Source organism: Mustela nivalis, assembly GCF_964662115.1.
Source record: "Mustela nivalis genome assembly, chromosome: 6".
NCBI lineage: Eukaryota > Metazoa > Chordata > Mammalia > Carnivora > Mustelidae > Mustela > Mustela nivalis.
In genome coordinates, this window is record NC_139025.1 from 124358511 (window position 1) to 124430599 (window position 72089).

At 37.7% G+C, this 72089-nt stretch overlaps 1 long non-coding RNA gene across 1 annotated transcript; it reads left to right on the forward strand.

Annotated features, from left to right (window-relative positions):
- The first annotated feature begins 4721 nt into the window (after positions 1-4721).
- LOC309867603 lies at positions 4722-50448 on the forward strand. Its single transcript, XR_014313264.1, has 3 exons — positions 4722-4872; positions 46209-46252; positions 49727-50448. It is a non-coding gene; the product is annotated as an uncharacterized lncRNA (long non-coding RNA).
- The last annotated feature ends 21641 nt before the right edge of the window (positions 50449-72089 follow it).

The following is a 72089-nucleotide window of genomic DNA, read 5'->3' on the forward strand; positions in this document are numbered from 1 at the left end:
CTTCCTTATCCATTTGTCCGTTGAAGGGCATCTTGGTTCTTTCCACAGTTTAGCGGCTGTGGCCATTGCTGCTATAAACATTGGAGTACAGATGGCCCTTCTTTTCACTACATCTGTATCCTTGGGGTAAATACCCAGGAGTGCAATGGCAGGGTCATAGGGAAGTTCTATTTTTAATTTCTTGAGGAATCTCCACATTGTTCTCCAAAGAGGATGCACCAACTTGCATTCCCACCAAGAGTGGAAGAGGGTTCCCCTTTCTCCACATCCCCTCCAACACACGTTGCTTCCTGTCTTGTTAATTTTGGCTATTCTAACTGGTGTAAGGTGATATCTCAATGTGGTTTTAATTTGAATCTCCCTGAAGGCTAGTGATGAACATTTTTTCATGTGTCTGATAGCCATTTGTATGTCTTCATTGGAGAAGTCTCTGTTCATATCTTCTGCCCATTTTTTTATTTGATTGTCTGTTTTGTGTGTTTTGAGTTTGAGGAGTTCTTTATGGATCCTGGATATCAACCTTTTGTCTGTACTGTCATTTGCAAATATCTTCTCCTAATCTGTGGGTTGCCTCTTTGGTTTTTATTTTGACTGTTTTCTTTGCTGTGCAGAAGCTTTTGATTTTGATAAAGTCCCAGAAGTTTACTTTCGCTTTTGTTTCCTTTGCCTTTGGAGACATACCTTGAAAGAAGTTGCTGTGGCTGATATCGAAGAGATTACTGCCTATGTTCACCTTTAAGATTCTGATGGATTCCTGTCTCACGTTGAGGTCTTTTATCCATTTTGAGTTTATCTTTGTGTACGGTGTAATAGAATGGTGGAGTTTAATTCTTCTACATATAGCTGTCCAGTTTTTCCAGCATCATTTATTGAAGAGACTGTCTTTTTTCCACTGTATATTTTTTCCTGTTTTGTCAAAGATTATTTAACCATAGAGTTGAGGTTCTATATCTGGGCTCTCTCCTCTGTTCTACTGGTCTATGTGTCTGTTTTTATGCCAGTATCATGCTGTCTTGGTGATCACAGCCTTGTAATAAAGCTTGAAATCAGGTAACGTGATGCCCCCAGTTTTATTTTTGTTTTTCCACATTTCCTTAGCGATTCAGGGTCTCTTCTGATTCCATACAAATTTTTAGATTATTTGCTCCAGCACTTTGAAGAATACCGGTAGAATTTTGATTGGAATGGTATTAAAAGTATAGATTACCCTAGGTAGTATAGTCATTTTAACAATGTTTGTTCTTCCAATCCAAGAACATGGAATGGTCTTCCATCTTTTTGTGTCTTCTTCAATTTCCTTCATGAGTGTTCTGTAGTTCCTCAAGTACAGATCCTTTACCTCTTTTGTTAGGTTTATTCCCAGGTATCTTATGGTTCTTGGTGCTATAGTAAATGGAATCGATTCTCTAATTTCCCTTTCTGTACTTTCATTGTTAGTGTATAAGAAAGCCACTGATTTATGCACATTGACTTTGTATCCTGCCAAGTTGCTGAATTGCTGTATGAGTTCTAGTAGTTTGGGGGTGGAGTCTTTTGGGTTTTCCATATAAAGAATCATGTCATCTGCAAAGAAAGAGAGTTTGACTTCTTCATTGCCAATTTGGATACCTTTTATTTCTCTTTGTTGTCTGATTGCTGTTTCTAGGACTTCTAATACTATGTTGAACAAGAGTGGTGAGAGTGGGCATCCTTGTCGTGTTCCTGATCTCAATGGGAAGGCTGCAAGCTTTTTCCCATTAAGGATGATATTTGCTGTGGGTCTTTCATAGATAGATTTGATGAAGTTCATGAATTTTCCCTCTATCCCTATACTTTGAAGCGTTTTAATCAGGAACGGATGCTGGATTTTGTCAAGTGCTTTTTCTGCATCGATTGAGAGGACCATGTGGTTCTTCTCTCTTCTCTTATGAATTTGTTCTATCACACTGATTGATTTGCGAATGTTTGAACCATCCTTGTAGCCCAGGGATGAATCCCACCTGGTCATGGTGGTTAATCTTTTTAATGTGCTGTTGGATCCTGTTTGCTATAATCTTGTTGAGAATCTTAGCATCCATATTTATCAGTGATATTGGTCTGAAATTCTCCTTTTTGGTAGGGTCTTTGCCTGGTTTGGGGATCAGGGTAATGCTGGCTTCATAGAAAGAGTCTGGAAGTTTTCCTTCTGCTTCAATTTTTTGAAACAGCTTCAGGAGTATAGGTGTTATTTCTTCTTTGAAAGTTTGGTAGAATTTCCCAGGGAATCCATCAGGTCCTGGGCTCTTTTTTTTTGGGAGGTTTTTGATCACTGCTTCAATCTCGTTACAAGATATGGGGCTATTCAAGTTGTCAATTTCTTCCTGGTTCAATTTTGGTAGTTTATAGTTTTCCAGAAATGCATCCATTTCATCTAGGTTGCTAAGCTTATTGGCATATAACTGTTGATAATAACTTCTGATGATTGTTTCTACTTCTTTGGTATTAGTTGTGATATCTCCCTTTTCATTCATAATTTTATGAACTTGGACTTTCTCTCTTTTCTTTTGGATTAGTGTGGCCAATGGTTTATTGATCTTATTGATTCTTTAAAAAAATCAGCTTCTAGTTTCATTGATACGTTCTACTGTATCTCTGGTTTTTACCTCATTGATCTCAGCTCTAATCTTGACGATTTCCCTTCTTGTGTGTGGAGTTGGTTTGATTTGTTGTTGATTCTCCAATTCTTTAAGGTGTAGAGACAGCTGCTGTGTTCTGGATTTTTCAGTTTTTTTGAGGGAGGCTTGGATGATGGCTATGTATTTCCCACTTAGGACTGCCTTTGTTGTATCCCATAGGTTTTGGACTGAAGTGTCTTTATTCTCATTGGTTTCCATGAATTGTTTCAGTTCTTCTTTGATCTCCTGGTTGATCCAAGCATTCTTAAGCAAGGTGGTCTTTAGCTTCCAGGTGTTTGAGTTCCTTCCAAACTTTTCCTTGTGATTGAGCTCCAGTTTCAAAGCATTGTGATCTGAGAATATGCAGGAAATAATCTTAGTCTTTTGGTATCGGTTGAGTCCTGATTTGTGACCCAGTACGTGGTCTATTCTGGAGAAGGTTCCATGTGCACTTGAGAAGAATGAGTATTCTGTTGTTTTAGGGTGGAATGTTCTGTATATATCTATGAGGTCCATCTGGCCCTATATGTCATTCAATGCTCTTATTTCTTTATTGATTTTCTTCTTCAATGATATGTCTTTTTCTGAGAGAGGCGTGTTAAGATCTCCTACTATTAATGTATTCATATCAAAATGATTCTTTTTCTTGATTAACAGTTTTCTTATGTAATTGGCTGCTCTCATATTGGGAGCATAGATATTTACAATTGTTAGATCATCTTGGTGGATACTCCCTTTAAGAATGATGTAGTGTCCTTCTCTATCTCTGACTACAGTCTTCAGTTTAAAATCTAATTTATCTGATATGAGAATCTGTACCCTAGCCTTCTTTTGAGGCCCATTGGCATGAAAGATGCTTCTCCATCCCTTCACTTCCAGTCTGGGTGTATATTAGGTTCAAAATGGGTCTCTTGTAGGCAACATATGGATGGGTCTTGTCATTTTATCCGATCTGCAATCCTTTGCCATTTTATGGGCGCATTTAGGCCATTCACATCGAGAGGGATTATTGATAGATTTTTTTTTGACATCGTGTTACCTTTGAAGTCTTTCTTTCTGTAGATTGTCTCTATATTTATTTTCAATGCTATTCTTAGGATTTTTCCTCTTTTATAGACCCCCCCCCTTAATATTTACTGCAGTGTTGGCTTGGTGGTTGCACAGACTTTTAAGCCTTGCTGGTCTTGGAAACTCTTTATCTCTCTTTCCATTTTGAATGTCAGTCTTGCTGGATAAAGTATTCTTGGCTGCATGTTCTTTTCATTTAATGCCCTGAATATGTCTTGCCAGCCCTTTCTGTATTGCCAGGTCTCTGTGGACAGGTCTGACGTTATTCTGATGGGCTTTCCTCTGTAGGTAAGGAGCCTCTTTGTCTTAGTGGCTTTCAAGAGATTATACCTACAATTATGATTCCTCAATTTGACTATCAGGTGCCTTGATTTGTTTTGGAATCTAAAATCTTGGGTGGAGACCTTTCAGCCTCTAGTACATGAACGGTGGTTCCATTCATGAGATTGGGAAATTTTTCATGAAGAAGTCATTCCACTATATCTTCTAGACTTCTTTCTTTCTCCTCCCCTTCAGGGATTCCAATAATTCTGATGTTGGAACGTTTCATGGCATCATTTATTTCCCTGATTCTGTTTTCCTGGTTTCTAAGCTGTTTGTTCTAGGCTTCCTCCTGATCCTTTCTCTTTATCTGTTTGTCCTCCAGATCACTAATTCTATCTTCTGTCTCAGTTACCCAAGTTTTGAGAGAATTTAGATTAGATTGGAACTCATTGAGAGCATTGTGAAGCTCATCCCTGGTAGCTTTCAGCTCAGCCCTAACATTGTGAACATCCTGTCTGGTCGCTTTCAGTTTGGCCCTAATCAATTCCATTTGGTCATCCATGGCTTTCTCCAACCTAGCTATTGCCTGGATAATTGTTAGCCTGAATTCTCTTTCTGACATATTGTCTATGTTGATAGCCATTAGCTCTGCTGCAGAAGGTGCATCCTCTGTGTTTTTTCTTCTCTTGGGCATTCCTCCTCCTAGTCATTTTGGTGAGAGATGTAGCTGGATGTATCGACCGTGGTGCAGTCAAGGTGCACCCTGGAACACTTCTGAGTAATCAGGATTCCCCACCCAAATGAGAGACAAAAGAAAAGAAAAAGAAAAAAGAGAAAGAGAGAATGAGAGAGAGACAGGAAAGAAAGGGAAGATGAAAGAGAAGTTTCAGCCCAAATGGGCCCCAAGGTAAGATTTATGAAGTAGACAAACAAAAAGACTGATAAAAGTATATGACTCAAGAAAAAAATATATATATATACAAATAAAGGAAGAATCTCATCAAAAAGAACCCCAAGTATAAGATTTATATACTATCAGGACAAACACAAAAACACAAAAATAGTGGTGGAAGAAAAAGGTGAGAGAGTGGTTATAAATTCTCAGTGTGGGCAAGGAAGGTTGTTTTGATTCTTCCTGTATGTATCTTGATATCTTTGTTAAAGGACTCAACTTTCCTAAAATAAAGGGGGATTAAAAATTGTTTTGCCTATAGGGGTAATATTGACTGGGGAAAAGGGATTACTTTGAAGTTTAACTCTATATGGATATTAGAAATAAAAATAAAAAGGAATAAACTAGACTAAACTAAACTAAAATTAAAAAAATAAATTATGCTGAGTGAAATAAGTCAAGCAGAGAGAGTCAACTATCATATGGTTTCTCTTATTTGTGAAGCATAACAAATATCATGGAGGACAAGGGGTGTTAGAGAGGAGAAGGGAGTTGGGGGAAATTGGAAGAGGAGGTGAATCATGAGAGACTATGGACTCTGAAAAGCAATCTGAGGGTTTGAAGTGGTGGGGGGGGGGAGGTTGGGGTACCAGGTGGTGGGTATTATAGAGGGCACGGATTGCATGGAGCACTGGTTGTGATGAAAAAATAATGAATACTGTTTTTCCGAAAATAAATAAATAAATTTAATTAAAAAAAAAGAAATTCATTTAAATGCATGCATATTTATATTATATATTTTATATATACATATGTGTATATGCATATAAAGCAATACCATCTCAAAATGTAATCTAGCAATAATTTAGGAGATTTTTCATGTTTTCATACTAATTTTTCAAAATTGATATGTATTTTACAATAAAAGTACATCTTAATACAAAAAAAAAAGATTCAAAAAATAGAAATGTAAAAGAAAAACACAGGTGTATGTATCAAAATTTCAAATTAGAAGGTTATTACGGAATTTGATGTACTGGACAGCTCACTGTGATGGTAAATAAGTTAAAAAATTACCTATATATATATATATATAAAATGAACCAGAATAGTGGGAATGAGTTAAAAATAAAAGTGTCCTATGAAGTAGTGGTGGTTGTTCTCTTCCAGCCTTTTTTTTTTTTTTCTTTCTTGGTTTGTTTTCTTGTGGAGGGGCCTGCTACATGGGTTTTCAGTCAATGATGTTCCCTGAGTTAAGTCCTCCCGCCCCACCTCAAGGGGGTGGTCTCTGAGGAAACTGAGAAAACTGAGGAACTGCTTTTGTTCTCTGGCCATTTTTATGTTTGTTCACTTTTTTTGTTTTTTTCTCTCACCTTGACGGCTTTTAATCGTTTTTGTAGTTTTAGAGGAAAACAAACTGCACCCTGACCTCCCTCTCAGAGAGAAGCCTCAGTCTGGCTCAGTCTGGCTGCAAATGAGTTCCCCCTTTGCTGCTGGCAGAGCAGGTTCCAATTCGTGATCCCTGGGGACACAGGATCTTTTGCTTGTACCCAATACCATGGCAGCGGCGGCTGTCTGGGAGCTCCAGACAGCCAAATAGGTTCCAAGCAGCGATTGCACACTGAACTTTTCCCGCTGGCCTGGGCTGGGAATGCCTGGTCTTTCTGGGTCTAAGAGCACCCGGCTTGCACGCACCTCTTTCAGGGTCGCACGCACATATCAGGCACTGAGAATGGGGTGCAGATCCGAAAGCACCAGGCTGGGCATTTGTGCACCTCTGTCAGGGGAGAGATTGGGGCGTGCGTCTTAGGCTCTGAAACAATGGCACGGGTCCAAGGTACAGGTTGAAAAGGCTCCTCCTCCTACTTCCCCACCATCTTGTCCTAATTTTAGCCATTCTAACTGGTGTTAGATGATATCTCATTGTGGTTTTGATTTGTATTTTCCTGAAGCTAGTGATGTTGAACATTATTTCAGTCTGTGAGCCATTTGTATGTCTTCTTTGGAGAAATGTCTGTTCATGTCTTCTGACCATTTCTTCACTGGATTATTTTTTGGGAAGTGTTGAGTTTGAAAATTTCTTTATAGATCTTGGATACTAGCTCTTTATATGATGTGTCATTTGCAAATAACTTCTCCCATTTCACAGGCTGACTTTTAGACTTATTGAATGCTCCCTTTAGTGCAGAAGCTTTTTATTTTGATGAGGTCCCAAAGGTTCATTTTTTTAAATTTATTTTTTATTTATTTTCAGCATAACAGTATTCATTATTTTTGCATCACACCCAGTGCTCCATGCAATCCGTGCCCTCTATAATACCCACCACCTGGTACCCCAACCTCCCACCCCCCGCCCCTATTTTTTTGCTTTTCTTTCCTTTGCCTTTAGAGGCATGTCTTGAAAGAAGTTGCTGCAGTCGGGGTCAAAGAGAATACTGTCTCTGTTCTCCTCTAGTTTTTTTTTTTTTAAGTTTTATTTATTTTTTAACTTCTTTTCAGTGTTCCAGAACAGTGTTCCAGTACACCACACCCAGTGTTCCATGCAATACGTGCCCTCTATAATACACACCACCTCCATTTTGAGTTTAACTTTGTGTATGGTATAAGAGAATGGTTCAATTTCATTCTTCTGCATGTGGTTGTCCAGTTTTCCTAGCAACATTTATTGAAAAGACTTTTTTTTCCCATTGGATATTCTTTCCTGCTTTGTATAAGATTAGTTACCATAGAGTTGAGGATCCATTTCAAGGGTCTCTCTTCTGTTCCACTGATCTATGTGTCTGTTTTTGTGCCAGTGTCATGCTGGCTTGATGATCACAGCAGTGTAATAGAATTTGAAGACAGGCATTGTGATGCTCCCAGCTTTGGTTTTCTTTTTCAACATTATCCTGGCAATTCAGGGTCTTTTCTGGTTCCATACAAATTTTAGGTTTGTTTGTTCCAGCTCTGTGAAAAAGGTCAATGTTATTTTGACAGGGATTGAATCAAATATGTATATTGCTCTGAACAATATTCTTTCAAACTGCGAGCATGGAATAGAATCCAAGAGTACATTAAAAGGATTATTAACCACAACCTAGTGGGATTTATTCCTGGGAAACAAGGGTGGTTCAACATTTGCAAATCCATCAAGGTAACACATGACATTAATAAAAATTATACAAGAATCATATGACCCTCTCACTGATGCAGATAAAGCATTTGACAAAATAGAGCATCCTTTCTTGATTAAAACTCTCCACAGTTTAGGGATAGAGGGAACATACCTCAATATCATAAAAGCCATTTATGAAAAGTCCACAACAAGTATCATTCTTAATGGAGAAAAACTGAAATATTTTCCCCTAAGGTCAGGAACATGACAAGGATGTCCACTCTCACCACTTTTTTTCAACATACTAATAGAAGTCTTAGCCTCAGCAATCAGACAACAAAAAGAAATAAAAGGCATTCAAATTGGGAAAGAAGAAGTCAAACTCTCACTCTTTCCAGATGACAGGATGTTTTGTATGGAAAACTCAAAGACTCCACCCCAAAATTGCTAGAATCCATCCAGCAATTCAGCAATGTGGTAGGACATGAAATCAGTGCACAGAAATCAGTTGAATTTCTATACACTAACAATAAGACTGAAGAAAGAGAAATTAAGGAATCTATTACATTTATGAAAGTACCCCAAACCATAAGAAACCTAGGAATAAACCTAACCAAACCGGTAAAGAATCTGTACTCTAGAAACTACAGAACACTTATGAAAGCAATGGAGAAAGAATCAAAGAGATGGAAAAACCAGTGTTTCATTTTGATTTTCTGTTAAGATGATCAGTCTGTTAATAATAACTGGGGTATTAAGAACCCCTAGTAATATCATATTGTTATCAATTAGTTCCTTTATGCTTATTATTAACTGTTTTATGTATTTGGATGATCCTATCTTGGGTGCAGAGATACATATGGATGTTATATATTTTCTTGGACCGTCCCCTTAATTACTATGTAGTGTCCTTCTCTTCTTTGTTACAGTCTTTGTTTAAAGTCTATTTTATCAAATATAAGTATTGCTACTCCAGCTGACTTTTGACAATCATTTTCATGATGTATGTTTTTCCATTCCCTCACTTGCAGGTGTCTTTAGGTCTAAAATGTGTCTTGTACGAAGCATATCAAGGGGTCTTTTGTTTTGTTTTGTTTTATACTTTCTGTCACTTTATATCTTTTGTTTGAAGCATTTAGTCCATTTACATGCAAAGTAATCATTGATAATATGTATTTATTGAGATTTTATTACTTGTTTTGTGGTTGTTTCTGAAGGTTTTCTCTGATTCTTTTTTATTTTTCTTTCATGGTTTGCTGATTTACTTTAGTGATATATTTGGAATTCTTCCTCTTTTATTTTCTTTGCATTTTTATTTGTGCTTTTTGATATATAGTTACCATTAGGTTTGTATGTAAACTCTTCTTCATATAGCAGTCTATATTAAGTTAGTGGTTGTTTAAGTTTGAGTCCATTCTTATTTCTCTCCTCCCACATATTGTGTGTTCATTGTCATATTTTAAATCCTTTTAGTTACTTTTTTTCTTCCACGTCTTTATTTAGATTCCAGCTTGTTAATACAGTGTATAATATTAGTTTCAACTGTAGGATTTAGTGATTCATCATTTACCTATGACATCCAGAGCACCCTCCTTAGTACCTATTACCCATTTTACACTTTTCCCACACACATCCTCCCCAGCAACCTTCAGTTTATTCTCCATATTTGAGATTCTGTTTCTTGGTTTGTCTTTCTCATTTGTTTCCCCTATGTTTATTTGTTTTGTTTCTTAAAATCCACATATGAGTGAAATCATATGGTAGTTGTCTTTCTCTTGCTGACTTATTTCATTTAGCATAATACTCTTTAGTTCTGTCCATGACATTGCAAATGGCAAAATTTCATTATTTTATGGCCAAGTAATATTCCATTGTACATATATACCACAACTTCTTTATTCATTTATTAGGTTATGGACACTTGGGCTCTTTCCATAGTTTGACTATCACTGTTAATGCTGCTATAATCATTGGGACGCAGGTACCCACTTTGAATCACTATGTTTGTACACTTTGGGTAAATACATAGTAGTGCAATTGCTGGATCTTAGGGTAGTTCTATTTATAACTTTCTGAGGAACTTTCATGCTGTTTTCAAGAGTGGATGCACCAGTTTGCATGCCCCCACTGTAAGTGTTCCTTTTTTTCTGCTTTCTTGCCAACCTCTGTTCTTTTATTTAAACAATGAGGTCCTTGACTGACTTTTTTACAGAAATATTCATTTTTACTGCTTTTGTGTTTCCTACCTTTATACTGATGTGTTTGGTTTCTCCTTTCCACTCAGAGTCCCCTTTAATATTCCTTTCAGGGCCAGTCTCCTTCAGTTTTTGTTTGTCTGATAAACTCTTTACCTCTTCTTGAAACCTGAATGATAATCCTTGTTGGGTAAAGTATTTTGGGCTATAGATATTTGCTATTCAGCACATTGAATATATAATGCCACTCCCTTCTGGCTTGTCAAGTGTTTATTGAAAAATCTACAGCTAGCCTTTAAGTTTTCCCTTGTAAATTATTGTTTTCTTTTGTCTTGTTGCTTTTAAGAGTTTTTTCTTTATCACTATTTTGCCAATTTAATTACAATATATCACCTTTTGTTGATTTTTTTTGGGGGGGGGGGAGCAAAGCAACACTTATTGAGTGATAGGAAAGTGGTAATATTAAGCTCCCAAGGAAGGAGGGGACCTGAAGGGGTTGTCACCAGAGTTTCTAAGTCTAGGGGTTTTTATGGGTTTGTTGGCAGGCTGTTCTAACTTTATTAATCCTTCCTGTACCTATTGTCCAATCAGATTTTTGTCACCTATCTATCATATAGGAAGGGGTGGTAGAGGGTGGGCCCCTTTTCCCTGCTTGCCTGCCTTCCAATTATCCTTCATCATTCCCCTCTCTGAGGAGGTAACCTTAACTGCTGTTAGGGAAGAAGGGTGATGATAGATTGTACTTAATTCTTGTTGGTTGACTTATTGGTTGAGGCAGCAGTCAGGGTTTCTCTTGTCCAGATCTATCAAGGGGTCCCCTGTAGATGTCCAATTTGACTTCCATGTGAGGCTCCATCTGAACCACTACTTTATTCTGGAAGATATAAAGTAGGTTAGGACATTTAAGAGACAAGGCCCAAAGCACAGTGCAAGACTGGGTACAGTCAAGAGTCTGGTGAGAGATAGAGGATGTGAGTAAAAAACAGGCAACAGGCAATTCAGGACTAGTTTGAGGTCCTCTCTAGCTTCAGAGGGATTTCAGATATCTAGGCTTCAACTTCAGGCACTTTGACTGATGTTGGAATTGTTAAGTCACTGTATGCAGGCCTTACCAAACCGGTTCTAACAAGCACTTTGTTTGCAAGGTAAAATAGGAGAAGTTGGTTATTTTGGAGCTGGGAGTTAGGAAGCTCCTTGCAAGAGTAATGAAATTATTAAAGCCCAGAACCTTGGATACTTATTCTGTTATCACTCTGAAGGGACTAGGGGAGCCCAAACCAAGGGATTTACCAGTGACTTTATCACTTCTGAGGTTTTTTCAGTTTTACAGGTGAAGGCCTCAATCCAGTGCATGGGGGTATCTATCCAAACCAGGAGGCCCTATCTAAATTTCTCCTTGTAAAAAGTTTATGGGTCATTATGTCCACCTAAATGTAAAACTTAATGTAGGGTTTTTAGGACCATCCATTGGATAGCAGCTGGTAGGTGAAACCAACAACCTTCTGTTTGGAGCTGTCCTGTAGAGTGGGGAGTATATCCCTGTTCCATTGCTCATTTTCTCAACTGAATAGCAGGGTCTTCTCTGAGTTATGGAGCCATCCCAGACTAGGGGTAGTTAATCTGGTGGCTGATTTTGCTGCAGCATCAGCCAATGTATTTCAGATACTTCATCCATTCCTTTTTTGGTGTCCCTTGCAATATATAACTGCCACTTCTGAGGGTTGATGTATGGCTAGTAGAAGCCATGTGATTTCCTGATGATTTCCATATTGTACCATGGGTGTGTAAAACCAGGAAGACGTATTTGGAGTCAATATATATACGTTGACTCTTTGTCCTTACTAAAGTCTAAAGCTCAGGCTTTAGCTCAGGCCCTCAGCTCAGCCAGTTAACGCTTGACCCTGGTGGGAGAGGGATACTCTCTATTGTTTCATATAAAGATACCACAGCACGTCCAGGCTTTCAGGTGCCCTGTTCAATAAATGAGGTCCCATCAGAAAATAACGTCCATTCTGGATTTTCTACTCTGGCTTCTTTTAAGTCCTTCTGGGCAACATAGGTTTGGGTCAAAACTGTTTACAGTCATGCTCTGCTTTTGTTGATTTTTTTTTAACTTTTTATTTTTTATAAACATATATTTTTATCCCCAGGGGTACAGGTCTGTGAATCACCAGGTTTACACACTTCACAGCACTCACCAAAGCACATACCCTCCCCAATGTCCATAATCCCACCCCCTTCTCCCAAACCCCCTCCCCCCAGCAACCCTCAGTTTGTTTTGTGAGATTAAGAGTCACTTATGGTTTGTCTCCCTCCCAATCCCATCTTGTTTCATTTATACTTCTCCTACCCACTTTTGTTGATTTTGATGAGAGTTCTCTATACCTCTTCATCTTGATGTCTATTTCCTTCCCGAGACTATGGAAGTTTTCAGCTATTCTTTTTTCAACTGCATTTTTTGCCCCCTTTTCTCTCTTTTCTTCTTCTGGGACTCAAATATTATTATATTTGATGGAGCACTGAGTTCCTTAGTTTATACCCTTTTTGTGTAGTTCTTTTTTTTTCCATTCTTTTTCATCTTGAATACTTTTCACTATTCTGTCTTCTAGACCATCAATTCATTTCTCTGCTTCTATACGGATATTCACTTCATCATGTGTGTTTATCATTTCATTTATTGAGCTCATTATATTTGCTACATTAAGCCTTATCTCTGTGTTAAGACTCTTGCTGATGTCTTCTACTCTTTTCACTAGTACAGTGAGTATCCTTATGATCATTGTTCTAAATTCTCTATTTTTCTTTTTTTTTTTTTTTAGATCTTTTCTGTGGCATTGTCTTATTCTTTCGTTTGGTATTAATTTGTCTGCCTCCCTGTGTTTGTTTCTCTGTGTCTTCTGCTCTTGAAAGTAGTGACTTCTTGGGGTACCTAGGTGGATCACTTGGTTAAGGGTCTGACTCTTGATTTTGGCTCAGGTCATGATCTCATGGTCATGAGATGCAGTCCTGAATTAGGTTCCATGCTGGACTGGAGTCTGTTTAAGATTCTCTTTCTCCCTCTCCTTCTGCCCCTCTCTCTGCACTCTTTCTCTGTCTTTAAAAGATAAATATAAAATAATAAAATAAAAAGAAAGTATTTACATCATGAAGATAGGATCGTGCTGTCCTGTGCAGTGCAGTGCCTCCTGTTCACCAGAGCCTGCCACTGCAGGGGAGGATCCCTTGTGTGTCGCTTATGCCCTGCTGCTGTGTCTGAGTCACTTTTCCTTTCAGTGTGGTTTTCTGTACTGACTCCCTTTCATGAGGTGTGCTTGCTCTCTCTGGTGTTAGTTGGACACAGGCAATTCAGTTCTGGGGTAGCATGCCTACAGGGAACTTGAGAGTAGTGCAACGGTGTTAGCAAAATTAATGTTGGCCTACCAGTCCTATGCTAGATCCCCTGAAACTCTGTGTGGATGGGGATTGCATACAAGATATCTAGGAGTATTGATGTGGCACATGACAATAGCTGGGCACCGGTGGCCCCGGTGTGTGGTGGTGGCTAGGGGTGCACAGCTGGGTGCAGCCTATTGGCTGGTACTGTGTGAAGAGGAAGCTGTGCAACCAGCAGCTGGGCAGGGTGCTCATACTGCTTTAACAAAATTTGCCCTGAGCTGACACTATGAGTGTCTGTGAAGCTTTACCAGCAACAGGTTTCTCTGTGTTTATGTTGGGGGTGGGGAAGCAAAATGGCTCCCTTATTTTGAAAGAAGTCCCCCAACAAGCTCCAATATCAGTGTAAAACAAATCTGTCTCCTCTTTACCACCAGTATTGTGTAAACTCCCACTTTGTTGCCTTGCCCTCCCTGAAGGCTGCTATCTCTTTGAGCTATCACTCATCTTCCTGGCTACCCCAGTGGTGAGTCAGCTGACTTTTAAAGCTCTAAGCTCCAAGTCCCACTGATTTTACCAATGCACAGAACTCACCTCCTCTGGTTTTCAAAGCTAAACATTATGGGGATTAGTTTTCCCCATGAGAGCTCCCTGTTGTGAGGGCCCATTTCTCTGCCTTCCTCATGTGCTCCTTCCCTCATCTGAGCCACCCTCCTCCACCTTTCTCACCTTCCTGAACTTTCAGATGTAGCTTCATCTCTATATTAACTGTGTCACTTGTTCTTCCATTCTTCAGATTGCTCTCCAGTTTATTTATTTGGTTGTGGATGATATCTAGTTATAAATATAAGACAGGGTGAGATCAGGGTCCTCCACCATCTTCCCAAGTTCCTCCTTGATACTCTTGCTTATTTTTAATCCTGAAGAAGGTCCATTTGACCCACTGTCTAGAGAATTATTTTTAGTGGGTGCTTCTCCAAATGACAAAACAACAATACTGGATTTTATTAAGACTGCCAAAACCATTAAAAAGATACTGAAGGTCATTGGCATGGTTTCTAGATGTGGTGGATATTACCACCCAAACACCCAGATACTTCCTTCAGTTTCCTGCCCCTCCACTCCCACTTCCCCAGAAAGGTCCATTGAACAAATGTCTTTCAATTGAGAGTGTTCCCTCATTCTCCCTCCAATAAACCTCTAACATAATTTTGCCCCTCATGAGAATGCGCAGAAAAGTCTCTGCTAAAAGTTAAAAAATATTTAGGTTCCTGGTCACTGACTATCTGGACAGCCAGTTTCTAAACTCCAGGCCCTGAAATTAGCATTCTCACAGGTTATAACTTTTCTGCCATATATCTTCTTGCCACACAGCCACCAACTAACTATTCTGAGCCACAGTTAGTCCCTACAGCTATCTCTTCCCCATTCCCTAACTTCCAGGACTACTAGAGCTGAATCTCTACCCTAGGAAATTGGTAGATTCTTGTGGCCTATACTACATCCTGGAGACAATTGCCATTATAGCTACACTAATGCTCTACTGGGACAAAAAAAAAAAAATGTACAACCATTTTCAGTCCTATAAAACACCAGGACTCAAGTTACTGCTAACTTTACCTGGAGTCTCTGGACCAAACAGGGAGGCCAGCTGCCTGGAAGCAGTAGCCTAGATGAAAATTCCAAAGAATATTAAGTTGGAGAGTCCACCGTTGAATCTCCAGGTAGGTGAAGTAGGTGCCCCGGTGAGAGGCAACAATTTCTGGTGATCCAAAGGGAACAAGAACCAATTTAGTAAGGAAAGAGCTCATCTCCTTTGAGGAGGAATTCTGTGGCAGATGGGCTGAATTATTTTTTTTTCAGGCAATGGGCTTTCTGGCAGGAATGTTTAAAGTACACTTACCTTTGCTTTCTATACATCAAATATTGTTAAAAGCTGACTTGCTCTATGATTGTCCTTACAAAAACCTATCTGGTTACAGTATTGTAACCCTCCAAGATTTGTCCATTGCCCTCTGGGTGGTTCCAGGAATTCACAAATAGCATCTGCAGATCCCTCTTAGACTGGAATATTTATGTATCCTGAATCTTTATGAGCACTGGGTGAGTTCCTTGGGAAATGAAAAGAAAGCCACTTATTAGGTTACTAAATGTGCCCTTGATGATCCAAAGGAGCTCTTAAAAATTTGTTTCAATAGCAGCCAGCACAAGATATGCAATTCAGTCTTCAGGGAAGCCCCCAAGTTATATTTTGACACGCCACCTCTAGCCCATGACCAGTACACTAACTGGATAGCCATGTGGATCACCCATCTTCTATGTTGCCAACATAGAAAGACTCGGGACCTCGTCTCTGAGTGATAGAGATTCAATATTGGTAGGACACCATCTCACATGATGTAGCCCCATCCCAAGAGTTCGCTGTTGGTTTCCTATGCCTCCTTCAGCAGTTATGACACTCCAGAGACGTATAACCATGTCAGAGACTTTACTGCTTGTCCAAATGGTCCCAACTCCCTGGTTCACAGTGTTATAATTACACATAAAACTGTCAATTTAAACCCAAAATGGGTTTATTTAGGAATAACAGATAATTGCAATTTCCATGAAAGCTATGGCAAAGCCATAGGCAAGTCTGGGGGGAAAAAAAGGGAAAGGACTATTCTTACAGAAGAAAGGAGGTATTAGAAGGGGATTTTGTAAACAGAAAGTTTATTGGGGTAAACTGGGAATACAAGTGTAGTGACTTTTCACTGGATACTTTTTTAAAGGTCTCTAACAGGTTGAGCTAAAGCCCACCAGGCAAACAAAACAGACAAACAAAAAACAAACAAACAAAAACTTTTTTTTTTTACCTCCTGCTAGGGTAGCAATACATAATTTTCTTTCTCTTCAGGATGCAAGGTACCTCTCTTCTTGATGGGTCTGCAAAGGGCCGATAGGCAGTGATGTGGTGGGAGATCTCCTCTGACTGGACTCCTGACTCATTTTAGTGAAGTATTCCTATATTAATATTGCATTTTCTATTTTGATCAAGATCATTTCTCAAAGGCATCACTGATAAAAATACTAAGTTTTCCATATTTAGTGGTTTTGTCCCTCACAGGCCAGAAGAGATTATCCTGGTTGTCATGTCTCACTTCAGAGGGAAAGAATATATCTGGCAAATTAATGCCACATTTGAGGAAAAAAAATTAGGAAGGGAATTCCAGTACCTTTCTTATGTAAAGCCCATAGATTCAAAGGTTGTAAGAATTGGGGATCATCTCAAAGCACTGAACCAGCATCTCCTTTTTAGGACCATCATTTTTATAAAAGTTTGACAGGCAATAAATATTGAATAAAAACTGCAATGATAATTTCAAACCGCATGATGACTATATAAACCAGGAGATCAAACATATGTCACCAGCTAAATAGGCTAACTAGGCAGACAAACGTAAGCCATATCATTTGTTACAAAGGGAAAATAGAACAGTGAATACAACAAGAATAGAAATTGGGGAGACAGTGTAGAGATAAATATAAAGCAATAGCTGATACATTTTTTTGCAAGACAGAAAAATTTCAAAGATATTTTAAATTAATTTGTTATTTAAAAAGAACTGTTTGGAACCAAATGCATTATCAGTAATACAGTCTATAAAGATATAAATTCATGAATTCGGATAAGAACCCAGCATGCCATCAGGGAGATTCAAATTAAAACTACATTGAGATATCACCTTACAACAGTTAGAATGGCCAAAATTAGCAAGACAGGAAACAACATGTGTTTGAGAGGATGTGGAGAAAGGGGAACCCTCTTCCACTGTTGGTAGGAATGCAAGTTGGTGCAGCCTCTTTGGAGAACAGTGTGGAGATTCCTCAAGAAATTAAAAATAGAACTTCCCTATGACCCTGCCATTGCACTCCTGGGTATTTATCCCAAAGATACAGATGTAGTGAAAAGAAGGGCCATCTGGACCCCAATGTTTATAGCAGCAATGGCCACAGTCGCCAAACTGTGGAAAGAACCAAGATGCCCTTCAACGGATGAATGGATAAGGAAGATTTGGTCCATATACACTATGGAGTATTCTGCCTCCATCAGAATGGATGAATACCCAACTTTTGTAGCAACATGTACAGGACTGGAAGAGATTATGCTGAGTGAAGTAAGGTCAAGTAGAGAGAGTCAATTATCATATGGTTTTACTTATTTGTGGAGCATAACAAAAAGCATGGAGGACATGGGGAGTTAGAGAGAAGGGGGTTGGGGTAAATTGGAAGGGGAGGTGAATCATGAGAGACTATGGACTCTGTAAAACAATCTGAGGGGTTTGAAGTGGCGGGGGGTGGGTGGGAGGTCAGGGTACTAGGTGGTGGGTATTATAGAGGGCACGGATTGCATGGAGCACTGGGTGTGGTGAAAAAATAATGATACTGTTATGCTGAAAATAAATAAAGGAAAAAAAATAAATAAAATCTTAAAAAAAAAAGAACCCAGCATGAATTAATAATCTAGATGAAGAAAAAACTTTTCTGAATCCTGAACCTTTTAACCCTTCAGAAAAAGAAAAAAAAAGATTTTTTTGCCGGGAGATTATGATAACACTGTTTCTTTTTTGTTTGTTTTGGGAGAGGCTTCTTTTTCCTTTTTTCTTTTTTAAATTTAAATTTCTTTTTTTAATTTTAAATTTTTAAATTAAATTTCTTTTTTAATTTAAATTCTAGGGGGAGCAAGGCAAGCACAAACAGGTGGTGGACACCATGGAGAGTGGCAAACACCCGGACAGAGGCAGAGTTTCCTCTCCAGCATGGGTGCTGCAGTGGCCAGAGCTTGTGCTCTACCCCTTGTGGAAGCAGCCACTAACTCTGTGACTGACAGCCCAACTGCCACACCAGGGGTGGTAGCCTTGCCTCCTGGTGCCCCTGTGCTGGACTCACCAGTGCCCCAACTCCCCCAGAGGATAGAGGCCACCAGGCTCCCTGGGTGGTGACCAGAGCAGCAGTGGCAGAAAGACCTGCCTTTAAAATGAAGTCTCCCTCCAATTTCCCTCAATTCACTTTTCCTTTTTTCTCCTAATGTCCTCCATGTTATTTTTTATGCTCTGGAAGTAAGTAAAACCACATGATAATTGACTTTCTCTGATTGACTTTTTTCACTCAGCTTAATCTCCTCCAGTCCCATCCATGTTGATACAAAAGTTGGGAATTCACCCTTTCTGATGGAGGCATAATTGTCCATTGTATCTATGGACTGAATCCTTTTTATACATTCATCTGTTGAAGGGCATCTTGGCTCTTTCCACAGTTTGGCAACTGTAGCCATTGTTGCTGTGAACATTGGGTGTACAGATGGCCCTTCTCCTTACATCTGTATCTTTCAGGTAAATACCCAAGAGTGCAATTGCAGGGTCACAGGGTAGCTCTATTTTTAATTTCATAAGAAATCTCCACAGAATTTTTTTTTTTGGAGGAACAAGAACATTATTTATACAATAATTATCCAGGAGCCACTCTATGCAAAGTGCAATGTTAGTCATGGTGGGGAATGCAAGATGAATGTGATCATCTAGAATTTTTAGTTTTTTCTTTGTACAGAGGCTATGCATTCTGGATTTTTTTTTAATTTTTATTTTTTATAAACATATATTTTTATCCCGAGGGGTACAGGTCTGTGAATCACCAGGTTTACACACTTCACAGCACTCACCAAAGCACACACCCTCCCCAATGTCCATAATCCCACCCCCTTCTCCCAAACCCCCTCCCCCCAGCAACCCTCAGTTTGTTTTGTGAGATTAAGAGTCACTTATGGTTTGTCTCCCTCCCAATCCCATCTTGTTTCATTGATTCTTCTCCTACCCACTTAAGCCCCCATGTTGCATCACCACTTCCTCATATCAGGGAGATCATATGATAGTTGTCTTTCTCTGCTTGACTTATTTCGCTAAGCATGATATGCTCTAGTTTCATCCATGTTGTCGCAAATGGCAAGATTTCATTTCTTTTGATGGCTGCATAGTATTCCATTGTGTATATATACCACATCTTCTTTTTTTTTTATTAATTTTTTATTTTTTATAAACATATGTTTTTATCCCCAGGGGTACAGGTCTGTGAATCACCAGGTTTACACACTTCACAGCACTCACCCAAGCACATACCCTCCCCAATGTCCATAATCCCACCCCCTTCTCCCAAACCCCCTCCCCCCAGCAACCCTCAGTTTGTTTTGTGAGATTAAGAGTCACTTATGGTTTGTCTCCCTCCCAATCCCATCTTGTTTCATTGATTCTTCTCCTACCCACTTAAGCCCCCATGTTGCATCACCACTTCCTCATATCAGGGAGATCATATGATAGTTGTCTTTCTCTGCTTGACTTATTTCGCTAAGCATGATACGCTCTAGTTCCATCCATGTTGTCGCAAATGGCAAGATTTCATTTCTTTTGATGGCTGCATAGTATTCCATTGTGTATATGTACCACATCTTCTTGATCCATTCATCTGTTGATGGACATTTAGGTTCTTTCCATAGTTTGGCTATTGTGGACATTGCTGCTATACACATTCGGGTGCACGTGCCCCTTTGGATCACTACGTTTGTATCTTTAGGGTAAATACCCAATAGTGCAATTGCTGGGTCATACGGCAGTTCTATTTTCAACATTTTGAAGAACCTCCATGTTGTTTTCCAGAGTGGCTGCACCAGGTGCATTCCCACCAAAAGTGTAGGAGGGTTCCCCTTTCTCCGCATCCTCGCCAGCATCTGTCATTTCCTGACTTGTTGATTTTAGCCATTCTGACTGGTGTGAGGTGATATCTCATTGTGGTTTTGATTTGTATTTCCCTGATGCCGAGTGATATGGAGCACTTTTTCATGTGTCTGTTCGCCATCTGGATGTCTTCTTTGCAGAAATGTCTGCTCATGTCCTCTGCCCATTTCTTGATTGGATTATTTGTTCTCTGGGTGTTGAGTTTGCTAAGTTCTTTATAGATTCTGGACACTAGTCCTTTATCTGATATGTCGTTTGCAAATATCTTCTCCCATTCTGTCAGTTGTCTTTTGATTTTGTTAACTGTTTCCTTTGCTGTGCAAAAGCTTTTGATCTTGATGAAGTCCCAATAGTTCATTTTTTCCCTTGCTTCCCTTGCCTTTTGCGTTGCTCCAAGGAAGATGTTGCTGCGGCAGAGGTCGAAGAGGTTGCTGCCTGTGTTCTCCTCCAGGATTTTGATGGATTCCTTTCGCACATTGAGGCCCTTCATCCATTTTGAGTCTATTTTTGTGTGTGGTGTAAGGAAATGGTCCAATTTCATTTTTCTGCATGTGGCTGTCCAATTTTCCCAGCACCATTTATTGAAGAGGCTGTCTTTTTTCCATTGGACATTCTTTCCTGCTTTGTCGAAGATTAGTTGACTGTAGAGTTGAGGGTCTATTTCTGGGCTCTCTATTCTGTTCCATTGATCTATGTGTCTGTTTTTGTGCCAGTACCATGCTGTCTTGATGATGACAGCTTTGTAATAGAGCTTGAAGTCCGGAATTGTGATGCCACCAACGTTGGCTTTCTTTTTCAATATCCCTTTGGCTATTCGAGGTCTTTTCTGGTTCCATATAAATTTTAGAATTATTTGTTCCATTTCTTTGAAAAAGATGGATGGTACTTTGATAGGAATTGCGTTAAATGTGTAGATTGCTTTAGGTAGCATAGACATTTTCACAATATTTATTCTTCCAATCCAGGAGCATGGAACATTTTTCCATTTCTTTGTGTCTTCCTCAATTTCTTTCATGAGTACTTTATAGTTTTCTGAGTATAGATTCTGTGTCTCTTTGGTTAGGTTTATTCCTAGGTATCTTATGGTTTTGGATGCAATTGTAAATGGGATTGACTCCTTAATTTCTCTTTCTTCTGTCTTGCTGTTGGTGTAGAGAAATGCAACTGATTTCTGTGCATTGATTTTATATCCTGACACTTTACTTAATTCCTGTACAAGTTCTAGCAGTTTTGGAGTGGAGTCTTTTGGGTTTTCCACATATAGTATCATATCATCTGCGAAGAGTGATAATTTGACTCCTTCTTTGCCAATTTGGATGCCTTTAATTTCCTTTTGTTGTCTGATTGCTGAGGCTAGGACCTCTAGTACTATGTTGAATAGCAGTGGTGATAATGGACATCCCTGCCGTGTTCCTGACCTTAGCGGAAAGGCTTTCAGTTTTTCTCAATTGAGAATGATATTTGTGGTGGGTTTTTCATAGATGGCTTTGATGATATTGAGGTATGTGCCCTCTATCCCTACACTTTGAAGAGTTTTGATCAGGAAGGGATGCTGTACTTTGTCAAATGCTTTTTCAGCATCTATTGAGAGTATCATATGGTTCTTGTTCTTTCTTTTATTGATGTGTTGTATCACATTGACTGATTTGCGGATGTTGAACCAACCTTGCAGCCCTGGAATAAATCCCACTTGGTCGTGGTGAATAATCCTTTTAATGTACTGTTGAATCCTATTGGCTAGTATTTTGTTGTGTATTTTCGCATCTGTGTTCATCAAGGATATTGGTCTATAGCTCTCTTTTTTGATGGGATCCTTGTCTGGTTTTGGGATCAAGGTGATGCTGGACTCATAAAATGAGTTTGGAAGTTTTCCTTCCATTTCTATTTTTTGGAACAGTTTCAGGAGAATAGGAATTAGTTCTTCTTTAAATGTTTGGTAGAATTCCCCCGGGAAGCCGTCTGGCCCTGGGCTTTTGTTTGTTTGGAGATTTTTAATGACTGTTTCAATCTCCTTACTGGTTATGGGTCTTTTCAGGCTTTCTATTTCTTCCTGGTTCAGTTGTGGTAGTTTATATGTTTCTAGGAATGCATCCATTTCTTCCATATTGTCAAATTTATTGCCGTAGAGTTGCTCATAGTATGTTCTTATAATAGTTTGTATTTCTTTGGTGTTAGTTGTGATCTATCCTCTTTCATTCATGATTTTATTTATTTGGGTCCTTTCTCTTTTCTTTTTGATAAGTCGGGCCAGGGGTTTATCAATTTTATTAATTCTTTCAAAGAACCAGCTCCTACTTTCGTTGATTTGTTCTATTGTTTTTTTGGTTTCTATTTCATTGATTTCTGCTCTGATCTTTATGATTTCTCTTCTCCTGCTAGGTTTAGGGTTTCTTTCTTGTTCTTTTTCCAGCTCCTTTAGGTGTAGGGTTAGATTGTGTACCTGAGACCTTTCTTGTTTCTTGAGAAAGGCTTGTACCGCTATATATTTTCCTCTCAGGACTGCCTTTGTTGTGTCCCAGAGATTTTGAACCGTTGTATTTTCATTATCATTTGTTTCTGTTATTTTTTTCAATTCTTCTTTAATTTCCCGGTTGACCCATTCATTCTTTAGAAGGATGCTGTTTAGTCTCCATGTATTTGGGTTCTTTCCAAACTTCCTTTTGTGGTTGAGTTCTAGCTTTAGAGCATTGTGGTCTGAAAATATGCAGGGAATGATCCCAATCTTTTGATACCGGTTGAGTCCTGATTTAGGACCGAGGATGTGATCTATTCTGGAGAATGTTCCATGTGCACTAGAGAAGAATGTGTATTCTGTTGCTTGGGGATGAAATATTCTGAATATATCTGTGATGTCCATCTGGTCCAGTGTGTCGTTTAGGGCCTTTATTTCCTTGCTGATCTTTTGCTTGGATGATCTGTCCATTTCAGTGAGGGGAGTGTTAAAGTCCCCTACTATTATTGTATTATTGTTGATGTGTTTCTTTGATTTTGTTATTAATTGGTTTATATAGTTGGCTGCTCCCACGTTGGGGGCATAGATATTTAAAATTGTTAAATCTTCTTGTTGGACGACCCTTTGAGTATGATGTAGTGTCCTTCCTCATCTCTTATTATAGTCTTTGGCTTAAAATCTAATTGATCTGATATAAGGATTGCCACTCCTGCTTTCTTCTGATGTCCATTAGCATGGTAAATTCTTTTCCACCCCCTCACTTTAAATCTGGAGGTGTCTTCGGGCTTAAAATGAGTTTCTTGGAGGCAACATATAGATGGATTTTGTTTTTTATCCATTCTGATACCCTGTGTCTTTTGACAGGGGCATTAAGCCCATTAACATTCAGGGTAACTATTGAGAGATATGAATTTAGTGCCATTGTATTGCCTGTAAGGTGACTGTTACTGTATATGGTCTCTGTTCCTTTCTGATCTACCACTTGTAGGCTCTCTCTTTGCTTAGAGGACCCCTTTCAATATTTCCTGTAGAGCTGGTTTGGTGCTTGCAAATTCTTTCAGTTTTTGTTTGTCCTGGAAGCTTTTAATCTCTCCTTCTATTTTCAATGATAGCCTAGCTGGATATAGTATTCTTGGCTTCATGTTTTTCTCGTTTAGTGCTCTGAAAATATCATGCCAGCTCTTTCTGGCCTGCCAGGTCTCTGTGGATAAGTCAGCTGCCAATCTAATATTTTTACCATTGTATGTTACAGACTTCTTTTCCCGGGCTGCTTTCAGGATTTTCTCTTTGTCACTGAGACTTGTATATTTTACTATTAGGTGACGGGGTGTGGGCCTATTCTTATTGATTTTGAGGGGCATTCTTTGAACCTCCTGAATTTTGATGCTCGTTCCCTTTGGCATATTGGGGATATTCTCCCCAATAATTTTCTCCAGTATACCTTCTGCTCCCCTCTCTCTTTCTTCTTCTTCTGGAATCCCAATTATTCTAATGTTGTTTAATCTTATGGTGTCACTTATCTCTTGAATTCTCCCCTCGTGGTCCAGTAGCTGTTTGTCCCTCTTTTGCTCAGCTTCTTTATTCTCTGTCATTTGGCCTTCTATATCACTAATTCTTTCTTCTGCCTCATTTATCCTAGCAGTGAGAGCCTCCATTTTTGATTGCACCTCATTAATAGCTTTTTTGATTTCAACTTGGTTAGATTTTAGTTCTTTTATTTCTCCAGAAAGGGCTTTTATATCTCTCGAGAGGGTTTCTCTAATATCTTCCATGACTTTTTCGAGCCCGGCTAGAACCTTGAGAATTGTCATTCTGAACTCTAGATCTGACATATTACCAATGTCTGTATTGATTAGGTCCCTAGCCTTCGGTACTGCCTCTTGTTCTTTTTTTTGTGTTGAATTTTTCCGTCTTGTCATTTTGTCCAGATAAGGGTATATGAAGGGGCAAGTAAAATACTAAAAGGGTGGCAACAACCCCAGGAAAATATGCTTTAACCAAATTAGAAGAGATCCAAAATCGTGAGGGGGGAGAAAGGGGATAAAAAGAGGTTCAAAAAGGAAGAAAGAAAAAAAAAGAAAAAAAGAAAAAGAAAAGAAAAGAAAAGAATTTAAAAAAAGAAAACACCTAAGAAAAATGTAAAAAAGAAAAAATATATATATATTAGATAAACTAGTAAAAAATCGTTAAAAAAGAAAAAGGTAACAGTTAAAAAAAAATTTTACCCGAAGGCGAGGAAAAAAACAACAAAAAATGAAAAAGAAAAAAATTAAATTAACTGCAAGACTAAAAAAAATCACAGGGACAAAGCCATGAGTTTCGTGCTTGGCTTTCTCCTCCTCTGGAATTCTGCTGCTCTCCTTGGTATTGAAACCGTACTCCTTGGTAGGTGAACTTGGTCTTGGCTGGATTTCTTGTTGATCTTCTGGGGGAGGGGTCTGTTGTAATGATTCTCAAGTGTCTTTGCCCCAAGCGGAAATACACCGCCGTTACCCGGGGCCGGGGTGAGTAATCCGCTCGGGTTTGCTTTCAGGAGCTTTTGTTCCTTGAGCGCTTTCCATAGAGTTCCAGAGGGCGGGAATACAAATGGCGGCCTCCTGGTCTCCGGCCTCCTGGTCTCCTGCAGAGAGCCCAGGGCCCCACTCCTCAGTGCGCCCTCAGAGAACAGCGCCCAGTTACTCCCGTCTGTCTGACCTCCGGCCGTGCTCCGAGCTCACCGAACCTGCGACCGGTTCAAGGTAACACCGAGCCACGAGCTTACTGTCGGCTCTGTCTCTGTAGCCAGCTTTCCCGTTCCAATACCCGCAAGCTCTGGGACACTCAGACACCCCCAATCCTTCTGTGACCCTGCGGGACCTGAGGCCACGCTGACCCCGCGTGGGCTTCGCTCCGGTTTAGCCTTTGGAGCGATGTCCCTCAGCGGAACAGACTTTTAAAAGTCCTGATTTTGTGTGCCGTTGCTCCGCCGCTTGCCGGGAGCCGGCCCCTCCCCCCCAGGGTCTGTCTTCCCGTCGCTTTGGATTCACTTCTCCGCCGGTCCTACCTTTCAGAAAGTGGTTGTTTTTCTGTTTCCAGAATTGCTGTTCTTGTCTTCGATCTGCCGATGGATTTTCAGGTGTTTGCATTCTTTAGTTAAGCTCTCTAGCTGATCTCCGGCTAGCTGAAGCAGTCTCAGCCTGCTACTTCTCCGCCATCTTGACTCCTCTATATACCACATCTTCTTGATCCATTCATCAGTTGATGGACATCTAGGTCCACAATAGCATCCTGGATTTTTTTAAGGGAAACATTTTAAATCTACAGATTGACACTTTCAATCTTGAATGGATTAAGCTCTTTTGTTGTTGTTTCTTGTTTGTTTCTCAGTAACCTCTGAAGTTTCATTAAATTATATACCTTAACACAGCAGAGAAACCTAGATTTTGTATATAAACTTTCCATCTTAAATGTTGTCACAAGTACCAGGAGAGAGGGGTATCTTGTGCATGATATTCTTAGAGGTAATAATATATGAACTTGTTTTATACACTCTTGGACTATGTACTTGATGTGTAAAATATGTTCCGTATTATTGTCAACCATCTCTTAAAAGTGAGCCTGTAAATACTGTTGCATAATTTTTTTTGGTCAAAAATACTTGGACTAAGTAATGCCATCTGTGTCAGGATGTTCTTCAGTGCCATTTAGCACACCAACTCTATTTAGTCTATGCAACTAGCAAAAATTTATATGATACAACAGAACACTTTACAGTTCTCACACTTTGAATTTCATGTGAGGGATTCTTCACTATTCTTCTGGAACCCAGTCTAGCAAAATTAGAGGAAAGGCCCTATGGAGATTTTTGATAAGGAGGAAAAAACCCTTTATTTTCAGGTTCAACTGTTAACTCTACTATATATAACAATAGTGTCTACTATATCAACCCTCTTGAGTTTACAGAGTATTGGGACTCATTTATGCTTTCTGTGGGGGTACATGAATAAAATAGAGCAGCTCAAGTTTTCAGTTCCATATGCCTCCTAAATAAAATAAATAGGTAGGTTACACATTGATTTGCAGACACAAGTAGCAAACTATCCTGAGTATTTGTTGTTAGGGGGGTTTGTATCTCTGTGTGTGTCTGTGTGCATTTTTTAATAAACAGGTGAAATTGTCCAACTAGGAACATGTCATTTAACTTCCTGTCAATCAGACAGTTGTATAAAGCAGCAAAACTGAAGGGTGGGGATACTGATTGTTGTATTCATTCTAAATTGTTTTGTATAGTCTCGTTTGAGATAACTGGTGTAAGAATCTTGAGTGTTTTTTATATTAGAAAAGCAAATGAAAGTGGAAACATATTATCTTTCATTTTACCATAAAAAATTCAATTGTGGGCACTTGGGTGGCTCAGTTGGTTAAACATCTGCCAAATAGCAAAAAAAAAAAATTCCTTTTTCATGGCGGCATAATATTCCACTGCATATATGTGTGTATACCATATATATACCAAATTTTCTTCCTTATTTTTAATTTTTTATTATAATTTTAAATTATATTTTATTTTTCAGTGTACTGAGATTTATTGTTTCTACACCACACCCAGTGCTCCATGCAATATGTGCCCTCCTTAATACCCATCACCAAGTTCACCCATCCCCACACCCACCTCCATTCCAAAACCCTCAGTTTGTTTCTCAGAGTCCACAGTCTCTCATGCTTCATCTCCTCTTCTGATTTCCCCCAATTCACTTTTCATTTACTTCTCTTAATGTTCTTTGTGTTATTCCTTATGCTCCACAAGTAAGTGAAACGGTATGATACTTGACTCTCTCTGCTTGACTTGTTTCACTCAGCATAACCTCCTCCAGTGCCATCAATGTTAATGCAAAATTTGGGTATTCATCCTTTCTGATGGCTGTGTAATATTCCATTGTATATGTGGACCTTATTTTCTTTATTCATTCATCTGTTGAAGTGCATCTAGGCTCTTTCCACAGTTTGGCAACTGTAGCCATTGCAGCTATGAATATTGAGGTACCAATGGCCCTTATTTTCACTACATGTGTACCTTTAGGGTAAATACTACCACTATGGAGTAATAGTGCAATTGCAGAGTCATAGGGCAGCTATATTTTAAATTTCTTAAGGAATCTCCACACTGTTTTCCAAAGTGGCTTCACCAACTTGCATTCCCACCAACACTGTAAGAGGGTTCCCCTTCCTCCATATTCTCTCCAGCACACATTGCTTACTGTCTTGTTAATCTTTGCCATTATAACTGGTGTAAGGTGGTATCTCAATGTTGTGTTGATTTGAGTCTCCCTGATGGCTAATGATGATGAACATTTTTTCATATGTTTGTTAGCCATTTGTATGTCTTCTTTGGAGAAGTGTCAGTAGTTCATGTTTTCTGTCCATTTTTTGACGTGATTATCAATTTTGTGTATGTGGAGTTTGAGGAATTATTTATAGACCTTGGATATCAGCCCTTTGTACTGTCATTTGCAAATATCTTCTCCCATTCCATGGGCTGCCTCTTTGTTCTGTTAACTATTTCTTTTGCTGTGCAGAAGCTTTCTATCTTGATGAAGTCCAAAAGTGCATTCTCTCTTTGTTTCCTTTGCCTTTGGAGACATGTCTTGAAAGAAGCTTCTGTGGCTGATGTTGAAGAAGTTACTGCCTATGTTCTCCTCTAGGATTTTAAATAGATTCTTGTCTCACGTTAAGATCTTTTATCCATTTTGAGTTTATCTTTGTGTATGGTGTAAGAGAATGGTAAATTTTCATTCTTCCATACATAGTGATCCAATTTTCCCAGCACCATTTATTGAAGAGGCTGTCTTCTATCCATAGTATTTTTTTTCCTGCATTATTGAAGACTATTTGACCATAGAGTTGTGGGTCCATATCTGGGGTCTCTATGCTGTTCAACTGGTCTATTTGTCTGTTTCTGTGCCTGTACCATGCTCTCTTGGTGATCACAGATTTTTAGTAAAGCTTAAATTCAGGCAATGTGATGCCTCCAGTTTCTTTCTCCTTTTTCAACATTACCTTAGTAACGTGGGGTCTTTTCTGATTCCATACAAATTTTAGGATTGTTTGTTCCAGCACTTTAAAAAAATGCTGATGGAGTTTTGATTGGGGTGTCATTGCAAGCATAAATTTCTCTGGGCAGTATAGACATTTTAACAATGTTTAGTCTTCTGGTCCATTAGCATGAAATGCTTTTCCATCTTTTTGTGTCTTCTCCAATTTCTTTCATGAGTGTTCTGTAGTTCCTTGAGTACAGATCCTGTACTTCACTGGTTAGGTTTATTCCAAGGTATACTATGGTTCTTGGTGCTATAGTAAATGGAATTGATTCTCTAATTTCCCTTTTTATATTTTCGTTGTTAGTGTATAAGAAAGCAATGGATTTCTGTGCATTGATTTTGTATCCTGCCACATGACTGAATTGCTGTATGAGTTCTAGTAGTTTTTGGATGGAGTCTTTTGGGTTTTCCATATAAAGTATCATGTCCTCTGTGAATAAAGAGAGTTTAATTTCTTATTTGCAATTTCAATACCATTTATTTCTTTTTTTAAATTAAATTTATTCATTTTCAGCATAACAGTATTTATTATTTTTTCACCACATCCAGTGCTCCATGCAATCCGTGCCCTCTATAATACCCACCACCTGGTACCCCAACCTCCCACCACCCCACCACTTCAAACCCCTCAGATTGTTTTTTAGAGTCCATAGTCTCTCATGGTTCACCTCCCCTTCCAATTTCCCCCAACTTCCTTCTCCTCTCTAATTCCCCATGTCCTCCATGCCATTTGTTATGCTCCACAAATAAGTGAAACCATATGATAATTGACTCTCTCTGATTGACTTATTTCACTCAGCATAATCTCTTTCAGTCCCATCCATGTTGCTACAAAAGTTGGGTATTCATCCTTTCTGATGGAGGCAGAATACTCCATAGTGTATATGGACCACATTTTCCTTATCCATTTGTCCGTTAAAAGGCATCTTGGTTCTTTCCACAGTATGGTGACCATGGCCATTGCTGTTATAAACATTGGGGTCCAGATGGCCCTTCTTTTCACTACATCTGTATCTTTGGGGTAAATACCCAGGAGTGCAATTGCAGGGTCATAGGGAAGTTCTATTTTTAATTTCTTGAGGAATCTCCACACTGTTCTCCAAAGAGAGAACAGCTTTTTTTTTTCTTTTTTTCTTTTCTTTCTTTCTTTTTTTTTTTGTGATTGTGTTCCAGTTTCAAAGCAGTGTGATCTGAGAATATGCAGGGGAAAATACCAAATACCAAAACCAAAAATACCAATACCAAAGAGGCTGCACCAACTTGCATTTATTTCTTTTTGTTGCCTGATTGTGGTTGCTAGGACTTCTAGTACTATGTTGAACAACAGTGGTGAGAGTGGGCATCCTTGTTGTGTTTCTGATATCAAAGGGAAGGCTGCCAGCTTTCCCCATTGAGAATGATATTGTGTGCTTTTCATAAATAGATTCTATGAAGTTGAGGGATGTTTCCTCTATCCCTATACTTTGAAGATTTTTTTTTTTTTTTGCTTTTTAACATTTAATCAGGAATGATGCTTTTCAAAGGTTTTTTTTTTTGCATCAATTAAGAGGATCATGTGGTTCTTCTCTCTTCTCTTATTCATTTGTTCTATTACATTGATTGATTTGCAAACGTTGAGCCACTCTTACATCCCAGGGATAAATCCTACCTGGTCATGCTGGATAGTCTTTTTAATGTACTGTTGGATCCTATTAGCTAGAATCTTGTTGAGAATCTTGGCATCCATATTCGTCACGGATATTGGTCTGAAATTCTCCTTTTCGATGGGGTTTTTGCCTGGTTTGGGGATCAGGGAAATGCTGGTTTCATGCAAACAGTCTGGAGTTTTCCTTCTATTTCTACGTTTTGAAATATCTTCAGGAGAATAGGTATTTTTTTTTTCTTCTTTGAATGTTTGGTAGAATTCCCCAGGGAATCCATCAGGTCCTGGGCTCTTGTTTTTTGGGAGATTTTTGATCACTGCTTCAATCTCATAATTAGATATTGGCCTGAATAGGTTGTCAATTCCTTCCTGTTTCAGTCTTGGAAGTTTATGGGTATCCAGGAATGCATCCATTTGTTCTATGTTACTTAATTTATTGGCATATAACTGTTGAAAACAATTTCTGATGATTTTTCTATTTCCTTGACATTAGTCATTATCTCTCCTTTTTAATAACTCATAATTTTATTAATTTGGGTCTTCCCTCTTTTTTTTGGATTAGTTTGGCCAGTGGTTTATCAATCTTATTGATTCTTTCAAAGAACAATCTTCTAGTTTCAATTTTGATGTGTTCTGTTGTATCTCTAGTTTCTATCTCATTGATCTCTGCTCTAATCTTGATTATTTCTTTTCTTGTGTGGAGTTGGATAATTTTGTTGTTGATTTGCCAGTTCTTTAAGGTAAAAAAAGAGTTGGTGTATTTGGGATTTTTCAATTTTTTTTTTTTTTTTTTTGAGTGAAGCTTGGATGACTATGTATTTTCCCATTAGGACTGACTTTGCTGTATGCCATAGGTTTTGGACCACTGTCTCTTCATTCTCATTGGTTTCCATAAATTGTTTCTTTGATTTACTAGTTGATCTAAACATTCTTAAGGATGGTGGTTTTTAGCTTCCAAATGTTTGAATTCCTTCCAGGCTTTTTTTTTTTTCTTTTTCTTTTTTTTTTTTTTTTGTGATTGTGTTCCAGTTTCAAAGCAGTGTGATCTGAGAATATGCAGGGGAAAATACCAATTTTGGGGTACCAGTTGAGTCCTAATTTGTGACCCAGGATGTGGTCCAATCTAGATAAAGTTCCATGTGCACTAGAAAAAATGAGTATTCTGTTGTTTTAGGGTGGAATGTCCTGTATATATCTATGACGTCCACATGGTCAAATGTGTCATTCAATACTCTTGTTTCTTTATTGATTTTTTGCTGGGATGATCTGTCTATTACTGAAAGTGGCGTGTTAAGATCCCCTACTATTAATGTATTCATATCAATATGACTCTTTGTTTGATTAACAGTTGCCTTATGTAGTTGGTGCTCCTATGTTGGGGGCATAAATATTTACAATTGTTAGATCTTCTTGGTGGATAGACCCTTTAAGAATTATGTAGTGTCCTTATTTATCTCTGACTACAATCTGTAGTTTAAAATCTAATTTGTCTGATATGAAAATTGTTAACTCAGCTTTCTTCTAGGGGCCTATTGGCATGAAAGATGGTTCTCCATCCCTTCACTTTCAGTCTGGATGTATCCTTAGGTTCAAAATGTATCTTTTGTAGACAACATGTGGACAGGCCCTATACTTTTATCCAATTTGCAACCCTGTACCATTTTATGGGAGCATTTAGGCCATTCATGTTGAGAGTGATTATTGAAAGATACGTTTTTTTTAAATTTTTTATTTTTTATAAACATATATTATACGTTTTTATTGACATCATGTTGCCCATGAAGTTCTTGTTTCTATAGATTGTCTCTGTAAATTTCTGTTCTATGTCACTCTTGGGTTCTTTCTTCTTTTATAGAATCCCCGCTGCAAAATATTTCTTGTAGTGCCAGCTTGGTGGTCACATACTCTTTTAATTCTTGCTGGTCTTAGAAGCTCTTTATCTCTCCAGCCATTTTCAATATTAACCTTTCTGGATAAAGTATTTTTGGCTTCATGTTCTTCTCGTTTAGTGTCCTGAATATGTCTTGCCAGCCCTTTCTGATTAGCTAGGTCTGATGTTATTCTGATGCACCTTCTCCTGTACATAAGAAATCTCTTCCCCCAGCTGCCCTCAGAATCCTCTGTTTAAAATTATGTTTTGTGGGTTTCACAGTCAAGTGTTGGAGGAGTCTTTCTAGATTTGTTAATCTTGGTGGATATACTTTCTGCCTCTGTGACATGGAAGCTTGTTCCAATCCCCAGATTGGGAAAATTTTCATCCATAATTTGTTCAGCTATATCTTCTAGTCTTCTCTTTTTCTCCACTCCTCAGGGATCTCAATAAATCTGACGCTAGAATGTTCCATGGCATCATAATTCTGTTTTCATGGCCTCTAAGCTGTTTTTTTTCCATGCCACCTTCTGACCTTTCTTCTCTATTCCTTTATCCTCTAGATCACTAATTCTGTCTTCTGCCTGGATTACCCTACCTTGTAGAGTATTTAGATTAGATTGGATCTCATTGGTAGCATTTTTATCTTCTGACAGATCAGCTCTCACTTCTTCCCTATGTTGTCACTAATGGTTTTCTCCAACCTAGCTATTTCCAGGGTATTTGTTACCCTGAATTCCCTTACCAACATACTGTTTATGTCTGTATCCAATAGTTCTGATGGAGAGGACACAGTCTCTGAATTTTTACTCTGTGGGGTATTCCTCCTCATAGTCATTTTGGTGAGAGGTGGTTGAGGGGATACATAGCCAAATATATACCACAATACTGGCAAGGTGCTCCCTGGAATGTTTTGGAGCAATCAGAAGTCACCACCAAAAAGAAAGAAAACAGAAAAAAGATAGAAAGAGAGAGATAAAAAAGAGAAAACCCAGCCAAAATGAGACCCAAAAGTAATATTAATAAAGTATATAACAGAAAAGGACAAACAAAAGTAAATGACAAGACCACATTTTCCTTATCCATTCATCCGTTGAAGGGCATCTTGGTTCTTTCCAAGTTTGGCGACCGTGGCCATTGCTGCTATAAACATTGGGGTACAGATGACCCTTCTTTTCACTACATCTGTATCTTTGGGGAAAGAACCAAGATGCCCTTCAACGGACGAATGGATAAGGAAGATGTGGTCCATATACACTATGGAGTATTATGCCTCCATCGGAAAGGATGAATACCCAACTTTTGTAACAACATGGATGGGACTGGAAGAGATTATGCTGAGTGAAATAAGTCATTCAGAGAGAATCAATTATCATATGGTTTCACTTATTTGTGGAGCATAACAAATAGCATGGAGGACAAGGGTAGTTAGAGAGGAGAAGGGAGTTGAGGGAAATTGGAAGGGGAGGTGAACCATGAGAGACTATGGACTCTGAAAAACAACCTGAGGGTTTTGAAGGGGCAGGGTTGGGAGGTTGGGGGAACCAGGTGGTGGGTATTATAGAGGGCACAGATTGCATGGAGCACTGGGTGTGGTGCAAAAACAATGAATACTATTAACGCTGAAAAGAAAAAAAAAAGAAAGAAGTTAGGCAGAGAAGGACAATTACCATGTGGTTTCACTCATATGTGGAATGTATGGAATAGTGTGGAGGACCACAGGGGAAGGGAGGGGAAACTGAATGGGAAGAAATCAGAGAGGGTGACAAACCATGAGAGACTCTGGACTCTGGGAACAAAACTGAGGGTTGAAGAAGGGATGGGGGAGGGAAGGTGGGATAGCTGGGTGACAGGTATTAAGGAGGGCACATGCTGTGATGAGCACTGGGTGTTACACACAACTAATGAATCACTGAACACTACATCAAAAACTAATGTACTGTATTATGGTTAACTGAACATAATAAAATTAAGTAATTAATTAAAAAAAATTAAATGACAAGAGAGAGGAAAAAAAAGAGCCCAGCCAAAATGAACCCCAAGAAGATTTATATAAAACCAGAACAAAAACAAATACACATAAATAGGGACAGAAGGAAAAGATAAGAGGGTGGTTATAAATCTTCGATGTGGGCAAAGAAGTTTATTTCCTGGGTATTATCTTGATATCTTTGTTAAAGGACACAATTTTGCAAAGATAAAGGAAAATTAAAACTGGTTTATATATAAGGGTAATATTAAATAGGGAAAAAGGATTACCTTGAAGCTTATATCTATATTTTTAAAAAAGAAAAAGGAAAACATGGGTATGTGTAAGAAAAAACTTCAGGTTAAAAGGGAAGTGGTGATGCAACATGGGGGCTTAAGTGGGTAGGAGAAGAATCAATGAAACAAGATGGGATTGGGAGGGAGACAAACCATAAGTGACTCTTAATCTCACAAAACAAACTGAGGGTTGCTGGGGGGAGGGGTTTTGAGAGAAGGGGGTGGGATTATGGACATTGGGGAGGGTATGTGCTTTGGTGAGTGCTGTGAAGTGTGTAAACCTGGTGATTCACAGACCTGTACCCGTAGGGATAAAAATACATGTTTATAAAAAATAAAAAATTTAAAAATAAATAAATAAAATTTAAAAAAAGGTTATTATGGAATATGTTTCATTAAAACTCTAGTTGTAATGGTAAGTAGGTTAAAAAAATTAAAAGAACAAGAATCATAAGAATGAATTTTTTTAAAAAAGTTGTATCTATGAAATATACAGATTGGAGCTTAATATATTGTTTTCCCATAATGTTGGGGTTTCACGGTTTTATGGGAACCCTGTGGCGGTTGTCCTCTTGTTCTTTGGGCTTGCTTTCTGGGGGAAGGGATATGCTGCAGTGTTTTTCAGTCAGTCTTGCTTGGATTGAGTGGTCTGTCCCCTATCCAGTGGCTGGGCTCTATGGAAACCAGTTTTTCAGACTTGTTATCTGAAAGGTTTTTGTTTTGTTTTGTTTTGTTTTGTTTTTTGAGCCATTATTATATTTTAAGAAAATGAACTATATAAGAACTGCATTGAAGAAGTTAAGTCTATTGGACAGAAGTACAGGTGTTGGAAAATACCCAGTTTTTTTTTTTTGTCTTGTTTTGCTTTGTTTTGTTTTTTCTTAGGAGGCCTTTTGAGGCTTTTCAGAGGTTTAATGGGAAGAAAACTGCACCCAGACCTCCACTTCAGATAGCAGCCTCAGTATGCTCCCCTCTGGGTGCTCCAGAATACACAGACTCCCTGTCTGCAAACTACACTGAACAGTGCAACCTCCACAGGTAGTTCGCACCCCCAGACATTGTCTCAGTGGCTGTCCAAGGTGCCCGCTAGTCTCTGCACTCCTGTGCCACTAAAACCATGAGCAATATTGGTCCAGGGAGCCTGCTTCCAGTGGATGCATTTGCCAAGACTGCTGTCTGGAGTCCAGGCCCACTCAGGGTACATTCAGACCCCACCAGGTCATGCAGGTCGAGCAAGGCTGCTACTGAGGGATCCCAACCAGACATCGTGCTGAGTTCTCTCAGGCATGGCCTGGGAGAGTTCAAACCTTTGGTGGGTGGCAGAAGACCGAGGTCCTAGAGACCACCAGCTGGCACACACACCAAGTTCTCTCAGGCATGTGAGGGAATGTTCTCAGACACTGGGGTCATTCAGGGCATGCAGAGTGTGGAAGACCATGGACCTAGAGAGCGCTGGTGGGTGCCCACACTAAACTATTTCATGAGAGTGCTGGAGGGCGGCCACCAAGTGGTGGTAAAACAGCAGAAAGCCAGAGGCTAGGACCACAGACTGGAGGTTCTGCTGTACTCTCTCTGGCATGGGTGGTCATCAGTGGTGGCTCTTCTGGGCCCATGGGCTTTGGCCTGTGTCCATGACCACCCAATTCCACCAGTTGCCCCTTAAGATCTTTTGTTCTTTTGAGTGCTTTAAACCAGACTCCAAGTTAATGCTGGTCCCTAACCACAGGAAACTTTCATATTGGGGTATTACCTTCCAATGATTCACTTCTGATGGCTCCCTCCCCCTTCTGTTTATCCTCTGATATCAGTCTGTGGTTCCCACTCTGCTGTACCTGTCCACTGATGCTTTCTGCCCCTAGAGATCCTGTAGTGTATAATCTTGCATCTCAGGATGATTTCCTGGGTTTTCAGAGTGTTCTGGTAGATATTTAGCTCTCTTTAAGGGACCGGTTGAAACAGGGTCTCCTACTTCTCTGCCATCTTGCCTCAATATCACTTTCTATGTGATCTCTCCACAGTGTGGTCTTGTGATCTTGCTAGACTTCTTACATAAATTTTAGGGCTTTAAAGAAACATGTTCCAAAATGAACAGAGCCAGGCAGAAGCTTTACCACCTTTTTTATGACCCACCATCAGAAGTAACACATCACTCCCACTACATCTTATTCATTAGAAGTGAGTCATTACACAAATTCCTAAGGGAGGGCATTAGATTCAATCTTTTAATGGGAGAAGTTTCAAATAACTTGTGGGCATTTTTATATTATTCATGTCCCTTGAAAATAAAGACAAAATAAATATCATTTTGAAACAACCAAAAAGGAAGAGTATTAATTATCAGTGTATCCAAATGTAAATATTACTAAATGTTAATTTAGGTCAAAGTAAAATGATCTCAGCTGAAAGTATGAAAATTAAGAAAGAAATGAATATCAAAAAAATGGTGAGTATTTAGCTTAATTTAAATAATTATTCACTCTATAGTGATACCTCAGTGCATTAAAATCTACATAGAAGTAAACAACAAAAAACAGTCTAATTGCTGATAGTAAGGAGGAGGAGAAGGTGTTTAATCAAGCTATATTGTTCTAAGATCCTTGTAGTTTCAAGAAACTTCTTGAGTGTTTCAAGAAACTTTTATTTGTTTTATGAAATCTAAGATATAGGCTGTAATCCATAGAGTAATCTCTCTCTTACCCACACACTCTATTACATGTATTTACATATTTATTACATATTTATTACATTTAATATGTAATAAATATCAGATACTTATTACATAGATTAAGAACATAAACTAAAAACCTATGAAAATGATAAATAGTTTAAGAAACTCGCTTACTCAAAGAAAAAGAGAAAAAGAGGAAAAAATTGATGATTGATGAAGTAAGACAAATATAGGATATAAAATATAAGAAGGATAAAGCTGAATCTAATGAGGTTGATGATCTACAGGGGTGATACAGATGAGGAAGAAATGGGAAAGAAAACAGAATAGTAACTCTTCCTTTCAGTACAGTTTAGAACTGCTGAACCATGTTAATGTTCCATACCAGAAAAAAAAATTAACAAGGATAGGAGAAATTTTCTAAAATGGAATTGTATGAGTTTGTAAGTTCTACCATCATATAATACCAGGTATCGTTTGGCTTAAACAACAGAAATGTATTTTCTCACAGTTTTGGAGGATAGAAGTCCATGATCAAGTTGTTGGCAGGGTTAGTTTCTTATGATGCCAATTTCCTAGCTTGCAAATGGCTTCCTTCTCTCTGTGTCCTTACATGGTCTCCTCTCTGACTGCACCCATCCCTGCTGTTTCTTTGTGTGTCCAAATTTATAAGAATACTGCACTAAGTACATCAGGACTGACCCTAACAGCTTCATTTTAACTTAATGACCTCTTTAAATTCACGATCTTCAAGTACATCCACATTTTGAGGTACTAGGGTTTAGAGCTCAATATATAAATTGGGGAACAGCACAAAATCCAGTTCATAACAGGAATACAAAGAAAACCAAACAAACATAACCGTATTTCAAATGAATAATGTAACTACACCAAAGAGGTAAAAAAAGAACTTACCCAAGTAATTTTTGAACCAGTATTTTGATTATATGCCCTCACTCTTGAGATAATAAGAAATGTAATCAAGTATTGAACTGTAGTTGGTAGGTTTGTTTTTCATAGCTGTATGGGATCAAAAAAACTACTTTCTGTGTATTCTAGGATTGAGCAAATAAATGAATATGTTTATGATAATGAGACCAGGTTTCTCATTATGGAGAAGGGAATTACAAAGAGGGCAAGGAAAAGTACATGAATGAATTCTATGGTGTTGGACTGGTATCAGTATGAATTAGTGGTTTTTAATATATATATATGTGTATATATGTATGTAGATATACATATATGCATATGTGTACATGCACATTTGTATATAGGTTTGTCCACTGGGAGGCCTTATAAGGAAAAGCATCATAATAACAATGAGCACACCTAGCGCCACATTTGTTTTCTACAATATCATTTTCCCCTTCAAACAACCAAAACTCCTTGAAGAAATGGCTGATTCCAAGGCAGAGACAAGGAAAAAATGAGGTTATTCTAAAAGTATCCTGTTGTGATTAAAAAATATAAGAAAACACGCTAAAAAACTGATAGATATATGTCAAAAAGATAGAGCAGCTGGTTTGAATGGGCTTCCACGAAAAAATTTACATAATTTCAGCATCAAAATCAATACTGATAGTAACCAATTATAAACTACTGAATAAAGATCTGTGAGTTCCTCCTGATACAAGTAAATGAACAATAAAGTAGAAGGAAAAGCTCCTCCTTATATAAGAACAATAATAAATGAAGAAAGAATAATTCAGTTATAAAATCAGTTGACAACAATCATAATAATAACTAGTTTACACAGGAATCATGAATGAATATTATATGTATTGGATCACATTCTGAGAAACAAGAGATTTACATAGCCTTAAAATATTTTCCTATAAAATAATTACTAAATAGAACTTAACACATTTTGACCACTAACACTTCTCTTATTATCTCTTGGAGATTTACATCACCCTCAAAATGGAAATCATCATCATCAACCCCTCATCACCCATTTCTACTTTTTGCAATTCCTCTAACACATAAATAACAGAAATTGACAAAATGTATAAAAGAACCCAGCAATATTAGGTGCTCACTAAATGCTAACACATTTTCTCTTTTCTAAAAAGGACCAAAGATCATCAACTTTGAGTGATTAGGCAACATTTCAGGAAGAATAAAAAGTAACTCATTGGTCAGTGGATCATGGTCTCCTTTTTTGGATAAGCTGTAGAGAACACAACTGGTAAAAAACGAAAGAAGGCACGAGTTACCCTACTAGACCATATCAGCCAGTCTGACTTCAGGAATGAGATGAACAATTTACTCCACTGAGACCATTAGACCCCTTACCTGATCAATTATTTTCCTAATTTGCCCACCCTAAAAGGTCTTTTGTTCCCTTCCACCCCAGACTCTGTCACCTCCTGACTCAAGCTTCTGGATTGTACTTTCTCCATAGTCTTCCTCTTTCCTTCCCTTTTGTAGTTGTGATTACCTCCGCCCAAGATATCCCTTTTCTGGGCCAAAAGTTGAGGAAGAGTGTAGGCCCAGGAATTCCAGCCTTTCCTCTTTTTCAAACTCTCTAGGTTCCTTCTTTGATTTGTAGTTAGTGGTCTCAAGTCAGAAGTGTTTCCTCTCAGAATGTATTCTTGCTGCTTAGGGTGCTTCTTCCTCCTCCCCTCTAAAATTTTAATTTTCCCTTTGCGCAGGGCTGTGCATGCAAAAACAACATTATGTGGTGGGGACTGGTATCTCCTCTGAGGACCAAAATTAACCCTATTCACCTGACGAATGATTAACACGTATTCTATAAAATAAAGGATCATAATTTTGGTCACTATCTGACTCTGAAACTAATCCTCTGGCCTCATCCACTGAGGACTGGACAGAGGGCCTTGAGAGGGGGGCCCTAGTAGGCTCCGTTCACTGCCAGACTCAACCTACAGAAGGGCTGAGGACAATACAGGTGGTGCCCCAGAAGAGAGGGAATGGAATTGGCTGGAAAACGTAGTGCTATGAACACACAGATCAGTAAGTAGCACACTCCCTGGCTTCTAGGCGCTCATCACTAATCATAAAGCCACAGGACCGTGAAAGTCGCCCTTGGTGGGGAGTACAGTTCTTATCGTGTTGTGTTGAAATTAGCCATTTGGTCTATCTTTCCCGTTAGACTAGTAAAATTTGAACAGCGCCAACCCGTCGCATTCTCAGGACCCAGGACAGGTCCCAGATGAGTCTGAGTGCCAAGAAGTTGAAGCGACTGGGCGTGCCCGGGGAGCATGCGCAGTACGCACGACAGGGGGCCTACAGAAGCGCGCTTCCGGAGGCGGGGAAGCACAGCGGGCTGAGCGCTTCCAACGTCACCGCTCCACTACGCCAACCCCTTCTTTCCATTCCTGCGCCCCCGGCGCCCCCAACTCCTATGACTCCACCGGCTCTGGACACCTTAAGGCCTAAGTCATTTTCAGAGCAGGGTCAGCTGAGCTCTCAGGATCTGACAGCAGTGCCGAAAGCGGAAATTCTCTGCTGAAGCTTCCTGGACTACAATCCCCACAATGCCCCTGGCCTCCTTCCGCTTGCTGTCTGCGCCTACTCCGCCGGGTATTTGGGCTCCAGCTCCAGAAGGGCGGTGGTGCTCAGACAGAAGTGCCCTGTCCTTTTAAACTCTGAATTATTAAATAATTAATTAATTTAGTTCTCTTATTTTATTCTGAGCCAACCTCCAAGGTGGGCGGAGGATTTTTTTCTGTGCTGTCGTTTAAATATATTGAGTATGTATTTATACTCATATGTTTTAAATGTGTGCTTTCTTATTATTTGCTCATTTCTCTATTTCCTTTAACTTTTTTTATGGCTTTAAAAAAAGTTCCAGTTTTAACTTATTAAAACAGTAACGAATCAATGTTACTATTGATTTGAAGTAGATCTTTTTTAAAAATAAATTTTATTAATGAAATTTCCTTTTTTATTTTTTATTTATTTATTTTTTTTTTTTTCAAGTGATCTCTACTCTAGCATGGGGCACAACCCAAAGTTCAGTAGTTGCATGCTCTACTGATTGAGCCAGCCAGGTGCCCTGAAATAACCTTTTTATTTAAATATCAAGTACGTTTTAGATATTTGTCCTTTATTAGATATTAGATATTTGTCCTTTATTAGATATTGTCCTGTGGCTTTATTTTCTGCATATTTTATATACTATATGCTGCCAATATACAGTTATAGAAAAATTGAGAATATTTAAAAATTTAAAATTCACCATCAATTGAAATATTCCCATGCCTTTTTGTCATCTCTTCCCAGTTTTATTTCTGTGATGGAATCCCTACTTTTGATTACTGAGCTGAGGTTTCTAAATCATTGCACTATTTGTCTTCAGATTACAGAGAGTACTGTGGGATGCCCTGCCAAGAAATTAAGGAACTGAATAGTAATTGTTTCAATACTCTAGCACATATTGGGTAAAAGTTTCTTTTCAACCCAGTGGTTACTTCCGTTTACTGCTCTCAACTAAGAATACTGTGTGTTTGTGTGCATGTGTGTGTATTATATTATATTATATTATATTATAATAATAGTTTTCATAAAAGCAACCAAGAGTTGGCAAAATAATAAGAATTGCCAAACCAAAATCTCAGAGAAGTAAACAGAGTACTTGAAGCTACTTTTACCATGAAGATATATGCCCATCCTGAGACAACAGGGATGGAATTCAAAACCCAAGGACACCCAGAGATAAGAAGTCTAATAGGAGAATTATTACATATTATATTGAAATTTGAAAAGGCTTGAGCTGCATAGGACATAGAAGTCTAGATTGGCAGCTGTTTCAGCCCTCTCAGCTACTGTTTTGTGGCTTCAGTTGCTATTGAGAAACCAACTGACACTCTGACACTTTTTAAAAGATTCTATTTATTTATTTGACAGACAGAGATCACAAGTAGGCAGAGAGGCAGGCAGAGAGAGAGGAAGGGAATCAGGATCCCTGCTCAGCAGAGAGCCCAATGCGGGGCTCGATCCCAGGACTCTGGGATCATGACCTGAGCTGAAGGCAGAGGCTTTAATCCACTGAGCCACCCAGGCACCCCTAACCAACACTTTTTTATAGTAAAGTATCTTTTAACATTTTGCTCTTTGTTTTTGGTTTTCTGATTCAACATAATATTAAGTGGTCTCTGTTCTTTCACATGATGATCTGTCAGGTGTGGCCATAGGAGGAGATACAGGAAAACCTCAGAAAGACAAAGTATATTATATTATCAGGTCCTACAATCAGGAGACACAACACATGCAGGACCACAAGGGGACACACCAGCATTGGGCAGGAGCCAGAGGATAGTCTAAGCTGTGGTCTTTATTGGGATTTCTGTGGAAAAGTCTAGGTATGACAGCTTAAGCTTAAGCTTACCATAAAAGGCTAGGTAAACAGCTTTAGATTGTTTAGTTAGAATAATTTTAGTGGGCTTTAAGATGTAGGGTGGTCCCTGGCTGCCTGGTACCTGGCACTGAGATGTGTAAGGCAGAGGAGTAATGTCTTCTGGGATGAATGGGCAACATAGAGGAGGTAGAGCTCTGGACTAGTTAGTTTGCATATTAAATATATGCTCTTGGCTAGGCCCTTTCCCATCTCTAACAATTGATTAGCCCTGAGAAGGGCAGTCTCCTGAGCTAGGAAGGATTTTAAGGTGTTAATGTTAGTCAAAAAGAAGTCAAACAAATGGTAGCAAGAAATAACAAATCTGAAATCACCGAAAGAAAAACCCTACAAAAAATACTATATTCAAAAACAACAACAAAAAGAATGTGGGTAAAATGCATTTTCAGATTAAAGAAATAGAAACAAACAAACAAAAAAACTGAGCAAGTCCATGTTGTAGCCATTTTCAGAGCAAATGGACCGTCCCCTAAAATTTGGTTTAGATACCAAAACTAATGATGACACACACACTCCAGCAGAATATGAAAAGTGTTAAAACTTATATGAGTCTTTCTGAGGAGACTATGGGAGGCTTTCAAAGCTGATCTCAACATATCTTGAGAAAGCAAGGAAAGAAGACTGACTTGAGGTTTTTATGATAGTTAAGGGGTAGGGCTCGGGTAAAGGTTCCTGTGCAGTGTTTGAATATCCCACCTTTGACAAATCACCTGGACTTTCTTATCAGCATGCTCAGAAGTGAGACAGGAAAGCTGTGACAGACAAATACAAAAAGAAAAATTCGAGTCAGAGTCTTTACTCTAATGCATCACCAACAGAATTTGACCAAAGGAAATCCTAAAAGATGTGCACTTTAGGCAGAAGGCAAGTAAAAGAGAAATACAGAAGAGAGAAAGATTAAGTGTGTGGTAAATGTAACTGAGCAGTATTTTTTTTTACATTTTTATTAATTATTTTTATTAACATGTAATGCATTATTTCCCCCCAAAGGTACAGTTCTGTGAATCGCCAGGCTTGCACACTTCACAGCACTCAGCATATTATGTACCTTCCCCAATGTCTATAACCCTATAACCCTCTCCACACACCCCCACCCTCAAGCAACCCTCTGTTTGTTTCGTGAGATTGAGTCTCTTTTGGTTTGTCTCCCTCCCATCCCATCCTGTTTCATCTTTTCCTTTCCTACTCCACTCCGCCTTTCAAATTCCTCATATCTGGGAGATCATAGGATAATTGTCTTTCTCTGATCTGAGCAGTAATTTTAAAGAACAACAATAAAAAGATCTGATGTAGTTAAAGAAAAAAAATTAAAAACACAAATAAAATTCTTAAAATAAAATGAGGGTGCCTCGGGGGCTTATTTGGTTAGGCACCTGTCTTGGGCTCAGGTCCTGGAATTGAGAGGCATGTTGCATTGGATTCACTGCTCAGCTCAGAGTCTATTTTTCCCTCTCCCTTTGCCCCTCCCCCTGTCTGTGCTTTTTCTCTCAAATAAATAAAACCTTAAAAAAAAAAAAACAGCAATGGCAAATAAGAAGGAGGGTATAATTGGTTAACTGTTTCAAGTATCTTGTTTACAAAAAAGCATTACTTTGATTAAATTTTGAAAATTTTGGCGTTTCTGCATAACCATTAAAGACAACAATTAGTAGCATATAATTTTTAAATCAGAAGAGGAAAATGATTAAAATGAAAGAAAAAATAGACTATATTTTTGATGTAAAAACAAAATATTAGTAATCACATATAAATCGACTAAGTCCTCTATGTTTTAAAAAAAACACTGTCATATTATATTTAAAAATAAGCTGTCCATAACACACATCCAAATATAAAATCTCGGAAAAATTAACTGAACAAGTATGGTATAGATATCCAAATGATAGCCAAATGAAAAGTGGTATTGAGGAGAGATTTTAATAGACTCCAAGCAAAGGATAATTTTAAAAATAGACTTTTAGGCAAAAAGCATCATAAAAGTTTATTTCATTATGATAAAATATTCAATTACACAGAATATGTAAGTATGTTTGCAACTAATGATATAATCTAATAGATTAAGGAAAAATATGAATTCCTAATTAATAGTGGGGTGTTTGGGACATGTCCACTGCAACTGATAAAACAAACAAAAAAATTAGTAGAATGGGGTGTCTGGATGGCTCATTCAGTAGAGCATGTGCCTCTTGACCTCAGGGTTGTAAGTTTGAGTCTTACATTGAGGGTAGAGATTACTTAAAAATGCAATCTTTAAAAAAAAACCTCAGTAGACAAAACATCAGTAAAGATATTAATCAAGTTAAATCCTTATTATCAAAATTGATTTGATACAAATACAGGAAACATTGTACCTATGAACTCTAGGATACACATTTATTAAGAACATATCTGGAAAATATGACTATATGCTTGGCCATAAATAACATGCAAATAATTTATAAAAGCCTGAAATCACAGAGAACATGTTCACTGGTAACAGGTAGATCTGTTACATAAAATTGAAACAAGTCATAAAAATTTAAATAAAGCAACATTTCTATGTTTTCCTGAGTCAAAGAGGAAACCAAAAAGGTATTTGAAAGTGAGCAATTCTGCACATTAAGATCTGTCATAATCAAAAGAAAATATACGAACGTAAATATGCATATGTTAGGGAAAATGGTGAATAGTAATGAGATAGGCAAATGTTATGTCTGATATGTAGCAAACAGCAACATACACTTTAAAACATTTAAAAGAAAATAAAGATGCTAATAAAAAATATTTAGCGCCTGAATGGCTCATTTGGTTAAGCACCTACCTTTGGTTCAGGTCATGATCTCTAGATCCTGGGATTGAGCCCTACATCAGGCTCCTTACTCAGCAGGAAGTCGGCTTGTCTCTCCCCCTCCTCCCTCAACTCTTGCTCTCTCTCTCTCTCTTTCTCTCTCAGATAAATTAAATTAAATCTTAAAAAAAAAAACTTAGCAATAGGCCTACAGCTCCTCTAGGATCACTACCAGAAACAGTAAGTCTATTGTAATTATGAGTGTACTGAAGAGATCTAATCAGATAAGAACGTGGAATACAAGGAAACAATTTAAAGTACACACAATTGGAAATGTCAGTCTTTGAAAGGACATTTATGGGAAGCAAAAGAATAAAAGAAAGGATGAAGTATATGTTGGCATTACATGTTAAGGGGCACATGAAATAGAGATGTTTTAACTAAAAGACAAAGAAAATTGGATCAATTTTGCATCAACCATAAACCAACACAAAACCACTCTATACCTGAAATCTGCTATACTGCCAGCAGAGGGTGCCATTGAACTAGGAATCTTGTAAACACGTCCGCCCCACCAAATCCACAAAATGAAGAAATCTGAGAGTCTTAGAGAATTATGATAGAAAATTAAATGCAATACACTTCAGTTAATTGCAAATCTCCCACAATAAAGTAATTATAATTAAAATAAAACTCTCCTCCTAGGACGCAATTCGTTCAGCTATAGACATTTTACTCTCCAGAGTCATAATTTAAATTTAGCCGTAAGAAGTTAAATAATCTCAACTTTTCTTATCTCTTACAGCTGGGTAACTAGAATTTAACAGAGACTAACATCAATAGCTTAAGGTAAGTTATATTACCTTAGTGACCAGTAGCCTTCAGATAGTGTCCTAATGTGGTAATGACCTACATTGCTACTTTTATTACTACTCCTTTATGGTGAAAGAAATAGATGCACATAGTAAAAAATTTAAAATGCAAAGTGATAATAAGTGAGAAGTGTCTCATCCTTCCTCCTATCCCAGTCTCTATTACTAGCCTTTAACTTTTTAGTCATTTTTCACATACCAAAGTTCTGTTTCTGTGTTAATTTTCTAAAAGGTGTTCAAACTGGCTTGAGGGGGAATATGTGGTTTCTCATTCCATTTTTCATAAAATGAAAAATTTGGTGATTTTGTGGATTTATGTTTCAAGTTATATTATCATGTTTCTCACTGTCTTTTTTAAAAATTTGTTTATTTGACAAACAGATCACAAGTAGGCAGAGAGACAGGCAGAGAGAGAGGAGGAAGCAGGCTCCCTGCTGAGCAGAGAGCCCGATGCAGGGCCTGATCCCAGGATCCTGAAATCATGACCTGAGCTGAAGGCAGAGGCTTAACCCACTGAGCCACCCAGGCACCCCATGGTTTCCACTGTCTTTGATCATCTCTTTCCTATGGGGTGAAGTGTACTGCTTGGCCATGCCTGAGTTATATGACTATTGTACTTTTATAGTACATACACAGGACAGATACATGTTTTCTGAAAAGGGAAAACAAGTTGCTATAACAGAAGGGAAAAGGAATAATAGGTAAGCAAATGCAACAGGTATTCATATTCAACTAATAGTTTAAAATATAAAGCATGCACTTTTATATTTTTTAAAGATTTTTTTATTTGTTTATTTGACAGTCTGAAATCACAAGTAGGCAGAGAGGCAGGCAGAAAGGGAGGAGGGGAAGCAGGCTCCCCATTGAGCAGAGAGTCCAATGCAGGACTCGATCCCAGGACCCTGAGATCATGACTTGAGCCGAAGGCAGAGGCTTAACCCACTGAACAACTCATGCACCCTGCACTTTTATATTTAAAGGGTACTTATTTAACTCCTTAATCTGAGAGATTGTTACTTACCACACTGGTACTTCTCCCTCATATCTTATAAAACCATATACAGTCACTTCTCCTTATTGTGGCAGTTACGTTATATAAAGTCATCATAATCACTGCATCAGCAAATACCAAATTATTACCCCCAGGAGAAACAGAATTAGATTCATGAAAGCCCCTGGTCACAACATTTGCATCAACCAATCAATACATAATCTCGTTTTATGTCTATTTCTATTTAAAGACCTCTTTAAAAATGTATATTATTGATTCATCAACACGTAATTCATGGTCAATCGTGCTGTAACTCATGTCTGATCAAAACTTATCTAACATACAAATTTTCTCCATAAGATTTATCACAGCTTTTTTGCACTTAAGTAGAGTAGGCACCATGGCAGCACTAGCCTTGGAGGGCATTTTTAAATAGAGAAATCACCAAAAAAAGGCAAAAACATGCAAAATACATGGCATTAAGTAGACTGCACAAAGAACACTTGATACATAATACAGGGACTAGAATGATAAGGCACAGCCTCTTGTTTAACCACAGCTGGGAACCTGCCTACTGGGTAATTCAAAATTTTTGCTGCTCTGCACATGTCTGCAAATGATTAGACAACACCATGAGTACTACTTTGGGAGTTACAAATGATTTTGGAGTTATAAAATCAAATTTAGCAAATAAATAAATATGCAAATACAAAATCTGGAAATATTGAGAATCTAATTGGGCCCAAAAAGAAGGAAACCTAATCCTATTTCATTAATCCCATACTGCTTGAAATGGAATGGTCCAAGTTTAGGTTCAATTATGTTTTCTTTTAAATTTCACAAAATTATTTTGTATTTTTTCATGCAGCTTTTTGCTTACTTTATGGTTTCTAATTGTTTGTTTTTTAAAATCCTGTTGAAAAAAGAGCAATGGCAGTTAGATTCACCTAAATTAAATTCATGTAACTTAATCCCTGTATTTGTTCAGTGGTCTAATTTGAACCAAGAATTTTACAGGTCTTTTGCACAGATTCAGAGGCTTTCTTTTCATTGGAGGATATCACAGCTACTGGAAGCCTTAGTGCAATTCTGAAAGTAAGAAGCTCTGCCCTTTCCCCAGCCAGGTATCCTTCCTATGTAAGAGACAGGGAAGACAGAGTAGATTTCAAAGACAACTGAAACAACAAAAGGGCAATAAATAGTACCAAAATTCTTATCTTTCTATGAAAAGGCTTTCCCCATACTATCTCTATCACTATGCTTTGCACAAATTCCACCTCATGTCCTCTCTCAGCAGCAAGAATATAAAAACTAAATAATTACATTCTTACAAATTAGCACAGTGATTTCTACTGTCATGATTTATTTAACAAAGCATATTCAGGAATATTTGATCTTTACAAAATGTGAAACCTGATCAATCTTATATATGCCTTATATTATATGCTTTATATTTAACCTAATAAAATATCTTATGTTATAATAATAGGTTTTCTTCCAGGTCAGATTTACCCATTAAAACCCTTTGATTCCATCCTTCCCAAAAGAAACTGATATCATCATTCTCAGCCAATGGGATTTACGACTAGCAAATTCTAGGAATATGCCAGTCCAGTTGTAGATCACTGCACAAAATGGACTTCGAACTTTAGATCAGGAAAGACAGAGATGATTTTAAGATAAATTCTTACCCTAAAATCAGTGGGAAGGATTTATCATCTCTCTCCTTGCACTGGAATATTATCTCTATAAAGAGAAAATATTCTTTAATCGCTACTGAAGCTCCTGTGACTTGCCCTTTGATGGCTTTAAGTAAATACTTTTGGAATGAGTGGATTTTAGCTACTGCTGCATTAAAAAGTCACCCCAGAGCATAGTGACTTAAGATAAAACATTTTTTAAATTTTTAATTTTTATTTTTTATTATATGTTCAAGTAGCCAGCATATGATAAATACATCATTAGTTTTTGATGTAGTGTTCAATGATTCATTAATTGCATATAACAGCACTGCTCATCATATCACGTGCTCTCCTCAATACCCATCACCCTCTTACCAGCCCCCACCAACTCCCTCCCTTCTGAAACTGTCACTTTGTTTCCTAGAGTCCAGAGTCTCTCATGGCTCATGTCCCTCTCTGGTTTCTTCCCATTCAGTTTTCCGTCCAATCCCTCCAAGGTCCTCTGTGGTGTTCCTTATGTTCCACATGAAACCATATGATAATTGTCCTTCTCTGTCTGGCTTACTTCACTTAACATAACCCCTCCAGTTCCATCCATGTCAATGTAAATAGTGGGTATTCATCCTTTCTGATGGCTGAGTAATATTCTATCATATATATGAACAACATCTTTATCAGTTCAAGATGAAACATTTTATTGTTATCTCTTGTGGTTCTTGAAGTTGACTGGATTCTTTTGTAGAAGTGGTTCTTATTCAAGGTGTGTCTTGTTTTGCAGTGAAATGGCGAATGCAGCTGAAGTCACATTGAAGACATTCTCACTCATATGTACGGAGGTTGATGCTGTCAGCAGAATGGTGGTGTTCTCAGCCAAAACATGTACAGGAGGCCCATCTACATGGTTTGGACTTCCCCATAGCATGGTGGTTGGGTTCCAAGAGCTAACTTCTAAAGGAAACAAGGAGGAAGTATGTGTATCTTTATGAACTAGTTTTGAAGTTTTTTTTAAGTCATGTGTGTTGCTTCTATCCTGAAGTTTCACCCATGTTGAAGGGAAGGAGTGGTATTTCCCATTATTTCATGGAAGATATGCCAATGCCATATATTTTCTTTAAAAGTCAATGCCATATTTAATGAGAAAGTGGGATAAAATACATTGTGACAGCCATCTCTGGAAAACTCAGCCTTCCACAAAGCCTGACCAACAACAAACTATATTTGATTATAAGCACATATGAGACATGCCCAGGTAGTATAAAGATAAGTTGGAGAAATAATAAGAGAAACTTTGAAGTCAGATGAAGATCATCTTGTAGCACATAAGTTATGTGCTAAAGATACAGAACGATATTATGGATGTTTTATAAGTCTTTTCATGGTTGTGCAGATTTGTGCAGATTTGCAGATTCTTTTACTGACTGGAGAGACCATTCAGGGGGATGGGAGCAACAGGGGTGTGGAGCAAGTGGAGGTCTTCTCCTATTCTACTTCAATCAAAGTTTCTCCATTTTTAATTTGCTTTATATAAACTGAGAACTTTGGTTCTGTAGTGATTCAGTTGAAGGGAAATGTCTTGCTGCTTAAAAGGTTGGTAACCTGTGGAAATGTATAAAATTATAAACATGAAAATATAATCAATTTCTGTTGATTGAACTGCTGTCAATATTTCTTGTTTGTGAGGTTTTTTAGGTCATTTTCAGAGATTTGATGAGAAATATTGAGAGAGAATTTCAAGGAAATGAATTGCAATTACATGGTATTCATAATGCCATTTATACTTCCAGATACCAGATGCTGCTTATTTCCTATAAGTTCTCCTTCCCACATATCCTGGCTGTCACAGTCAGTTGGATTCAGCACATTAAAAATTACTGTTGAGGTACCTGGGTGGCTCAGTCAGTTAAGGTTCTTACTCTTTATTTGGCTCAGGTCATTATTTCAAGATTGTGGGATTGAGCCCTGCATCAGGCTCCTTGCTAAGTGGGAATTCAGCTGGAAATGATGTCTCTCTCTCTACCACTGTGCCTCCCAACTCTCTCTCTCTCTCAAATTACATATGTCTTTAAAAAATAGCTGTTTACATGGCTCTCTTTGCTTATTAATGTCTCCATCTTTCAAAAAGACCACCATTCCCACAATTCTCATGTGCCAGTCTTGATAGTTTCTCATTCATAAAAAGAAGGAGGCAAGGGGGATTACATTTATTTTTCTTTTTGAATACCCCTTTAGCAAAAGTTTATAGTGTTTGCTTTATAATTTACCAGTAAGTATGAATAAAAAAAAGACTTATGGGATAAAACAACAAACAATGCTGAGCATAATCCCTGTATTAGGAAATACAAAACTTATGCTATGGTAATGTAACATAAAAATAGTAGTGACTTAGCACAAAAATTATTTTTGTACATGCAATGTTGGTATAGCTTGAATTAATCTCCAAGTCTGCTATCTCTCACATGGTAACTTAACTGCACAGGCTTCTTTTATTTTGTGTCCCTACTATCTCAGTATACAGCCTCAATAGGGAATAAAGACATTAAAGTTGAGTAAGATTTTCACTACCTCAGTCCAGAAGTGATTCTTCAAATCACTATCCACTGGTTGAAACTACTTCTGTATCCGGGCCTAAGCCTAAAGTCGTTGGGAATTATAATCTTCCCATGCCTAGGAAGGAGAGGAAAGCCAAACACTAGATGTGCCTTCCATGGTATCAAATGCTATCAATGTTTCTGCAATCATTTGGAAAGTTCTGAGCATGTTCTTTTTTAAAAATATTTTATTTTATTTTTTTCAGTGTTCCAAGATTCACTGTTTATGCACCATACCCAGTGCTCCACGCAATATGTGCCCTCCTTAATACCCACCACCAAGCCCTCCCAACCCCCCAAGCCCTCCCCTCCAAAATTCTCAATTTTTTTCTCACAATCCACAGTCTCTCATGATTCCTTTCCCCCTCTGACTTCCCCCAATTCACTTCTCTTCTCTTTCACCCAATGTCCTCTGTGTTATACCTTGTGCTCCACAAGTAAGTGAAACCATATGATAATTGACTCTCTCTGCTTGACATTTTTCACTCAGCATAATCTCTTCCAGTCCCGTCCATGTTGATACAAAAGTTGGGTATGTTTCCTTTCTTTCCTTTTTTTAAATTTTTTTTAGATTAAATAATAATTTTAATGTGTGAAATATAAAACCTAAAATTTCACTTAATAAATTATATTCAAGCATAATCATATCAACATTTTGTCCTTAATTCTATTTTAGGGTATTACTTTTTTTAAATTTTTTAAAAATTTATTTTCAGCATAACAGTATTCATTCTTTTTGTACCACCCCCAGTGCTCCATGCAATCCGTGTCCTCTATAATACCCACCACCTGGTACCCCAACCTCCCACTCCCCGCCCCTTCAAAACCCTCATGTTGTTTTTCAGAGTCCATAGTCTCTCATGGTTCACCTCCCCTTCCAATTTACCCCAACTCCTTTCTCCTAACTCCCCATCTCCTCCATGCTATTTGTTATGCTCCACAAATAAGTGAAACCATATGATAATTGACTCTCTCTGCTTGACTTATTTCACTCAGCAAAATCTCTTCCAGTCCCATCCATGTTGCTACAAAAGTTGGGTATTCGTTCTTTCTGATGGAGGCATAATACTCCATAGTGTATATGGACCACATCTTCCTTTTCCATTCGTCTATTGAAGGGCATCTTGGTTCTTTCCACAGTTTGGCGACCGTGGCCATTGCTGCTATAAACATTGGCGTAATTGCTAAGGAAATGTTGAAAAACAAAAATAAAATGGGGGGCATCACGCTACCTGATTTCAAGCTTTACTGCACAGCTGTGATTACCAAGACAACATGGTGCTGGCATAAAAACAGACATATAGACCAGTGCAACAGAGTATAGAGCCCAGATATGGACCCTCAACTCTATGGGCAAATAATCTTTGACAAAATGGGAAAATATATACAGTGGAAAAAAGACAGTCTCTTCAATAAATGGTGCTGGGAAAACTGAACAGCTATATGTAGAAGAATGAAACTTCACCATTCTCTTACACTGTACACAAAGATAAACTCAAAATGGATAAAAGACCTCAATGTGACACAGGAATCCAGAATCCTAGAGAACATAGGCAGTAATCTCTTCTATATCAGCCACAGCAACTTCTTTCAAGATATGTCTCCAAAGACAAAGGAAACAAAAGCCAAAATAAACTTTTGGGACTTCATCAAAATCAAAAGCTTCTGCACAGCAAAGGAAACAGTCAAAAAAACAAAGATGCAACCCACGAAATGGGAGAAGATATTTGCAAATGACAGTACAGACAAAAGGTTGATATCCAGGGTATGCTTCCTTTTTAATGGAGGCATAATACTCCATAGTATATATGGACCATATCTTCTTTATCCATTCGTCTACTGAAGGGCATCTTGGCTCTTTCCATAGTTTGGCAACTGTGGCCATTGCTGCTCTGAACATTGGTGTACAGATGACCCTTCTATTCACTACATCTGTATCTTTGGAGTAAATTGGAGTAAATACCCATTAGTGCAATCACAGGGTCATAGGGTGGCTATATATTTTATTTCTTAAGGAATCTCCATACTGTTTTCCAAAGTGGCTGCACCAACTTGCATTCACACCAACAGTGTAAGAGGGTTCCCCTTTCTCCACATCTTCTCCAACACCTGTTGTTTACTGTCTTCTTTTTTTTTTTAAAGACACATTTATTCAGCGTTATGATCAGACTATTACATTTAGCAATCAACAGCATGGGTGAAAAAAAAAAAAAAATCTACATTAAAACCCTTTGTTGGAATGCTTTACACTTTCCACAGAACAGAAACTAAAATAACCTGTTATACAATTAGTCACAAATACAGTCCTTGAGTTTTTTTGCCCATACACATGAGTATTGTCTAAAACATGTCTTCTTAATTTTGGCCATTCTAACTGATGTAAGGTGGTATCTCAATGTGGTTTTAATTTGAATCTCCCTGATGGCTAATGATGATGAACATTTTTTCATGTGTCTGTTATCCATTTGTATTTCTTCTTTGGAGAAGTGTCTGTTCATATATTCTGCCCATTTTTTGACATCATTATCAGTTTTGTGTGTGTTGAGTTTGAGGAGTTCTTTATAGATCTTGTATATCAGCCCTTTGTTTGTACTGTCATTTGCAGATATCTTCTCCAATTCTCAGGTTGCCTCTTTGTTCTGTTGACTGTTTCCTTTTCTGTGCAGAATTTTTTTATTAATTAATTTATTTTCAGAAAAACAGTATTCATTATTTTTTGCACCACACTCAGTGCTCCATGCACTCCATGCCCTCTATAATACCCACCACCTGGTACCCCAACCTCCCACCCCCCGCCACTTCAAACCCCTCAGGTTGTTTTTCAGAGTCCATAGTCTCTCGTGATTCACCTCCCCTTCCAATTTACCCCAACTCAGAATTTTTTTTTTATCTTGACGAAGTCCAAAAGTTTATTTTTGCTTTTGTTTCCTTTGCCTTTGGAGACATGTCTTGAAAGAAGTTTCTGTGACTGATTTTAAAGAGGTTACTGCCCATGTTCTCCTCTAGGATTTACTAGATTCCTGCCTCACATTGAGGTCTTATATCCATTTTGAGTTTACCTTTGTGCATAGTGTAAGAATGATCGAGTTTCATTCTTCTATACATAGTTGACCAATTTTCCTAGCACTATTTATTGAATAGACTGTCTTTTTTCCACTGTCCATTTTTTCCTGCTTTGTCAAAGATTAATTGACCATAGAGTGTGGGTCCATATCTGGGCTCTTTCCACTGTCTATTCTCTGTTCTATTGGTCTATGTCCCTATCTTTGTGCCAGTATCATGCTGTCTTGAGGACCACAGTTTTGTAGTAAAGCTTGAAATCAGGCAACATGATGCCCCCAGTTTTGTTTTCCTTTTTCAACATGTCCTTAGTGATTCGGGGTCTTTTCTGATTCCATAAAAATTTTAGAAGGGATTTGGGGTAAATTGGAAGGGGAGGTGAATCACGAGAGACTATGGACTCTGAAAAACAATCTGAGGGGTTTGAAGTGGCGGGGGTTGGGAGGTTGGGGTACCAGGTGGTGGGTGTTATAGAGGGCACAGATTGCATGGAGCACTGGGTGTGGTGAAAAAATAATGAATACTGTTTTTCTGAAAATAAATAAATTGAAAAAATTAAAAAAATATTTTAGGATTGTTTGTTCCAGCACTTTGAAAAATACTGGTGGAATTTTGATTGGGATGTCATTGAAAGTATAGACTTTTTTTAAATTTATTTTTTATTTTCAGCATAACAGTATTCATTATTTTTGCACCACACCCAGTGCTCCATGCAATCCGTGCCCTCTATAATACCCACCACCTGGTACTCTGACCTCCCACCCCCTGCCCCTTCAAAACCTTCAGATTGTTTTTCAGAAAGTATAAACATTTTAACAATGCTTATTCTTCCAATCCTTGAACATGGAGTGCTTTTCCATCTTTTTGTGTCTTCTTCAATTTATTTCATGAGTGTTCTGTAGTTCCTTAAGTGTAGATCCTTTACCTCTTTGGTTAGGTTTATTGCCAGGTATCTTATGATTCTTTGTGCTATAGTAAATGAAATCACTTCTCTAAATTTCTTTTTCTTTCTTTTTTTTTCTTTCTTTCTACATTTTCATTACTAGTGGATAAGAAAACAATGGATTTCTGTGGATTGATTTTGTATCCTGCCACATGATGGAAATGCTGTATGAGTTTTAATAGTTTGGGGATGGAATCTTTTGGGTTTTCCATATAAAATATCAAGTCATCTGTGAAGAGAGAGAGTTTGACTTCTTCTTTGCCAATTTGAATACCTTTTATTTATTTTGTTGTCTGATAGCTGTTGCTAGGACTTCTAGTACTATGTTGAACAACAGTGGCGAGAGTGGGACTCCTTGTCACGTTCCTGATCTCAAAGGTAAGACTGTCAGCTTCTCCCCCTTAAGAATGATATTTGCTGTGGGTTTTCATAGATAGATTTTGTGAAGTTGTGTGATGTTTCTTCTATCCCTATGCTTTGAAGTGTTTTGATCAGAAACAGATGCTGTATCTTGTCAAATGTTTTTTTCTGCATCAATTGGGGATCATAATGACATCTCTGGTTTGACTCTGGGTTATATTATTTGTAGACATCTTCTCTCTTGCTTTGTTGTGGACAGTACTGGGTGTCATATTTCATATAAGCATTGACCAGAATCCTTCCATGAGTCTGAGAGAACTAAATATGCTTCAGGTTGTAAAAGACCAAGTGGGAAAGTTGGCATGAAGATCAGAACTTGATTCAAATTTATCTTACACCCATATTGTCTCTATGCCCTAGCCCCTTTTGGTCTAAATGTCCCCTTCTTCTGCACAAGTGTAGAACTGAGTTCCTACATGGTTCCTAAAAACCAATACCTGAAATATAGGTAGTATGATCCCAAGTCCAAACAGAATATGAGAGGGAACAAAGATGAGAATGCACATGGCATATATAGAAATGATAATAGACTACAGTTTTGACTACAGTTTTGAGTAAGCAAATGGTTTTCACTAGAGATGGCACACATTCAGGCTTAAAAGGAAGGTGGGAGCTATGTCGTGGAACTCTTTGAATGCTAGCTTAATAGAATATGAATTTAACCTGCAGAGAAAAAGTCACTCTGGTGCAATAGGACCTGAACTTGTTATTAAACCCAAGCTGGGCCTTTTAATTTTTGTTCAATTACTCATTCCCTGTATGGTTAGATAAATGATTCTAATTATAGGAACCTCCTGCCAATTGAGCATACCATTTTGCTGATTTATATTAGAATAAATGAATAACTAAAACAGTGACCACAGTGCTGTCAGAGAGCAAGTATTTATAACGGGCCAAAGTATCACTAAATTTTGGGGAGAATGTGTGAATAAAAGTGGTATTTTAGGAAGAGTAGCTTGACTGTTTATTGAATAAGATTGTAGTTTCAGCATATTATAATGTCAAAGGGAATCAATCATTTTATATATTTTATATATTTTTAAAATTTTATAAATTTTATATATTTATATATTTTATATATATAAAATGATTGATTCCCTTTGACTTTATAATATGCTGAAACTACAATCTTATCCAATTATTTATATATATATATATATATATATATATATAAAATATTAAAATATTAAAGAACCACGTTTTGGACCAAGATAAGATGATTGATTCCCTTTGACTTTATAATATGCTGAAACTACAATCTTATCAAATTATACATATATATATATATATATAATATTCAAATATTAAAGAACCATGTTCTGGACCAAGATAAGATTCTGTATGTGTATCTCCAAATTTCAAGTAAGTGGGAGAAGGTTGGTGCTGAGGAAGCAGATTGGTGATGAAGTTAAGATTTTACTTTATAGCTATTGATTTTTATTTCAAAGTGGTGAATCCAAGAGGATATGTATGTCTGAGATATATGCTGGACCCAAAATGTTTGGCTTTGGAAACTTTCTGCACGTAAGTTGTATTGGGAACAAAGACAGTGTTTGAGTTCTGTACCAAGCACAAAAACATGATTCTAAAGGTCAGGAGGGGAAAAAATAAGGCAGTGAACATGCATGTACATATATACTAAAGATGGAATTGTACTCCTATCTCTAAAGTTGTGTCATTGGGTCCATACAATTTATGTACTCTGCTCCTGGATGCATACGTGTGCTTTTCTCATGTCACCACCAGGTGGAGCACATACCTCACTATATCTAATGCTTGAGGCTATGAGCTAAGTTCAAGAAATTCATGGCTTTTTATTGTCTACTTCACTGAAGATATTTTGCACAATAATTAGTATAGATGGGATTTGCAAAAATATCCAAAAGCAGGACTGTATGTCTCCCGTATTTTCCTAGAACATGGGCTTGTTTTCATAGAGGGCCTTTGCAGCTATTTTGATGTAATTAGTTGGAAGAAATGAGTAAATAATTTCTGTTATCTGAAGTCACTTTTATTTAGATGTGCTTGCTGTACACAAACTTTTACCTTTTCCAAACCGCAAATCTATATATTAACTGTTATTTTAATTCTGAGCAGCATAAATCTCAGGAAAAATAGCATTAAAGAGTATTACAGTAAAATTAAGTCCTACTCTATGAAGATTTTTCTTTAAGTTTTTATTTAAATTCCAGTTAGTACAGGTGTAATATTAGCTTCAGGTGTACAATTTAGTGATTTTACATTTCCATATAATACCAGGTTCTTATCACAAGTGCACTGCATAATCCCTATCACCTATTTAACCCATCCTTCACCAACCTTCCCTCTGGTAACCTTTAAATTTGTTCTTTATAGTTAACAGTCTGTTTCTTGGTTTGCCTTTCTCTCTCTCTATTTTTTTCCCTTTTCTCATTTGCTGTACACAAACTTTTAGAGTATTTTTGGTTGGAAGTTTTTTGCCCCCCCATTCAGCACTTTGAATATTTTATGCCACTCCCTTATTGTTTGCAAAGTTTTTGCTGAGAAATATGTCAATAGCCTTATGGGATTTTCCCTTATATGTAGCACTTTGTTTTTGTGGGTTTTTTTTTTTTTTTGATTCGCTAGTATTTTATTGAGAATTTTTTTTTAATTTTTTTTAAATTTTTTATTTTTTATAAACATATATTTTTATCCCCAGGGGTACAGGTCTCTGAATCACCAGGTTTACACACTTCACAGCACTCACCAAAGCACATACCCTCCCCAATGTCCATAATCCCACCCCCTTCTCCCAAACCCCCTCCCTCCAGCAACCCTAATCTTCGACAAAGCAGGAAAGAATGTCCAATGGAAAAAAGACAGCCTCTTCAATAAATGGTGCTGGGAAAATTGGACAGCCACATGCAGAAAAATGAAATTGGACCATTTCCTTACACCACACACAAAAATAGACTCAAAATGGATGAAGGACCTCAATGTGCGAAAGGAATCCATCAAAATCCTTGAGGAGAACACAGGCAGCAACCTCTTCGACCTCTGCCGCAGCAACATCTTCCTAGGAACAACGCAAAAGGCAAGGGAAGCAAGGGAAAAAATGAACTATTGGGATTTCATCAAGATCAAAAGCTTTTGCACAGCAAAAGAAACAGTTAACAAAACCAAAAGACAACTGACAGAATGGGAGAAGATATTTGCAAACGACATATCAGATAAAGGACTAGTGTCCAGAATCTATAAAGAACTTAGCAAACTCAACACCCAAAGAACAAATAATCCAATCAAGAAATGGGCAGAGGACATGAACAGACATTTCTGCAAAGAAGACATCCAGATGGCCAACAGACACATGAAAAAGTGCTCCATATCACTCGGCATCAGGGAAATACAAATCAAAACCACAATGAGATATCACCTCACACCAGTCAGAATGGCTAAAATCAACAAGTCAGGAAATGACAGATGCTGGCGAGGATGTGGAGAAAGGGGAACCCTCCTACACTGTTGGTGGGAATGCAAGCTGGTGCAGCCACTCTGGAAAACAGGATGGAGGTTCCTCAAAATGTTGAAAATAGAACTGCCCTATGACCCAGCAATTGCACTACTGGGCATTTACCCTAAAGATACAAACGTAGTAATCCAAAGGGGCACGTGCATCCGAATGTTTATAGCAGCAATGTCCACAATAGCCAAACTATGGAAAGAACCTAGATGTCCATCAACAGATGAATGGATCCAGAAGATGTGGTATATATACACAATGGAATACTATGCAGCCATCAAAAGAAATGAAATCTTGCCATTTGCGACAACATGGATGGAACTAGAGCGTATCATGCTTAGCGAAATAAGTCAAGCAGAGAAAGACAACTATCATATGATCTCTCTGATATGAGGAAGTGGTGATGCAACATGGGGGCTTAAGTGAATAGGAGAGGAATAAATGAAGCACTTTGTTTTTCACTTGGTACTTTTAAGCTTCTCTCTTTATTTGTACCTTTGAAATTTTAAGTAGAATATGTCTTGATTTGGATCTCTTTGGATTAAATTTATTTAGGAGCACCTTGGTGTCTCAGTGGGTTAAGCCTCTGCCTTCAGCTCCGGTCATGATCCCAGGGTCCTGGGATCAAGTCCCACATCAGGCTCTCTGCTCAGCAGGTAGCTTGCTTCCTCCTCTCCTATGCCTGCCTCCTTGCCTACTTGTGATATCTCTCTATCAAATAAATAAATAAAATCTTTAAAAAATTATTTGGAACCCTCTGCGCTTGCAGAACCTGGATGCTATTTCCTTCTTTAGGCTAAAGAATTTTTAAGCTGTTATTTCTTCAAATGAGTTTCTGTCCCTTTATCTCTCTCTTCCTTTTTCTGGGACCACTATAGCGCAAATGTTATTATGTTTGATTTCTCACAAGTCCCTTGAGTTACCTTTATTTTTATTTTCTTCTTTAAGTTTTTATTTGAATCCCAGTTAGTTGATGTACAGTGCATTATCAGTTTCTGATGTTGTATAATGCATAATATAGTCATTCGATACCTCCATACATCACCTTGTGCTTAATATGACACTCCTTAGTACCCACCACCTATTTAACTTATCCCCCTACCCCTTCCCCTCTCGTAACCATCAGTTTGTTCTCTCTAATTAAGAGTCTGTTTCTTGGTTTGTCCCTCTCTCCCTCTTCTTTTTTCCCCTCTTACACGTTTGTTTTGTTTCTTAAATCCCACATGTGAAAATAAAAAGCTTCTGCACAGCAAAGGAATAATGAAATTTAAAGGCAATATACAGAATAGGAGAAAATATTTGCAAATGGCATTTCTTATAAAAAGTTAGTATCCAAAGTATGTAAAGAAGTGATATAACTCAATACCCCCTAAAATAATCTAATTTTAAAATGGCAGAAGATATGAACAGATATTTCTCCATAGAATGCATCCAGATGGTCAATAAATACATGAAAAGACTTTATCATCACTTATCATCAGTGGAATGCAAATAAAAACTACAATGAGATATCACCTCACACTTGTTAGAATGGCTAAACAACACAAGGAACAATAACTGTGGGCAAGAATGTGGAGAAAAAGGAACACGCATGCACTTCTGGTGGGGAGACAAACTGGTGCAGTGACTCTAGAAAACAATACGGAGTTTCCTCATAAAGGTAAAATAAGATTAACATAATATCTAGCAATTGTATTACCAGTTATTTAGCCAAAGAATACAAAAACACTAAATCAAAGGGATGTATGTACTCCTAAGTTTATAGCAGCATGATCTACAATGGCCAAGATATGGAAGCAGCTGAAATATCCATTGATTGATAAATGGATAAAGAAGACGTGGTATAGATGTATACAATGTTACTCAGCCATAAAAACAATGAAATATTGCTATTTTCTATTATGTGGATACAACTAGAGTATTATGCTATATGAAAAAGGCAGTCAGAGATAGTTACAATTTTAAAAAATAATTAAAATGCTGATATTTGATTTACTTTTAAAATTTCTGTATGTCTTGCTTCATACTATACATCTGTATTTATCTTCTTTTACACTCACTGGGTTGAACTATGTTATTTTAATTGAGGTACATGAAGAAAATCTGAACTTCTACAGACATATGTTCAAAAAAGCTTAACACTTCATTAACCTTTTCATATTTTCTTCATATAACTCAACCAAAATAACATAATGCAACACACTGAATGTAGAGGCAGATATGTGACAATCTCTATTGATATGCCACTCTCTTAGTCCTTTTGAGATGTTTTAACAAAATGCCATTGACTAGGTAATAAACAACAGAAACTAGTTCCTCACAGTTCTGGAGGTTGGGAAGTCCAAGATCAAGACCGTGACAAATTTGGAGTCTGATGAGAGGCCAGTTTCTGGTTTAAAGTTTTTTTTAAGTTTTTTTTTTTTTTAAGATTTTATTTATTTGTCAGAGAGAGAGCGCGAGCGAAAGTGAGCACAGGCAGACAGAGTGGAAGGCAGAGTCAGAGGGAGAAGCAGGCTCCCTGCGGAGCAAGGAGCCCGATGTGGGACTCGATCCCAGGACGCTGGGATCATGACCTGAGCCGAAGGCAGCTGCTTAACCAACTGAGCCACCTAGGCGTCCCCAGTTTCTGGTTTATAAAGTTATCTTTTCCTTGTGTCCTCTATAGAAGAAGAGGCAAGAGGTCTTTCTGAGGGCTTTTCTTATAAAGACACTAGTCCCATTCATGAAGGCTCTTTCCACATGTCCCAGTCACCTTTCAAAGGCCCCAATTTAAAATACAACACATCAAAGTTTAGGTTTGAATACATAAATTTTGGGGGGAAACTACCATTCAGCCTATGGCAACCAGGCACACATTCAATAAGTGGCAGCTATTTTAAAATTAACTAATATATAGTGTCTTAAAACATACCAGTGATTCTTGTACATTGGGATACGCTGTTTCATTTTGTGTGAGAGATGAATGCATAGTTTGTAACAACACTTCCAAAAGAACTCTCTATGGTGTGTCTGGGTGGCTCAGTTAGTTAAGCAGCTGCCTTCAACTCAGGTCATGATCCTGGCATCCTGGGATCGAGCTCCCCCCCTCCCCATTCAGGCTCTTCATTCAGTGGGGACCCGGCTTCTTCCTTTCCCTCTGTCTCCCTTCCTCCTGCTACTTGTACTTCCTCTCTCTCTCTAAACAAATAATTTTAAAAAGACCTCTGAAAAAATGAAAATGTTCTAATCTGCACTATTCACTGTGGTAAGCACCAGCCACATGTGGCTATTGAACACTTGCAACATGAGTAGTGAGACTGAAGAGCTAAATATTTATCTTATATTACCTCAATTAAAATCAAAAATTTTTTTGTTCCCTGATTTGGGGAACAATATCACTGATGAATATGGATGCTAAGATTCTCAACAAGATCCTAGCAGACAGGATCCAAGAGCACATTAAAAGATTATCCACCATGACCAGGTGGGATTCATCCCTGGGCTACAAGGATGGTTCAACATTCACAAATCCATCAATGTGATACAACAAACCAATAAGAGAAGAGAGACGAACCACACGGTCCTCCCAATTGATGCAGAAATAGCATTTGACAAAATTCAGTACCTGTTCCTGATTAAAACACTTCAAAGTATAGGGATAGAGGGAACATTCCTGAACTTCATTAAATCTATCTATGAAAGACCCACAGCAAATATCATCCTCAATGGGAAAAAGCTTACAGCCTTCCCTTTGAGATCAGGAACATGACAAGGATGCCCACTCTCACCACTCTTGCTCAACATAGTATTAGAAGTCCTAGCAACAGCAATCAGACAACAAAGAGAAATAAAAGGTATCCAAATTGGCAATGAAGAAGTCAAACTCTCTCTCTTCACAGATGACATGATTCTTTATATGGAAAACCCAAAAGACTCCACCCCCAAACTACTAGAACTCCTACAGCAATTCAGCAACGTGGCAGGATACAAAGTCAATGTGCAGAAATCAGTGGCTTTCTTATACACTAACAATGAAAATACAGAAAGGGAAATTAGAGAATCAATTCCATTTACTATAGCACCAAGAACCATAAGATACCTGGGAATAAACCTAACCAAAGAGGTAAAGGATATGTACTCGAGAAACTACAGAACACTCATCAAAGAAATTGAAGAAGACACAAAAAGATGGAAGACCATTCCATGCTCTTGGATCAGAAGAATAAACATTGTTAAAATGTCTATACTGCCTAGAGCAATCTATACTTTTAATGTCATTCCGATCAAAATTCCACCAGTATTCTTCAAAGAGCTGGAGCAAATAATCCAAAAATGTGTATGGAATCAGAAGAGACCCTGAATCACTAAGTAAATGTGGAAAAACAAAAATAAAACTGGGGGCATCACGTTACCTGATTTCAAGCTTTATTACAAAGCTGTGATCACCAAGACAGCGTGGTACTGGCATAAAAACAGACACATAGACCAGTGGAACAGAGTAGAGAGCCCAGATATGGACCCTCAACTCTATGGTCAATTAATCTTCGACAAACAGAAAAAAATATACAGTGGGAAAAAGACAGTCTCTTCAATAAATGGTTCTGGGAAAACAAGATATTATTCTTTTCCCAAGACTTCTTTCACAATACTTTAAAATATCCAGTTAGTTTTTTGCCTTAATCTGTTCATTTTTCTCATTTTGGGGAAAAAAAAGTCATTCTACTCTAGAACAAAATTAAATTATTTTTTTATCCCTCAGCAAGGATACTTTTTATACTTTTTTTTAGAAAAGGTAACAAATATCTGTAGCAAATTTTTGAATACATTATTACATAATTTTCTAGTGTCATATCTTTTTTCATATTTTAATTTCCCATGTTTACTAACAGATTTAAATATATTTAGCTTCTTTTTATCTTATTAAAATATTTGAAAACCAAATAAATTTATGATCAGCAAGTAATGTTTAAACATTTTTGATCTAGAAATTCAGTGAATACCCATTGTGTATCTTAACTTACTATAGATTTAATTATCAAGTAATTAAAAAGATTTTTTAACTTACCTTTAAGGTGACATATAAAATGTAATTATTAGCAAGGTCATTTATAAAATTTTATTCCACTTACATCTATTTAATTCACTTGTTCTGAATAATTATGTTTGAACTGATCATGAAAATTTCAGGAGACGTCAAACAAAGCAAGCTATCATTATAATTTTCTTGTTGACAAATTAGGCAACTATAAAAATAATAGAAGCAAAGCAGCTAAAAAGTTAAACATATGTCCCTCCCCATTTTTTTACTGTTGTGCTTGACAGAATCAATAGTTTCAATTTTATTGTACATTTTCTTTTTTGATTAGATTTACAGATTTATGATATTAAAAGTCTACTAAAGATAACATAAGCTAATTTCACTAGTAAACCTAGACAAAATATCTTTTCATTATATTGGATGCACTGAAGACATGCCTGCTGGGATTTTATCAATAGGTTTAAAACTAGCTTTATTTACCGAAGACTTAAAGTACTTAAGTATGTAAAGTACCTAAAAACAAAACAAAACCTTTAGGATAATTTCTTTATTTCCAAGAGTTTTGGAGATATTTAGCCTTTGTTTACACTCATTTATGTCTAAGTCAATTTACATAGGGCATTTTGTAAGTTAATTTGACAATGCCATCCAGAAAGAGAAAAAAATCACACATACATAATTTATACATGCATACATATGTACTCACATAAACAGACAAGTACAAATAGAGATTTTAGAGCTGCCCTTCTAAAATTTAACCATGAGTCAGTTTATTTTTTTATTTAAATTCAATTAGCTAACATACAGTACATCATTAGTTTCAGATGTAGTGTTCGATGATTCATCAGTTGTGTATAACACCCAGGATTCATCACATCACCTTCCCTACTTAAGTCCCATACCCAATTATCCAATTACCTCTTCCTCCTTCCTCCAGCAACCGCAGTTTGTTTCCCAGATTCAAGAGTCTCTCATGGTTTGTCTCCCTGATTTCTCTCCATTCAGTTTTCCCTCCTTTCCTCTAAACTATTTCTTATATTTCACATATGAATGAAACAATATGATAATTATCTTTCTCTGATTTAATTATTTCACATAGTATAATAGCTTCCAGTTCTATCCACATCAGTGTAAGTGGTAGGTATTCATACTTTGTTATGGTTGAGTAATATTCCATTGTATATATGAACCATATCAACTTTATCCATGAATCTACTGAAAGATATCTCAGCTACTTCCAAGGTTTGGCTATTGTGGACTTTGCTACTATGGACATTAAGATGCATGTGCCCCTTCTTTTTACTACCTCTGTATTTTGGGGGTAAATTCACTCTAATGAAATTGCTGGGTTGTAGGGCAGCTTTGCTTTTAACTTCATGAGGAACCCCCATACTGTTTTCCAGAGTGGTTATACCAGCTTGTATTCCCACCAACAGTGTAAGAGGGTTCCCCTTTCTCCACATTCTTGCCAACATTTGTTTTTCCCTGTTTTGTTAATTTCTGCCATTCTAACTGGTGTAAGGTGGTAACTAAATGAGGCTTTGATTTATATTTCCCTGACGTTGACTGATGTTGAGCATTTTTTTCATGTGTCTGTTAAGCATTTAGATGACATTTTAAAAATTCAATTGTATTTTTTTCAGTGTTCCAAGATTCATTGTTTATTCACCACACCCAGTGTTCCATATAATACATGCCCTCCTTAATGTCCATCACCAGGATCACCCATCCTCTCACCCCCTTCCCATCTAAAACCCTCAGTTTATTTCTCAGTGTTCACAGTCCCTCATGATTCATCTCCCCCTCTGATTTCTCCCAATTCACTCTTCCTTTCATTCTCCTAATGTCCTCCATGCTACTTACTCCTTATGCTCCACAAGTAATTGAAACCATATGATAATTGACTTTCTCAGCATAATATCCCCCACTCCCAACCATGTTGGTACAAAAATTGGGTATTCATCCTTTCTGATGGCTGCATAATATTCCAATGCATATATGGACCATATCATAGTAGCAATGACCACAATTTCCAAACTGTGGAAAGAGCCAAGATGCCCTTCAACAGATGAACAGATAAAGAAGATATGGATGTAATTTTTGGAGAAATGTCTGTTCATGTCTTCTGCCCATTTCTTGACTAGATTATTTGTTTTTTGTTTGTTTGTTTGTATGTTTATTTGTTTGTTTTGTTGCTTTGTAAGTCTTTTATAAATATTGGATACTAGCCCTTCTAGTCTGATATATCATTTGCAAATATCTTCTCCCACTTTATAGGGTGCCTTAAAGTTTTGTTCCCTATATCATTTGTCATGCAGAAACTTTGTTTTATCTTGATGAAGTCGCAATAGTTCATTTGGCTTTTGTATCCCTTGCCTTTAGAGATGTGTCTTGCAAGAAGTTGCTGTGGCTGAAGTTGAAGAGGTTACTTGCCTATGTCCTCCTTTAGGATTTTGATGGACTCATTTCTCATATTTAGGTCTTTAATCCATTTTGAGTCTACTTTTGTGTGTGGTGTGAAGAAATGGTCCAGTTTTATTCTAGTTTTGGATGTCCAATTTTCCCAGCACCACTGATTGAAGAGAATTTTTTCCATTGGATATTTTTTCCTTCTTTGTCAACAATTAGTTGACCAAAGTTGGGGGTCCATTTCTGTATTCTGTATTGTGTTCCATTGATCTAAGTGTCCTTTATTTGTGCCAGTATCATGCTGTCTTGATGATCACAGATGTGTAATAAACTTGAAGTCAGGCATTTGATGCTGCTAGCACTGTTTTTGTTGTTGTTGTTGTTGTTGTTTGTTTTGTTTTCAACATTTCTCTGACTATTCTGGGTATTTTTTGGTTTCATACAAATTTTAGGATTATTTGTTTCTGCTCTGTGAAAAATATTGATGGTATTTTGATATGGATTGCATTTAATGTGTATTGGTAGAATAGACATTTTAACCATATTTATTCTTGCAGTACATGGGCATGAAATGTTTTTTCCATCTTTGAGTCTTCAATTTCTTTCATAAGTGTTCTGTAGTCTCTAGAGTACAGATCCTTTACCTCTTTGTTTAAGTTTATTCCTAGGTATCTTTTGGTTTTTGATGCAATTGTAATTGCAATAGATTCCTCAATTTCTATTGCTTCACTTTCACTGTTAGAACATAGAAATGTAACTGATTTCTGTGCATTGGTTTTGTATCCCGTCTCATTGCTGAATTGCTGTATGAGGTCTAACAATTTTAGGTTGGAGTTTTTTGGGCTTTCTTCATAAAATATCATGTCACCTGTGAAGAGTGAGAGTTTGGCTTCTTTGCCAGTTTGAATGCCATTTATTTATTTATTACTTACTTTCAGCATAACAGCATTCATTATTTTTGCACCACACCCAGTGCTCCATGCAATCCGTGCCGACTCTAATACCCACCACCTGGTTCCCCCAACCTCCCACCCCCCACCACTTCAAACACCTCAGATTGTTTTTCAGAGTCCATAGTCTCTCATGATTCACCTCCCCTTCCAATTTCCTCCAACTCCCTTCTCCTCTCTAACTACCCTTGTCCTCCATGCTATTTGTTATGCTCCACTAATAAGTGAAACCATATGATAATTGACTCTCTCTGCTTCACTTATTGCACTCAGCATAATCTCTTCGAGTCCCGTCCATATTGCTACAAAAGTTGGGTATTCATCTTTTTGATGGAGGCATAATACTCCATAGTGTATATGGACCAAATCTTCCTTATCCATTCATCTGTTGAAGGGCATCTTGGTTCTTTCCACAGTTTGGAGACAGTGGTCATTGCTGCTATAAACAGTGGGGTACAGATGGCCCTTCTTTTCACGACATCTGTATCTTTGGGTTAAATGCCCAGAAGTGAAATTACAGGGTCATAGGGAAGCTCTATTTTTAATTTTTTGAGGAGTCTCCACACTGTTCTCCAAAGAGGCTGCATCAACCTGCATTCCCACCAACAGTGTAAGAAGGTTCCCCTTTCTCCACATCCTCTCCAACAAATGTTGTTTCCTGTCTTGCTAATTTTGGCCATTCTAACTGGTGTAAGGTGATATCTCAATGTGGTTTTAATTTGAATTCCCTGATGGCTAGTGATGATAAACATTTTTTTCATGTGTTTTTGTTGTCTGATTAATGAGGCTGGGTCTTCTAGTATGATGTTAAAGCACAGTGGTGAGAATGGGCGACCCTGTTGTATTCCTGACCTTAGGGGAAAAGCTCTTAGTATTTCCCCTCTGAGAATGATATTTGCTGTGGGTTTTTCACAAGTAGCTTCTGTGATACTGAGGTATGTTCCATCTATCCCTACACTCTGGAGAGTTTTAATCAAGCAAGGATGTTGTATTTTTGTCAAATGATTTTCTTCACCAGTTGAGAGGATTATATGGTTCTTGTCTTTTCTTTGATTAATGTCTTGTTAATGGATTTGTAAATGTTCAACCACCCTTGCACCCAGGAATAAATCTCTCCTGGTTGTGGTGAATAGTCCTTTTAATGTACTATTGGATCTTATTGGCTAGGAACTTGGTGAGTATTTTGGCATTCATGTTTATTCAAGGATATTGGTCTTTAATTATCCTTTTTTTTGTTTTAACATTTTTTTTAATTTTTTATTTTTTATAAACATATATTTGTGACCCAGTATATGATCTAGTCTGTAGAAAGTTCCATGTGCACTTGAGAAGAATGAGGGTTCTGTTGTTTTAGGATGAAATGTTCTGTATAAATCTGTGAAGTCCATCTGATCCAGGGTGTCATTCAAAGCACTTACTTCTTTGTTCATCATCTACTTAAATGATCTGTCCTTTGTTATGAGTAGGGTGTTGAAGTCCCCTAATGTATTATCAACGTATTTATTTGTTTTGGTTATTAATTGGTTTATATAGTCAATCCCATTTACAATTGCACCCCAAACCATAAGATACCTAGGAATAAACCTAACCAAAGAGGCACAGAATCTATACTCAGAAAACTATAAAGTACTCATGAAAGAAATTGAGGAAGACACAAAGAAATGGAAAAATGTTCCATGCTCCTGGATTGGAAGAATAAGTATTGTGAAAATGTCTATAAATATAAATATAAAGGCATACCCCTTAATATTTTCTGTAGGGCTGGCTTGGTGGTCACATATTCTTTTTTTTTCAATTTATTTATTTTCAGAAAAACAATATTCATTATTTTTTCACTGCACCCAGTGCTCCATGCAATTTGTGCCCTCTATAATATCCACCACCTGGTACCATAACCTCCCAACAATCTGAGAAGTTTGAAGTGGCAGGGGACACATATTATTTTATTTTTTTTTCTGTCCTGGAAACTCTTTATCTCCTTTTCCATTCTGAATGACAGCCTTTTGGGGTAAAATATTCTTGGCTGCATGTTCTTCTCATTTAGTACCATGACTGTATCTTGCCAGTTCTTTCTGACCTGCCAGGATTCTGTGGATAGGTCTGATGTTATTCTGATGTTTCTCCCTCTATATGTAAGGAACATCCTCTCCTTAGCTTTTCTCAAGATAGTGTATTTTCCTCTAAGATTTTCAAGATTCATTATTGTATGTTGGGGTATTGATCTATTATTATTATCTATTATTATTGATTTTGGGAAGATTATTCTCTGCCCCTGGGGCATGTATGTTAGTTTTCTTCCCCAGATTAGAAAAGTTTTTGGCTATGAATTGTTCAAATATACCTTCTAGTGGTGACTGCATGGCTCAGTCACTAAGCATCTGCCTTTGGCTCAGGTCATGATTCCCCACATCAGGCCCCCTGCTTGTGAAGGAGCTTGTTTCTCCTTTTTCCCTCTGCCTGCTGCTCCCCCTACTTTCACTCTCTGTCTCAAGTAAATAAAATAAAAATCTTATACACCTAAAGGAGCTGGAGAAAGAACAAGAAAGAAGCCCTAAACCCAGCAGGAGAAGAGAAATCATAAAAAAATCAAATATAACTTCTAGCCCTCTCTTTCTCCACAAGCCCTTGGGGATTCCAGTAATTCTGACATTGGTTTGTTTCAAGGCAACATTAAAATTCTTAAAGTCTTTATTCATGAGCTATTAGCTGTCTCTCTCTATTTTCCTCAACTTCCTTCCTTTCCATCAGCCTATCTTCTAGATCACTTATACTCAGAAAGTGACATAACACTGGCATGCAAAATCAGAACCCCTAGAAATCTGGTCCAATGAGAAACATCACTTTCTGAAAGGGGCTCAGGGGATGAAAAGGGCAGAATTCTATGTAGGTCACTGCGGTCTCAGGGTCCCAGGAGACACAGAAAGAGCAGGGTTCCTGAAACAATAGAGTGCCCAATAAGTGGAGCAGGAAAACTGGTCCAGTCAATGAGCCCAGGAATGACTTTCAGCTTGGTAGTCATAAACTGTGAGCTAGGCTGAAGGGGTGACAGCTCTCTTCCTGGGCACCCTAAAAAGGACTAGAATAAATGGATATCAGACATATCCACAGAAACCTGGCAAAATATATTCAGGGTACTAAATGAAAAGAACATGCAGCCAAGAATACTTTATCCAGCAAGGCTGTCATTCAGAGTGGATGGAAAGATAAAGACCTTCCGGGATAGAAAGAAACTTGAAGAATATGTGACCACAAATGCAGCCCTACAAGAAATATTAAGGCAGGTATCATAAGTGAAGAGAGAGCCCAAGAGTAACATAGACCATAAGTAAGAGAAAAAATCTATACAAATAAGAACTTTACTGTTAATACAATGGCACTAAATTCATATCTTTCAATAGTCAATCTGCATTTAAATTGGTTGAATGCTTCAATCAAAAAACAGTGTATCATATTGGATAAAAAAAGAAAGAGCCATCCATATGTTGTCTACAAGAGATTCATTTTATCCTAGTCACCTCCAGACTGAAAGTAAGGGGGTGAAGAACAACTTATCATAGTAGTGACATCAAAAAAAGCTGGGGTAACAATCCTCCTATCACACAAATTAGATTTTAAACCAAAGACTGTAGTAAGAGGTGTAGAAGGACACTATATAACACTTAAAGGGTCTATCCCTCAAGAAGATCTAACCATTGAAAATATCAATGTCCTCAACATGGAAGCAGCCAATTATATAAACCAATTAATAACCAAAGTAAAGAAACACATTGATAATAACACATCAATAGTAAGGGACCTCAACACCCCTCTCAGAGATGGACAAATCATCTAAGCAGATGAACAAAGGAACAAGGGCTTTGGGGAGTGGAGCCCAAAATGGCAGAGGATAGGAGACCTTAAAATTGTTTGGTCCTAGGAATTCATCTAGATAACTATCAAGGCATTCTGAACACCTGTGAATTCAACTGGAGATTTAAGAAAAGCATAGATGCAACTTACAAATAGAAAGGCGACCACTTTCTGCAAGGTAAGAGGTGTGTAGAAGTGAATCTGTGGTGATATATGGGAAGATAGACCACAAAGGGGAGGGAGCCTCCATAAGGTTTCTACCAGCAAGTGATGGAGCAGCAGAGCACAAAAATGGAAATTTTAGAAGTCTGCTATGGTGAAGGTTGTCAGTCACACAGCTTAGAGTGGTCCTGGAGGAGGGGAGAGATGGAACCCTCACTGGGACACTGTGGTCTCAGACCCTCAGGGTCACAGGAAGAATAGG